Here is a 72,089-nt window from a genome sequence, read left to right as displayed (position 1 = left end):
TGAAAATCTGGTTTCGTCAATCCGTGTCTCATTTGGAAATTTCTTTCATGCACGCAAGCATCAAACGCCTCTTTCAACTTTCTAGGCTGACGGGCTCTCACGTTACCACCAATTGGTTCCCTGAGCCCTGCTAAAAATACTTGTAAAGCGTTTTCAGTGTGAGTGCGGATGCGATCTTCTTTTAGTTCAGCATCACGTATCGTTGTAGTGTGCGATCAGATTATTTTTCATGTCAATGGAGTACCGTTTATCTCTAAAATTTGGTCTGCATCACCCGTGATTTTCGCACGTATTGATTGCAGCCACACTTTCTCGAATGAGGTATTTATCATGGTATTAAGGAACGGCATTAGATTTTCAACCGCTCTAATGAACGCGTGTAGTTTGACGGGGTTACCGTCAAAACATGGCAGTTCCTTTATGGCTTGAGGCGTCTGCATCGCCTTTAGCACTTTTTCAGCCCTGTTGAACATGTCAACGGTGGACTGAATTAATTGCTCTTCAGGAATGTTGGTATTATTAGTTTCTGCGGGGTTCATTTTTTTATAGTATTTGTTATTTTATTTATTTTAAAAGGGGATAATGTTTCTTTTAGTTTTAATAGTAGAATTGCTATCACCTCAGCTCCGCTCGTAGACCGCAAGGGAGGATCTTCTCGGATGATGTGGGGCGGGGGGGGATGCGCCTGGTTTCTTTTTTTTCCGGTGAATTCGTTGTTAGCACTCACTGTGTTTGTTCTATCCAAGATAAGTGAAGTGGAAGGTAAAACGTAATGTCAGAATTGCCGTTCGGACGTATCCCGTAAGTTTGAACTTATTTACATAGATGGTATCCAATCAACACTAAACATTGACTACAGTTTCGCCGGCACGGTTGATTGCCGTTATGAACCAGCACATAAAAAACAAAGCTGCAAATTATCAGGGGTACGACTAAAACGTCAAATCCATCATATTGCCAGTGTACCCAATATTGCTGCGGTTTATTGACATTTTGGTTCAATAAATTACTGTTGTTTACAACTCGGTTCGGTTATATAGTCGAATAGTGGCTAACTTTAAACTCCATGTTAAATGTGAACACCTCCATGTGAAACCGAAATATGAGAATCGCTCATGCTGTTAGAATAAAGCAGCGCATTTTTCGATTTCAATCCTCGTAAATGATATGTTGATAAATAAATGACGCCATATTGATTTTGATTTTGGGTAGCCTATATGGAGTTTAAAGTTAGCCACTATTCGACTATATAACCGGACCGAGTTGTAAACAACAGTAATTGATTGAACCAAAATGTCAGTAAACCGCAGCAATATTGGGTACACTGGCAATATGAGGGATTTGACGTTTTAGTCGTACCCCTGGTCTTTTCTAAATAGTGTAAATCAAGATGCTGAACTATAGGTGTTTCGTTCTTGACACTTTCAGTACATGACGTGAGACGAGTAGCGAGACGTAACTTTCAGAATTATTTACTTTTTGTTTGGGTGTGCGGTTATGATTTCAATGTCAACTCGCTAAGGAAAATCATTGAAGGAAAAAACAAGCAAATATATATATTCGTGGAATATAGTGCACAACCTCCTTTTGCTCTAGCCAATTACCGTTACAAGCTCTTTCCGGATCTCCTTCCAGGTATATGCACAGCATTCTCCTCCTTCCTGAGCGAAATCAGTGGAGCCACAATCAGCGTTATTGTTTGTCACCATCGCCGTAAGCTGATAGTACTATTTTCCCCGCCGATGGGAGCCAAACAGAAGTACATTTTACAATAAACAATAAGGCGCGAGCAGCTATTTTGCCAACGAATGCATTTGTTACCAAAAGATACGACTTGTTCTGTAAATAAATTTGTTTTTTCACGAGCAATGGCCGAACAGCAATTTTGACATTGCGGTCCACCTATAATACAACGCCTTGGTGTAAATTACGAGCCACCTGTTAACTCCACCATCTTGGTTCTATCACTTATAGCGAATTCGTTTTTAAAACTGAGTCAGTGCCACACTAAAGGCCCATTTATACGTTGCTAGTAGCTGACTTGACAATGAGCAGCTACTGACCCGGTGGACTCGCTTGACAATTGGTTGACTCGCCTTGTCCGTTCACATAGTGTGAGCTGCTGGCGAGAAACTAGATACTACGGCACGGGTTTACCTGGGATGCCAGGCGATTTTTCAAATGTCCATCAAATAGTCAGAAACAGCAATCAGGTCCGAATTTGTCAAATGATTGGTCCGAAATCGACTTCTTTATTGGTAGTTTTCATCTTAGGTTTTCAGTTGAATGTATCATTACACAATTTTATAGAGATTACAGAGCAGTGTTGAGAATAACACCTGAACAAGTGGAAAAACTGTTGAATTTAATTGCTCCACAAATACAACGCCAAGATACACTCATGAAGGATGCTGTACCTGCAAGAGTGATAATATAAATGACATTGATATGCCTTTCTTCTGGAATATTGTTCAGATTGTTGTCGATATTTTTTAGAATCTCGAAAGCATCCATAGCTAAGATAATTCCGGAAGTATGTGATGCTTTAAATGATAGTCTAGAAGACTTTTTAAAATTTTATTCACACGCGTCAAAAATTAAAATAATGAATGAAAATGTACTTTTTTAAATCGAATATGTATTCTGTTTCTTAGAACCTTACTTTTTTTCGCAAGTTGTGAGTGAATTTTGAATGAAAATTGTGCCTGATAATGATTCTATATTAGACATTCTCCAGAAAACTATCTCAAAAAGAAAGCGTGCCCCGCCAGCGTGCAAAACAGAATAACAATGATTTCGTTAAGAAACTATGAGGGTTTTATTTGTTTTTCCAATAATTTTCAAGTCTATAAATATCTTCGCATATTTTCAAATATCTTAAAAATAGAGACATTTCTTTACATTTGGCATCCCTGATTCGAACGCTAAATTCTGTTTTTGACGTTTTGAAGCATGCGAGTGCGAGTAAATTCAAAAAACTTTGAAGTAGCTCGCACGCCGGATCACACATGACAATAACTGGCATGATGTGTTCACACGGTGTGAGTAGCTGCACTGCAGTAACTGACTAGACCGACTCGTATGCTTACTCGCACCGTCTGAACCCGGCTTAACTCTGTAATAAAAAAAAGACGGGTGGGTAATGTCGGGGACATAACCGGAGTGACGTAGGACTATACAAAGGGGACAGCTTTTGCTAAATATATATTTTAATTATATTGTTTTATTTTCTTCTACCTACCTATCTACCTGAAAAATGAATTACTTTACTGTTTACTTTTTATGAACATGTTGGGGGTTCTGAAAAGAACCTTTGGTGTTGTGTTTTTGCGTTTTTTTTTTACAACTTGATTCTTGATTTTTTTCTAAAGGCTTTGTACTTATTAAATGCTCAACGCCGGGCATCTTTCGGCGTATGCATATATCGTACAATCAAAATGATGGCTGTGATAGGGAATGCATAGGTAGTCATCAACTCATTCACTATCATATATTTCATTATTGAGCACATTACCGTACCTTAAACTGTGGTTTCGGAGACGAATGAATTGTAAGATTTGTAGTATCCGTAAACAAAGTAAATAAAAATAAAAAAGAACTGAGGTTTTGGAGACGATCTGTTGAAAAATAAACGAACTATAAGAACTTAAAATAAGAACAGAGCAGCAGGAAATACATAGCTCATCATGTTGCTCCTTAGTTATTTTCCTATACAATGCAGATGTAACGTCAGTCAGTCAACCAAAGAAAGCAGTTCTTGCTACCGAGAAAATTCGTTTATGCCATCCTGCATACAATGTGTTGTAATTTGAAGCCACTTTTAATTCGGAAACTATACATGGGTTTGTGAAAACTGAATGATCAATTTAAAAAACCCCAACCAGTTCAAGAACAAGCATAAACAAAACAAAACAGTTTATATTATATGTCATATTATGTCACTTTAGAATGCATTGGTATTGTGAAAAACTTTTAATAACTCTTTTTTGAATGGTTTAATGGCCCTGTAAAGCGCTGTGTTTTACGGTGGCTGGTTTTGCCACCAAAGCGGTCTGTATAAACAAACTTTTTCTTTCTTCTACCTGCTGCCGTTTTGCGATTGCGATTGCCACTCGCTGAAACTAGTTGTTGCCTTGACGAGCGCCGAACCGAAGCTGCTCTGTTCTTGATGCGTGTTTTCTGATTGTCGTGAGCAGCTTTGCAAGCCAACTCGAGCACTCCGACGGTCGAAACTCTATAATCGCTGTTAGGTATACTGGTGCTCCGGCACCAATCCGTTCGGCCTAGTTACCCTTGCGGAGCAATCAGTGAATGCGACCAACAGGGAACTGGAGACCTGCACGGTTCGAGTGAGACTTTGCCTTTCCCTTAACTTGTCCTCCTTTGTTACGTCCACGATGCCGATGCCGTACAACCACACGGGTTTACGGTTTGAAAGAAAATAAGATATTTTTTTGGGGTCCGCGTGTTTTATACTCAAGCGGTACACACTCACAGGATAGAGACAAATCGGCAGACTCAGCCAGAGGGGCGAGTCCAACGAGACGAACGAATGAGCGTTAGAAGGGAGCGATGGCAAAAAAATACATTCATTACGATTTGTTCGCTCGTTGGATTCACATGCAGGTTAAAAAGGGTCCTTTTCAGGATCACAAAATTATCTTCAATCTAAAGAGTTTATTGTTTAGTTATCACTCGATATCCCCATCTTGTTCGGCTAAACCTTTCTGTTTAGCGATTGCGTTTGCCACTCGCCACAGTTTTCACAGTTGGAAAATTCATCCCATCCAGCTTTGTGACATGTTGTACAGTAAATCACATTCAATGCGACGTGTCAAAGCGCCACTCAGTGTCGCATTGGAGGCGATTTTAACCTGTAATTGAACATTTGCGATGACAGTGGTACAGTGTCGACTTTCAATGTGGGGTCATAATTTGGATCTCTATGTTTACAAAAATGTCCAACTAATTATGTCGCATTACATGTCCGTCCAATTAGCTAAATGTCGAACTAATTGTAAATTACTGTACTTTCAATCTGGAAACAATTTAAGAATTGGTGTAAATTGAATAATCAGGAAAGTCCCCAACTATCAATAAGCTCAGAACAACTGCCAAATTCACATACTCAGCAGATCCTGGCAAACAAATTATGAAAAAATCAAATTGTTTTTTATTATTATTTTGGATATTATTTTAGAAAACATTGAACTATATTTCGTAAACTCTTTTTTGAAAGGTTTAATGGCCCTGATAAGCGCCTTGTTTTATGGAATGGTTTCAATTTAGAAAACTTTGTACTCGTGGTTTTGAAAAAAAACCATTTCAAACGCCCTCGATGCCGCCTTGTTCTGGATTTGCCACCAAAGCAGATTGTATAAAGAACAAACTATTTTCTTCTGCTACCAGCTGCCGTTTTGCGATTGCGTTTGCCATTCACCACTCGTTGCAACTGCCTGTTGACTTGATGTCCACCGAACCGAATGTGTTCTGTTCCGAATGCGGGTTTTGTTTTCGGCGCGAGCAGCTTTGGCAGCTAACTCGATCACTTCGGCGGCCGAAACTATATAACGCCGGCTTGGTGGACTGGTGCACTGGTACTAATGCGCTCGGCCTAGCTACCCTTGCGGGGAACTCCAGACCGACACGATTCGAGCGGGTTTTGCCTTTCCCTTAATTTTTCCTCCTTTGCCATGTCCAGATTTGGCTGCTTGGTTTGGTTTGTTGATGTGTTGTGATGCGAACTGATGTGGTGTACGGTTTGAATGAGAATGATCGCTACGGCAGCGGAGCGGGGATTTTTAAGCTGACTGGCTGGCTCGAGAATTACGCATGTGTGAGACTGCGACCAATGTTTCGTTCTTTTTTTTCTTTTTCCTTTCCAATCGTGCTTCATTCTATTTCGCTGCTGCTCTGGTTGCCCGTTTTGGTCGGTACGATTTGAGGAGCACAAAATGGACCAATCAAAAATGGGCACATAGTGCATTTGGACAATGCTTGATATTTCACAATTATTCAATTATTTATCTCAAGAAAAATGAAATGTTATTCGTTATGATAGATGCGTAGATATATTTCCTATCAATTGATGCAAAAACCTTTGCGATCTATTGAGAAATGCTCGAGTTATAAACGTTCCAAATCTTGCATTTTTTCCTACTTGTTCAGTGCCTAGATTTCCATTTCACCCCCTATATCTTCCGGTTAGACGTAGTCCTACGTCAAAAACGTTTTCAGTTTCACGAATGCAGTGGTTTGTTGGTGTGTGTTATATAGTCTGATTTGTTTATATTTGCGACGACAAATGTACAGTGTCGACGTCTGGTGGCGATATTAGTGCTTGGGAGGTAAATTATTCTCTATCAGATAAGAAGGGCCAAGTGCAGTGTAAAAATATAAAAGTTTGAATGACATTTATGACAGTTCATGCACAGATTCTGATTATACTTCACTATGTTTGTTCTATCACTTAGTTTGGTCCTAAATATGACAGTTCATGCACAGATTCCGATTATAATTCACTATGTTTGTTCTATCACTTTGTTTGGTCCTAAATATGATAGTTCGCGCACAGGTTACTACGAGTATCTAAACTTGATCACTACGGAGAAAAAAAACACTTAGCGCATCCTACCGACTGCGCCAAAAACGACCGGGATTTTCTTTTTAGAGTTTTTAAAAAAATGCGTCGATTCGATTCGGTCGTCAAATTGAAACTGATTTCTTTATTCAATTAAAAATGGAATGGTGCTCCTGATGTTCTGCTGCTGCTGCCGCAATTTGTTTGTTGTTAACCGGATGTGTTCTGCTTACTTCGGCGGTTGCGTGCACGCGTGGCTGAGTTGTTGACGCCGCGGTAATATCCAGGTCGCCGCTGGAATTTGATGGTCCGTCGGACTGTGATGTTTCGCGGGCGATTTTGCTGACGGTGTTTATCGATTGGGTTGTCTCGATTTGTGTAGGGCCAGAATGGGCCGTGACTTATATATATATACATATATATATAGTGACTTCTTGCAATTTTCTATATATAAATATGAGAGAGCGAAATTATTTATCTCGCGAGCGATAAACTTCCACGCTTCGTATATTATTGACCTGTCCATATTCCCCCCACTACACGTCCATTAGACCCGCATCGATAAAAATGTTCTACTTTTCGGCTTGTTTTAATAAACATGAAAAAACACATTTTTATAAAGGTGTCTATTCTGTATTTCGATCGATTCGAAATATTTCGAACGACTTAGTAAATTCCATTCCCTGTTTCGTTCGAGTTGTTTTTCAATTCGTAAATCTTCCGTTCGAGCTGTTTTGTTTTCGAACATAGGGCCCTATTCCAGAAAACGAGACGAGCAATTCGTCTCGTCTCTTCTCGGCTTCAGTCACTGTCGCGACGAGCAAAATATCCCATTCCAGTTACGAGTTTCATTGAAATGTTTTATTTGGTAGACTGGAGAGACTTCAGCCGGTTTTCTCGGTATGATCAGTGATGTCAGATGAGAAGACATGTTTTTGTTTTGAGAAAAAACAACAAACAGTTTAAAAATTGATCAATCGATACTCTTTTCTCAGTGCCAATATATTAAAAAAAACATAACAAAAAGAAATAAGTTTCATATATCTTCTGGTTTCATTGATATTTTTCCTCGAGCATATGGTTTTATCACTCAGACGTTTTGTTATTATGGATTTATTGGGGCAATGTTTGTTCACCTAATCAACGATTTATCGAGAAAAGTTTTAAATCTATGTATACGTATTTCCAATAAAGTAGTTGTTTTGAGTTACTCATTTTCGTTCAATATGGGTCTTTTCGTGCCGTGTTCATATATTCAAAACAGTCAACTAGCATCCCTGAATATGAGTTCAATGTTCACATTTGGTTGTGTTTGGAAGAGGTCCATTTGAAAATCTGTAAAATCTTGCAATTACTGAATTGAATTTGATGGTTGCAGTTGAAAACATACATTGCTTATGCAATACTAGTTTAGCCGTGAAACAATTTTTGAAGATAGAGACGGAGCAGAAGAATACCGATGCTTTCAATCAACAAGGTGAACAAACACATCAAACAAACTAGACGATTCGACCTGATTCGACTGGTTCCATGGGAAGGATTATTAGGTGGAGCAGATGGCAGAATTTGCAAGCGTAGTGTGCGTGATAGCATGCGCTGCCATACCTACTTTTCATACTATGACGTCCATATTTGTGATTACATTCAATTGCCCTCCACATCCATGTGAAAACGCTTTTTTTGGCATGTTTTTTATCAATTGAAAACAGATCTTTCCGTGGAGTTCTCTCTGAATATGCACATAATGTGACAGTGTGCAGTGTATATTTGTGAAATGATGTCGGAAAACATGAATAAAAGTGATAATTTTGTGTGTCATTTTCAATCTCTCATCTTCATAGAAACAAACAAATTTTGGTTTTTTTAGCATTGACATGATGATATTTTGGAGGCTCTCAGTACCGGTGTATGTGATTTGAGAAAAATAGTTTACAATTAGGCAACATTTCATTGAAAATTATGCTATTTCCGAGGACTATGAATAAGGGTGCTCATACACTGTTTGACCGAAGCCAAATATTTGACTCTTTTTGACAGATAAAATTTGGTCAACGTGTACTGATCAAATATATTCTACACAAAACACGACAAGCAAATATTCAATTATTGGATGCCTAAAATATTTTTTCAGTCTGTTCTTCGAACCTGTCGGTACATGGTTAAGTTACCTTGGATATTTTAATTGATTTTATCCATGTTCGTTGTTTGATATTGTTTACTACTGTTGAAAATTGAAGAGTGGCAAACAAAATAGTGTTTGTACAAATATCAAATCAAACCTTATCTGTCAAAAAATATCAAATATTTGAACTCCGGGCAAACAGTGTACGGCCACCTTAAGACTGTTCTCTGGACGGTTTTGCTCCTTAAATGATGGAAGTAAGACACAATAGAATTATCATCTATTAAAAAATAATCAATTACAAGATTTCATGAAGGGGGTCTTCGTAGCCACTTGGTTACGCGTTCGCTTACCAAGCGATCGATCGTGAGTTCAAACTCAGGGCCCTCAATTGACCATCTTTGTGTTGTTATAGAATAACTACGTCCACGCAATCAGCGATGGAAATCGATCCACGGTGGAACAAAGATCGATTCATCCATACAACTGCTCTGCTCTGCAAGAAACATCGGGCTGCTGTTCTATAAATAACCCAACAATGATCAATATCAACTGTCTCCGCTGTCCGGTCTGCTGAACAATGGAAGAACAGAAAGAATACCCTTACGCCTAGAATGGCTACTACTGTGTAATTTACCATGATGTAATGGAACAGAAAACTTAACGCCTAAATGGCTACTACTAACTACTGTGTAATTCACAATTTATGGAAACATAAACATATGTACATGTACACGATTAAACCCGGCTCTGTTACAGCTAAATGCTAATGAGCCTAATAAATAAATAAATGGGATAAAAAAAAAGATTTCATGAGCAGTTTGGCTCATGACATCATCAAATTGTGATTTATTCCAATATTGTTTCGTTTCTTTCATATAAATTCCATATTGAATGCAAATAATGACAACACCATATTTTGTTTACCAATACAAATTCACTCTGCCTACTGCTCCACCTCATATGTACCTCATTGCGACTGGTTCATCGACGAGCGTGGCCAAACGGTCGTCGAGCCAGACGAGCTACTCGTCTGTTTTTAGTCGAGCTCGGCTTCTGGAATATGAAAACAAACGAGACGAGCGCTCGTCTGCTCGTCTCGTTTTCTGGAATAGGGCCCATATTTCATACGAATCAAGCCAAACGTCAAACCCACAAGAAGTGAAAATTTTTTCGCAGCGATTTTGCGGTGATTTGCAAAAATGTAAGCTAATTTTCATCATGTTTTTTTTTGTAAATCAATTTTTACATTCAACAGGGAAAAAAACAAAAACAAAACGACCACTAAAAAGCGGTTTGAGCGGATGGTGCTGCTTCTCGAGCAAGAGCCAGACATAGCCAAAGGCTTCTCCCGAGGAAATTCCGGACCCTTCTGGGATAATCTGGCAGCAAAAGTCAATAGTTTGGGACCGCCTATTCGCGATGGAACTGGATGGGAAAAGGTATGTATATACTAAAATTAATCCGAAACATATATTTATAGACTTATTTTTGCCTTGGTTTTCTGTGTAGGTTTGGGCGGACTATAAGTCCGGATTAAAGCGAAAACTCGCTCACAACAATTTGTCCGAGCTGGAGGAGCAGGCAGTTCAATTAACTGGGTTACTTGCGACCGTGGTAGGAATCCCGGGTACCTCATCTCATGGAACACAGTCGGGTGCACCTCAAGCGGCAGACCAGGAAAATTTTATCTATTATGGTACTTCCGATGAGTGTGACGGTATCAATAATACCATTCACTTCCAGCCCTCTCAGCCCAAAAGATCCAGGCCTTCTACCGTGAGGCTTTTAGAGTTGCAAGTCGAGCAACAAAAAAAAAATTTCACACCAATCTGGAATCCCTGTTAAATAACTTAAACAAGAATTTGAGTGATCTGGTACATTATCAGCTCCAATCAGCCCGAGCGGTTCTTTCCGTGGATGCTACACTCAAAGAACATCTGAGTGAACAAAAACGGCATAATCACTAGATGGAGAAGATCGCGCTGGAGAAATCAATAGTCAAGCGACAAATCCTTGAAACGCAGATTGCGTATATTTCAGAATTAACCGTTGCTATTGCGGGATCCATACTGTTAAAATCGTAAAAACTAAACACGACTTTCAGGAGTGTAACAAAAATAATTTATTTAACGACTTCACAGTTCGAGGTTCTTTTTTGCTATATTAATTGAAAATAAAAAAATGGATGCTACGCTAGCACTATGTGCACTTTTGTTTGAACAAAATTGACAGCATACAAGGGGTGCACCGATGTGCGCTGTTTTTCTATCACTCTTCCTCAGCGACCATCGGTTGCTCCAACGACAAACCAAGGGAACCACATAACAGTTTTATTCTAGCGGCTCCCAGCGGCTTAGTAAATAGATCCGCGATGTTATCTTCCGTTGGACAATAGCTAATTTTTATCTCACCCCGTTCACAGAGATCCTTCACAAAACACTGACGAGTTTCGATATGTTTTGATCGCCTCGAATGTCGTTCCGAGCTAGCAAAACTTATGCACCCCTGATTGTCCTCGTTGACCACGGTAGTCCCAGCTTGTTTTTCACCGAAGTCTTCCAGCAATTGACGAAGCCAAATGACCTCTTGACACGCTTCACTCAGAGCGATGTATTCCGCTTCCATAGACGATAAGGATACACAGCTCTGTTTACGGCTACACCAGGAAATAGCACCACTACCACACAAAAACACATATCCACTTGTTGACTTTCTCGTGTTGGGATCACCGGCCCAATCTGCATCAGCAAAGCCAATCACGTCGTTGCTTTCGCCACCGAATGTTAGCTTCAATTCACGCGTACAATATAAATACTTCAAGACACGTTTAGCAGCAGCCCAGTCCGCAATACTCGGACAACTCACCCTTTGACCAAGAATGGACATACTAGCTGCAATATCCGGACGACAGTTCACTGCAACGTACAACAATGCTCCGATCAGACTTCTGTACTTGTTTTCCTCCTCAAGCGGCTTGCTCTGTCCAGCATTCTTCACGTATCCAGGATCTAATGGACTTCTTACTGGCTTTGCGTTCTGTAGATCGTATTTCTCAGCTAAATTTTCGATGTAACCACGGAGACTAATGGAATATTTTCCATGATTTACACTGATTTCCATTCCCAAAAAGATTCGAAGATCGCCAAGTTCTGTTATCTCGAAGTGCTTCTTCAGCTCCTTGTGAACTTCCGAAATCAACGCCGCATTGTCACCAGCAACCAAAATATCGTCTACGTAAATTAGGATATAGACATTCTTCTCACCATGATTTTTGATGTATAAACACAGATCAGCTTTTCCTTGCTGGAACCCTGCTTGGATAAGTACCTGATGTAAACATTTGTTCCAACACCTTGCCCATAAATGCTTTTTAGTAAACGACACACTAAACCTTCTTTCCCTGCAGTTACGAATCCAGGCGGTTGACGCATATATAAATCATCTTCTAATTCACCATACAGATATGCGGTTTTAACATCCAAATGCTTCAGCAACATACCATGAAGACTAGCAATAGCTAAAAGCGTGCGAAGCGTTGATTGTCTAACTACCGGTGCAAAAACTTCATCATAGTCAAGGCCATACCGCTGACTATATCCTTGAGCCACCAATCTTGCTTTGTATTTTACAACCTCGCCTGACGCATTGCGTTTTATTTTATAAACCCATCTACAACCGATGATACGCTTGTTCGAAGGTGCCTGAACCAACTCCCACGTTCGATTCATACGATGAGATTCCATTTCATCAATCATGGCTGTCATCCAAAACTCTTTATCAGCACGCTTCTGCGAATCTTGAAAACTTGATGGTTCGAACCTTTCACACGTCATCAGGTTAACTCCCTCACTGTAACGCTTCGCCGGAATTCCTTTGTTAGTTCTGATGGAGCGCCTCGGAAATCCACAATAAGGCTCATCTTCATCAGATGTCCCATTATACGAAGTCGATTCTACTTCCGCTTCCGGTAACTCGTCACTAAAAGCATCGTCGAACGGTATTTCTTCTTCATTAACCTCCGGTTCCGACTTCTTGTTCCCAATGATTACCTCAATTTCCGGAGAACGGGAAATTACATCCTGAACAGTTTCTTTTGGTTTCTTCAAATCGCAAAATTTAGCATCACGACTTAAAGTGATTGTATCATTATTTGTGTTCAGAAAACGGTATCCTTTCCGATTTTCTTCGTAACCAACAAAGATCAATTTTACAGCTTTCATATCGCATTTCTGGCGTTTCTCCTTGGGAACGTATACCAATGCCTCACACCCAAAAACGTGCATATTTTTGTAATTAGGTGTCTTACCCGTCCATATTTCAAACGGTGTTCTTGAAACAGCTGTTGATGGCAAAATATTCTGTAAATAATTGGCAGTCATCACCGCCTCGCCCCAGAACCTTTTCTTCAATCCGGATTCCGCTAATAAACATCGCATCATTTCCGTTAGGCTACGGTTTTTACGCTCAGCAACTCCGTTCTGCTGCGGACTGTACGGTATAGTTTGCTGCAGTACAATTCCTTTGGCTCGCAGAAACCGCTGTCGAGAATGTCCTGAATATTCTCCTCCTCCATCCGCACGAATGATCTTCGGCATTCGTCCAAATTGATTCTGGACGAGCATCACATAGTCCTTTATTCTGTCTTCTGCTTCGCTTTTCTTCTTCAGGAGGTAAACAATGGTAAACCGCGAAAAATCATCTATCATCGTCATGATATAGTGATTCCCACGCGGGGTAGCCACCTCCATAGGCCCGCACAAATCACTGTGCACAAGATCTAATATAGCTCCTGTCTTCGCTTCAGACGCTAGAACCACTTGAACACACTTTGCTACCGTCGGCCAGCGTTATTGATACACTAGCACCCGGTGTTGCCAAGAATGGATCACTGGACATATGAGATGTTGCTCCAGAATCCAAACACCACGCTGTCCTACATATCTGCTCTTCGCTCGCACTAAAACTGATTTGATTTTCCTTTTGTTTCACAACTTTTACTTCTTCATCTCTCTTTTTTCGATCTTGTAAAAGTTTAGGGCATTCCCGCCGAAAATGGCCCTCTAGCTTGCAATAGTAGCACGTCTTGATCTTCACTTCATGCTTACCGGAAACTTTCTTCTCGTAACTCACTTTTAAAGCTTCATCATGTCCATCCGAATGTTCACCGCGCCTCCGCCACTCGTCAAGTAATTTACCTTTGACGTACTCAAGGTCAAGTTCGTCGTCTTTTCGACTCTCGAGCGCGACAATCAAATTATCGTACGATGGTGGCAAACTGGATAGCAAAATGGCTACCAACCAGAAGCAATTAAGAGATTCACCCATCGCCTCCATTCGTTGCGATAATTCCATCACACCTGCGATATGTTCAGACATATTTCCACCTTCTTCTAGTTGCATCCGCAGCAGTTTACGCAATACGTGAATTTTATTGACCAACGAACGCCGATGATGAAAACTTTCCAGCGATATCCACATCTCTCGAGCAGTAGTGGCTTTCATCACATGGATGAGTTGATTATTCTCCAAAGCGAGACCAATAATTGCGCGAGCTTTTCCATCTTTAGTCAGCCAATCAGCATTAACTTGTTCCGGCTTTTCCGAAATGATCATTTCATGTAACTCCTCCTTGATGAGAATTAGTTCCATACGGAATCTCCACGTGGCATAGTTCGTATCACCGAGCTTTTCGACCACGAATTTTGCATCCGCCATTTTGCACTTCTCACTCCGGCACAATTCTTGAACAGATAAAAAAAATGACCGCACTTCGCGTCGGAATTTAGAGTTTCTTTCCAGAACTAGTTCAACGTTCAATTTTACACACAGGCAACATCAAAACGGGCTGGGCCCATAACCTGTTAAAATCGTAAAAACTAAACACGACTTTCAGGAGTGTAACAAAAATAATTTATTTAACGACTTCACAGTTCGAGGTTCTTTTTGCTATATTAATTGAAAATAAAAAAATGGATGCTACGCTAGCACTATGTGCACTTTTGTTTGAACAAAATTGACAGGGGGGTGCACCGATGTGCGCTGTTTTTCTATCACATACGTTATATATAACCGTTCCACTCGCTTAGTGGTCTTCCTAGCAATACTTCTGCGGGGGATTTGCCGCCAGGAAAACTACGACAGGGTGTAGATCTGTGGCACAGTAAGAACGTATTCAATGCTTCGTCTAAGGTTTCCCCTCTGGCCTGAATTTTTTCATGGTCCTTTTGGAGGTGTCGACAAACCTTTCCACTTGTCCATTGCTTTGTGAGTGGAAAGGGGTTGTTTTGAGGTGTATGATGCCATTCGATTCGCAGAACCGCTCAAAAACGTTACTCAAAAGTTAACAACCGCCCATTTGGATAGTGAATTCACTAGCAGGAGTTAAAATGTCATTTGGTCCCGCAAAATCCATGTGGACCCTCTGCCATGATTTTACGGCGATGGGCCATGACTCCAGCTTTGTTTTGGTGTCATTCTTTGCGACGGAGGCACATTCTGAACATGATCGGACCAGGGCGGTGACGTGTTCATCGATGTTTGGTCAATATACGTAATTTCTTGTCAATGAACGCATACGCTCGACGCCTAGGTTCCCTTCATGAAGTTGCTGCAGTATTTTACGTTGAAACTTCTTCGGTACCACAATCCGCTCTCCGTACATCAAGACTTTTAGGGCTGCGTACAAAGATTCACGTCGCACGAAAAACTGCTGAACCTCCCGCGATGGAACTTGCTGCAACGTCTCATCTCTCATAGTCTCGGCTGCTATCATTTTGAATGAAACAGGAAGATACTCGATGGATTGACTGACGATGTTGCAGATCACCTGTTCCACTTCGAGGGACGCAATCACATAGTCTTCTTTTGGACTTACGTGGCTGTTGATCAAACGGGATAATATATCTGCGTGACCAAAATGATCAGTAAAAACATGCTCGATTTTGAAATCGTAGAGTAACATGGCAAGTGCCCATCTTTGGAGACGGTTGGCGGTGTAAGGTGGAATCCTTTGTTTCGAACCGAAAATGGCCACAAGTGGCTTTTGGTCCGTCTGCAGAATAAAGTGTCCGCCGTAGAACATTCTATGGAAATTAGTAACAGCGTATACGAGGCCCAACGCCTCTTTCTCGATTTGACTATAGCGAGATTCTGCTGGAGTCAGACTCCGGGATGCCTTTTCCGATCCGTCGGGGAATCGATGAGCAATGCGGGCGCCTATTCCACATTTGATAAGTCTGCTGACACCATCATCGCGAGGCGAAGATTGTAGTGAGTCAGCATGAGGGGTGATTGCAAAACTTCTTTGAATCGATTGAACGAACGTTGGCATGTATCTGTCCACTGGAAACTGGCCTCCTCCTTAAGGAGCTCATCCAGCGGTCGGCGAAGTTTGCGCATCTTTCGGATGTATTTACCGAAATAATTAATCGCCCCTAAATAGAATCTCAGTGTGGGTACATCGTTTGGCGGAGGCCTGTTGATTATTGCCTTCACCTTATCCGGATCAGGGCGTATGCCCTCAGAATCCAGAAGTTGACCCAAGTATTTTACTTGCTGCATGAAGAAACGACACTTTTTGATCTTCACGGTGAACCCATACTCCTGGATGCGTTGCAGGACTAAATGTAAATTTCGTCTATGTTCCTCCGCATTCCGGTCACCGATCAGAATGTCGTCAAGGTAGGGTGACGTACATTCAATGCCGAACAGCATCCATGATCTGTAGGAATGCTCCCGGCGCGCTATTGATTCTGGGTGAGAGACGGTTGAACCGGTACAGTCCTTTGTGGGTATTGATATTAATCAATTTGCGACTTTCCTCGTCCACTGTAACTTGTAGATAGGCGTTGGATAGGTCGATATGACTGAATATAGTGCAATTTGCCAATCGATTGAAGATATCCTCCGGAAAAGGCGATCGGTGCTGCCCAGGTGTTCTAGACGCTTCAGCTCATCTTCGACGTTCACTTCCATACCGTATGATACCCGTGGCTTAGGCCTGAATACTGGTTGAGCTCCCTCCTTGAGCGTGGAATGTACTTGCGTTTTCGTAGAGTGGCCCATGAACGTCCCACAGGCCAAACTCGTCCAACAAGTCTGAGCCTAAAACGTTCAAAGAAAGGTTAGAGCTACTAACGTAACAGTTACCTTCTCGTTGGGTATTGCTGATGGTGATGGAGGCTCGGAACATCACATTGATAGCAAGTCTGCAACCCGAAGCACTCTGCACTTAACAGTCGGGCGGTGACGTCTGTGGTGATCTAACCTAGATCCTATTTTATTTAGAAATGATGTCAGACCCGGAATCCAATTGAAGGTTCACTGGCACACCGCTGATGTTGGTTTCGATGTACCGTCGGCTCCGCTTCACGATCTTATTCGAGTGCCGTGGCTTATGCTGCTGCTTCTCTTTATTGAACTTCGATCGCTGCTTGAAGCATCCACAGTAGCCTTCCTTGGGCCCTGTCTGACCGCAGTCCCGGCACTTATATTCCTTGAAACTGCACTGATTGGAGATATGCATACCACCACAACACCAACGAGGCGTCTTTGGTGCGTCTTTTTTGCTTTTGGTGTTGCCCCAGCTTCCCTTTTCGCGATGATTCGGGGAACGAGATCTGTAGGCCTTCGTAGCGGCGACGGTGGATGTCGAAGTTTGACCACCAATGAGCACAGTATCTTTCTTTAGATTTATGAGGCTTTTGCAATCCTCCACTATTTTTTCCAATGTGATGTCGTTCGTCTCGTTGACCTACGATAACAAGCGCATCCGTATATCAGACTCCTTGGAAGATTTGAGTCGACACACAAAAATCAGGCATTTAAACTGCTCCTCTTTGAGTTCCTGAAGCTTAAAGTCGACGCACGCACGGTTGACCTTGCAGGAGTATTGCATTTTTCGTCGCCTGAAGCACTGATATCGATGATGGTAGGTAGGTAGATACGGGCGTGCCGAAAATTGTCTTAAGTTTGGCAATGGTCTCATCAAACGAAAATTCCTTCGAATGTTTAGGAAGTATGAACGAAGTATATCGTTCGTGTGCAGTGGGACTCAGCTTTCTGAGTAGAAGTCGAACTTTTGCGTCATACTGAAGCTGTGTAGCGTCTTTTTCGAAAAGATCCGCGTACTGTGAGAACCAAACGTCGAAGGAACGTCCGCTTTCTGCATCGTAGACAAATTCCGTGATATTCGTCGCTAAGGAATCGAGGATATATTCGTTCCGGTTTGTATTTTGAACATTTCCTTGGATACCCTCCATCTGATCTGCTAACCTTGCCATCAGCGCATTTTGGTTATTCAGGATCGTTAATATTGTCTCCTTGAATGGCTGATCTTGGGCTTGTTGCAATGGCGGATTGGACATATTTTTTTCCTTTTTTTTATCCCATCTGTTTATTAGGCTCATTTAGCAATTCAGCTGTAACAGAGCCGAATTTATTCGTATACATTTTTATCTTAAGATAACTATTGTTGTATATTACACTATAGCCATTTTTAGGCGTGAGATTCCTATCCATCGATCAACATTTGTTTTTTTTAATCTATTACACAGTAGCGGTTTAGGCCTGAGAGTATTTCAATTCTATCGATACACAACACATGCCGCCTTTTTTTTTCGGCGTTAGAATATTCCTTTTTTTTCTTCCTTTTGTTCGTACAGAGCTTACACACGCGGTTTCAACGCGTCGCGATATTTCTTTTAATTCAACACAAAAATTTTACCGGCAAGCGATTCATCGGACTCGTCGCCACTTTGTTACGTCTCGGATAATGAATAGACGATAGTTATAATTACGTAACAACAATAACTTTATTAACTAATATTTAAAAGAAAGAACTTGGTCAGCACTCGAGCGTGGTTAACGAGGAATAGAGAATGAACATGGGGTCGCTAGTGGCAGCTATGGCATAACCGGTGTCAAAGCCGATGGATGCAAGGGGAAACAACTGTTGTATGATAGAAGTATGCGTTCTACCGTAAGTGCACTGTCGTTGGGTGGTACCCCAACAATTATTTTGTCAAGAACAGCAAAAATGAGTCAATATATACTATTTATCAAATAACTTAGGATCCGTTACAAAAAACTAATGTGTATTGTAACAATATTATGTCAATAGTTAACATGTACCTGGTTCGCTCTGGCTGCAAAGATAATAAAGTTTTGCGTGTCTAGCAACTACATAATTTTGTTTTTTTAAAGATTCTGAATCTGAAATAAACGATGATGTGGGCTTACAGCATGAAAGGGAGGATGTTATTGAGGAAGACTTGGTTATTGAGGACGGCAATTTAAAAGGCAATAATACTTTAGGTGACATCTTTTACTTGGTTGACTTTGGCAGCATATTTTTTTAAAATTATCTTCGAACATAACATTTTAGAACAAGAAAGTAATGAAACAATCACGACCTGATCAGCGACATAAGATCATAAGTTTTTCTCTACCATTTTAATAGTATTATTGTAGTAATGATTTGAAATTAAAAATACATCCACACTGAACTGAGAATCATATTCTTTTTTTTTACCAAAACTAAGAATCATTTTTTCAATATTCATATGTTATTCTATATATATTATTAGTCTCTGTGCTTTGGAGACATCCTGTTTGTAACACGTGAGCGATAATTGATATGATCAGCTACGGTTATTTAGTGGTAGCCCAAACTTCAAATTGAAATATCTCCAAACAATGTTTTTGGCACTTGGTTTGTTTTGGTAGAATCCCGACCAAGTAATGCAGGGAATTACAATTGGATACATCACAAAACATCGTGTGAAAAATATCTTCATATGTAAATGGAAAATGCATCGAGTTAATATCATTAACAAGAGAGTTTCATACATATCGGAGAATCCACCAAAGTATATCTGTTACATGAATAAGGTTGACGTGGTTCCGGTGGTATGGGGTATTGATACGTTGAGCCCGTTCAGTTATTATAGCGCTTTCCATTCAGCCCGCAACAAGAGATCGAAAGACGGGGAGCGCTTGCACAGTATCAGTGTCGGTCCCAGCACCCAAAGGTTTTCATTTTATAGAAAGAATATAATCGAAAAGTCTGATAAAAGTTTTCACATTTTGTAAAACTTTCGAAAACAACCCATATTGTTTTTATTTTCTTATTTTACAACAGTGATTAATGCTTTCCCAACAAAAAGCCCATTGTCGGTCCACAGGATCCGACTCGGACCACGTGGAAATTTCAGAAATTTCATTATTTTTCTTTGTTTCGAGAGGCTTTGAACAGTGCAGTTCATTCGCCTCTAATGGAACAAAGCGGGACTTAACGTGTTAATCGCGTAGTATTTGAATCATTATTGGCAACGTTTATACTTGGACGCTGTACTAAACTGGATCAATCGCGTTCCATAGTGCAACTGAGAGTATCTGCTTTATCTGAGTAATTCCAGGTTACCCTCTAGAGAAACACACGTAGCTCCCTGCAATTGCAGAAAAATCATCCGACTGAATGAAACGAAAAACATCTGCTAGACATGCGTTAAGACAGTATTCTAGTCTAGAAATTTGAAAAAAAGTCAATTTTTCTTTTCCTTCATATTTCTGTAGTTTAGGCGTACAACAATACACTCTAGAAAGGACTTATCGAAAATCCTATTATTTACCGAGCTAGATCCAATTTAGTGATGTGGTATTTAACCTGGTACGGCAATAACAATGAAGTTCAAACGCGTTTTTCTCGAAAGGGGCTGTTCACATACCACGTGGACAACTTTAGAGGGGGTAGGGGTACCGAAAATGTCCACGATTGTCCACGGTGTGGGGGGGTAGGGGTATAGCCAATGTCCATGTGGATACGTGAAATAAATATTTGAGAAAAAAAACAATCACATCTATATTTAAAAATCAACGAAATCAGTTTTTCATTTTCAAGAACTTTCAAACTTTCCTTCAAGCTTGTTCTGCATATTTAACAGTAAAAAGGTTGAGCTGCCTGATTTTTTTTTTCAAATACTTGTCAGTGTGAACACAATGGTAGAATTCGTGGTTTTTGAAGATGCTTAAAATGAAATTGCTACGGAAGTAAATATCTAGCAATTTGGTGTCAGAGAACTAATCACAAAGCAGTGTGTGAAGATTTATCAGGTTGATCAAGAGCTTCTCGATAAGTTACCAAATATCCTATGTACAGTGTTGGAAATAAAGCTTTACAGCATTACGCGAAATACTCTTTCATGATTTTGTTTTTGAATATGAACGTATTTCTTACAATGGAAAGGATGTAAACAAGCCATTGTTTGTATTCATTTTCAAATTTATATAAAACTCCAATTCGGATTTTTTTCATCCAGTTCAATGGAGTTGGGGTTTGGGACTGGGATGTCCACTCAAGCATTTTAATCTTTTTGAACTGGAAATAGCGTTTCGCAACCTTCGAGGTGTGCTTGGGATCATTGTCCTGTTGGAAAATATAGCCTTTAATATTTCCTGAATGACGGCTTTAAGTTCTCCTCCAAGACATTGACGTAGGACCCAGCCGTCTTCTTTACATCAATCTCGACGAGATTGTCTACCCCATTGTAAGTTGACAACCCCACACAAGCAGTGATCCCCCACTTGCTTGCTGTTGCTTAAGTAGGCTGGATAGCTCAGGCTTCAGGCTGTCATTTCATTGTGCCTTTTAATCTCAAACTTACTCTAATCGATCCAAACAATCTTTTTCCAAATGTCAGTATGACTGGAGCTCCTGGTCGTGAACCGTCAGAGGATTTTTTTCATTTCTAAATAAAACATGCAAAATGCATACTCTTGTTGCAAATCATGACTATGTACCAACATTGTATAAAAATGCCAAAATAATGATAATATTTATATAGATACACAGTTGTATGTTAACCCTTTGCGGTCGTATTCAATTCGGATATGGGTGCCATACTGGTTGAAATTATTTTTCTTTGAAAGAACAGTGATGCATAATTTGTATGACAATGGAAGATAAACAAGATTTTTTCAATTCGTTGTGAACTTTAGATGTGTATCTACTGAATAATATGTTTTAAAATTCTGTTTTTATATAAAAAAAAAATATTATAAAACTCTCGTTTGTGTGCTATCTTTCGAAACAGTCTTCCAAAATAAGGTCCTGGTGTTTGCCTACAGTTCTGCACGTTAAAAAATGTTTTTTTTTACTGAGAATGGACATACGAACGCGAAGATTTAATTTTTCACTTGCATTACTTTTTCCAAAAATGTACACTTTTTCCAAAAATGTACACAATTCCAGCAATTTGAAAAAAAAAATAATTTAAATCGTACAAAATTAACAACAAATTTCGTATGAATTACAACAAGTTTATAATTCGTATGCCATCCTTAGTTTCGAATCTATCCAAACAACGTAATCGGCCAAGCTACGGCATGTGGAAATTTGAATATCGCTCCACGCAGAGGTAGCTGCTCGTTCAAGCTCAATAAAACTCACATACGGCCTATTCTTCGGCAGTTCTATTCTTCGTGCGTTCAATCTACATAAGGGTAAGGTGACATTGGCTAGGAGTACGCACGAAAATTTGATTGTACGAATAGAAACAAACAATTTTGTTCTATAGAAGCTGACTAATTCGAAGAAGCAAGGGGGAAGCAATGTAACCACACCAATCAATGTGGTTGTTTACTTTCACTATTGCATACAATTCGTACGAACACTTTTCTGCATCCAGTGTCACCACCGCCTAAGTTATCGATTGGGGTTGGAACTGGTAAAAAAGCAGGGTAGTCCAGAATCGAAGCCCCAGTCCTATAAACCATGTAAAGGACTTCTGACTTTTTTGAAATTATGCTTTATTCTGTTGGAATAGCACGGTGGTTTCGATGCACAAACGGCAGCAAATGATTTAGGAATACTTCCTTAATTCCTATTGACATTCTTTATTTTAAAGAGGCTTTAAACTTTTCAGTTCATACGCCTCTAAACCCTTGACTCCTAACTTTTTGTTCGTGTGAGTGGAAAAATCATTTGAAACAGTCCTTTCTGATAATAAAAAATCTAACATGAAATAAATTTGAAATGGAACAAGGGTGCAATCGAGGTGTTAACTTGGTATTTTTTAGTTTAAAAAATATTCAGGAATGTCCACGTGGACAACAGGGGTAGGGGTCTGGTCAATGTCCACGCTTGTCCACGAAGGGGGAGGAGGATGTCTAAAATAGTGCTTTTTGTGGACAGCCCCAAAATAGTTTTCTTCAAACTGGCGTACACGATATCTTAAGTTCTATTGAACCGATTCATGTCGGATTGTCTATGGATACAATCTGCAGGCATCTCTCTATCGCATGAACCTCTAAAAGTGATATTTTTAAAAAATTGGGAAACGTTAGAAAAAACATTTTAAACCGCTTTTTGTTTTTCAAACGGCCGCCATTTTGTCAAAAAAGACGTTTTTGACTTGTCCGAGGATCATGCGATAGCGGCATATTTACTGATTCAAAATCTGTTCGATTTTTTTTGTTTCAGATAACCAGAAGGGCTGGAATCGTGTACGCCATGGCACAACTTTTTTTTGAACCTTCTCACTTTATCAGCTCTTAACTTTTCTAGTTTTTAATATTTTTTGTTCTATTGTTAAAAGATAGATGAACAAATAATGATATAATATATAGTAAAAATATTCTTCGTTTCATTTTTATGGAGCTCGAAAAAACGTCCGAAATTCGTGTCTCTACACTAGAGTATCCCCTTGAATTAAAATATTCTGTAAATGTGTTCCGTGTAAACCTGTACTAAATACATCGTGTATATATGGTGCAGAAAAAGTTACTTCAATTTTGTGTGTATGAGTTTGTTGTGGGATTCATTCATCAGAATCTGTTCGTTCGAAGTTTTTAGGGGCGGGGGTATAAACAAAAGAGCGTGTGACTTCATTGTTGTCCGTTGTGATTGATGAAACATCGGTGCATTCCTCTTGGTTTTATGAATCATCTTTATAATTTGATAAGCTAGAAATGTGTCAAGATCGCCAAAACTGATTCGTGGGAGAGATGTACGAGAAAACAAATACGTCATTTAAACTGCAGTTTGTCAAAGCGACAGGTGCAGTTATTTGGATCATATTGTTCGCTTGCGGCCAAGCCGAATCTCAGAAAGGTTTCTTCCTGGGGTGTTACCAGCTAGATCGATCTGGACGTTTTGAAACTGTTACTGATGATTTGGATGCGTGCGTGAGTGATTGTGAGCGACACTTCTACAGGTATTGGAAATTCCTTGATGTCGATCCGTGAATTACACCTTTTCTTTATTGCAGATATGCGGCATTATCAGATACCCAATGTGCTTGCTTGAACGTAATACGAACAAATGTGATTGAGGATATAGGCTGTAATATAAAGTGCCGCCAAAATGTGGACCAAACCTGCGGTGGTTCAAATGCACAAAGTTTTTACGCAACAGGCGTTGAAAACGCTGGACCAGTGAATAATTTAAAGGTACTTGAAGCGAAAATGGAAAGCACCATTAAGATTTCGTGGGACCCTCCGGCTCATGATGGGGTTCCAGTCAAAGAGTACGAAATAAGCGCGAGAAACATTTTCACTTTTGCAAACTATCAACTGCATCCTTTGAGTTGGATTGTGAACAATCATTCCCATACGTTTGAGCTTTCGAATCTTACACCAGGAACGCGTTTTAATATAACTGTTACTACAATCGCTGGAAAAGGCCGAGGAGGTACTTCATCGTTGGTAGCTGAAACTGAAATCGGGATTCCTGATCCGGAACCGGAGGAACCATTGGTACTGAGACGTTTAGATTCCACCATACAAATCGAAATACCGAAAGCCATCAACAATAACGGTCCCATCAATTTCTATCGAGTTGTTGTGCATTACGTTAATGATGATTTGGTGCAAGAGTTCGATGAAAGTTTGTTGGATACTTATCAACGATCAAAAGAAAAAAGCATTCCTTACTATATTGCGGCTGAGGTTGAGATGAAGGTGAGCTGTGTCCTGTTACTATTTCTCAAAATAAATTATTATTTATACTTTAGGGAGAATCACTAATGTTCATCGTCGGTGATGGGCAATATTATCGTAACTTCTTCAATGCACCGATTCCTCATCGGGAACATGTTCATATTTCGACCGGAGTTGTGAGCGTTCTTAACAATGTTGTTAAGATTCGATATACAACTACTACGCATGAGCAGCGTCAACATCCGGATTTCAACCATGTGAATTCGACAAACGTTCCGGAGAGGAATGAAGTTCTCGTAACGGTATTAACTGTAGCTTGCGTTCTGTTTGGGATTGTCCTTCTCGCAAGCATAATTTTGTACATCTATCTTCGTTACAAAACACCCGAAAATACGCGACCTCTATCGGATCATCACGAAATGGCGTTGCAGGGACCAATTTTGGAGGTGGAAAACAATGGTTATATGCCGGATGTGTACGAGCAACGTGGTTTCGAAGCTGAACTGCATGACATTATCGATTCGTTAGAGTCTCACAAAAAACACGGCAGAAAATATTTAAACCTCGACATAAACAATATAGTTGGTTCGGGAAAATATGGAGATGTGCTTAAAGGTAGTCTTCAATGGGAAGGCGTTGATCTTCCTGCTCATGTGCACGTCATTTCGGACGATATGGACAAGCCAGATCAGATTTCATTCTTGAATGAATTCCGAAAAATTACTCTGCTTGATAGCCACCCAAACGTGTTGGATTTTTTCGGCATTTGCATGACCCCGGATTGGTGCTACGTCTTATTTGAAGATATGCAAACAACGTTGAAACAAATGTTACTTAATGCAAGAGTACCGGAAAGCGTCAACTGTGTGAAGTTCTCCACAATTTCAGAGGAGGTGATCATAAATATATTGTGTCATGTATGCGATGGAATGCAATATTTGTTGGAAAATAACGTGAGTATTGCATAATGATTATCTCTTTAACATTGAAATAAGCTTTTCTTACATCAGGTTGTCAACAGAAAGCTATGCGCACGCACAGTGTACGTTAATACCAAGTTTGATGTGAAAGTAAGCGCCTTTGGCTCCCCGCTGTATGGCGAAGGAAGCCAACAAATAGACATTGCTCGTTGGAATGCACCAGAAGTAATGAAGTTTCAAAACCACACGATGAAGAGTGATATCTGGTCTTTCGGATTGCTCATTTGGGAGTGTTGTTGCTTGGGGGCGACTCCATTTGGAACGACCACTACGGACAATCTGTTCGCCAGTATACGTGCTGGCAACCGACCGGGGAAACCTTCGTTTGTTTATGATGATCTGTACCAGGTGTGCCTGAACTGCTGGGATTTGGATGCTAATGATAGGCCCGCATTTGAAGACATAAGTCGCTATCTCAGACAGACACTGCCCATGCTCCGTTATATGCTGTCCTTCGAGCGGGACAAAAACGTTGAAATACCTCCGTACTTACCGCATTTGGAGTTGATGAATTTATGATAAGTAACAACAAAACGAACAAGTACTCGTTGAAAACAATCCGTCCATTTATTGTAAGATAAAAAACAAAGCTTTTTTTTATAAACGTACCGAAAGGATTTTTAAAATAAATATATTAAAATGTTCGAAAATATTGCGTTCTATTTGTTTTTGTCGTCCGAATTACCTCTGTCAATGTCTCGATATCGGAGAGTAAGAAACCGTTCTTGCTTGCCGTGATTGGCGATTCAGATGACAATCTTTTGGTGGGAAAATTGAGGTTACCGTTGCGACTCTTTGTGTTAAAGCCCATGACCTGTCAGTTGGTCACACTGCAGTTTAATGCGGCAACAAGGAGCGCAGTGCTATTTGCGAAGAGCAGCATGTGGGCGAACCTTGCTGTGCTACTGAGCATAAGTGTCCTTGTTGCTTGGGAACCCTAACGAGCTATCGCCATGTGAAACTTACAAGAGTCGCTGAGAGAAAAAGGAGCGCTCTTCGAAGCAACTCGAAGCGCACTTTTGCGGAAATTTTAGAGGGCGCTTCTACACTGGCCTAGTGCAGGACTTTCAAGCCATCCGTAAAAAATATACGCACTGGAAAATTCACGAAGAAATTCGAGACAGGACAATCGGACTAGAGCCACGCAAAGAACACGGTTTAGAGATTGGAAACTCGGAACATGGAACTGCAAGTCTCTTAACTTGCGAGTACCCGAATAGAGACGTCGGTTAATCGTTCGATTAATTCAAATAATCGAATATCTGAAATTATAATCGAGTAATTTTGTATCGAATAATTTAAAATCAAAATATGAATACATCGATTAATTGTCACTGTAATCGCGATTCATTTCTGACAGTTCTTCATCGCTGAAGCCTATCCTGTGTTTCTTTTTCCGATCTAGCAGCGATTTTTTCAAAATTACCGGTAATTCGGTAGTGAAAAATGACCCGGTATTACCGGTAAAACCGGTTAACAATCCCTAATCTCAACTTTTGAATTTCCGTGGATTACGAATATTCGTTTTTCGATTTTTTTTGTGACGTTATGTTGGTTGTCTCTCACTTATGCCGACAAGTTCGGCCATTTTAACTGTTCAATTTATTTTTGACAGTTGATTTGCCTGCACGTATTTTGGCTTGTATTCGATATTTGCTTATTCCAATTCAGCAGCTTCCATTGGGACGATTGAGCTTTGGTTTCCACTAGGATTGTGCGATCTTTAGAAAAAGACCGATCTTAACGGATCGATTTTCTAAACGGCGTAGGTATCGATTCACTGATTAAATCGGTACCAAAGAATCGATCTTTGCTGAACCGATCTTTGAGGAATCGAATGCCTTTTTCCAATTCATTTGCTTGTTCTATATAAGTGTTGTCTTTTCTTTGAACGTGGAATAATTATTTCACATTTCTAGTCAAACGAGAGACGCATTTTATTTTGATTATCAGCATGGATGTCACAAAAGAAACCTAAAAGCCCAGAAAAATTGAATTTTGCAGGGCATTCATCTTGTTCCACGTGACTACGTGCTTTGTAATTTTGTAATCTACGACCCCTAATTTGACAACCTTGAAAGGGATACAATGTTTTTGAAACTTGTCAGGTGGTTTTTGGTGAGAATAAAACCAATGAATACTGAAAAACAAATTTACGAAACATATTCTAGGATCAAAAAGATCGAAAAGAAAGATCGATTTTCGCGATTTTCTGGAATACAAAGAATCGATTTAAAAAATCGGAAATCGGAGATGACATGATGTGTGTGTTCTGGACTGTGCGCGTCTCTGTGATATTGCTATTGTGTATTTTTAGGCGTTATTGATATTTATTCAAAGAAGAATATATAATTGAGTGAACAAACTCCTGAATATATTTTTTCTTTAACATCATTCAGTTTTAACAGTCATTTAATTCAGCCACCTCATTGATGCATTGCATTGATGCTTAACAATTTTGATCCGTTATTCCTGCTGTACGCGTGGTTTTCCAAATCTGATAAATGTGGTATGTGGCACCCTATGACTCAACACTGACTGTTTAGACCAGGGGTTCTCAAACTATTTTGGGCAATACACCCCTTCTTCAAAATTAAGTGATACCTCAGACCCCTATGGTCAAACTTTTTAAACAAAAATCTATTTCTAGTTTTTGTCTCATTCATACAAAATTCTTACTAATTTAAATTTGTTGAACATGCAACAAGTTGATAAGTTTTTCATTGTAAGCGTTCTATTTAGAATCTGTTGTATAAGTTCATGCAGTTTCTTCAATAGAATGCAGTTTCTTCAATAGAACTAAAATTTCAAATGTTATATTTTTTCTTTGTAACTCTTTCGAAAAAAAAATCGCTGCACTAGAGATATTGATTTATTTTTTGCAAAACCAAATGCACAATAAAATGAGCTTACAAGGCAACGGCAAGCAATGTTTTTGGGGTTAACGGGCAGTGGCAACTATATTGCCACCAATTTTTCCAACTGTTTCAATAGTTTATTTTTCATCAAAGATGTTGTGTTCTTCCTCATGTAATATTATGTTTTTTGAAGTTTGTGTCGATTTCTTGCCTAGTTTCCGCGACCTTCTATAGGGTTGAGCCAGGGTTGCAAGGTGTATTGAACAGAAATCTGGATGTTGGAAAATCTAAAGTCTGGATTTATCTGGATTTTTGCGACATTTTTTATACTTAATTGAGAATTTTATTGACCATTTTCACGAGCAGTGACAATGAAGTGTCTTTCTCAAATAGGAGTTTGGATTGAGTTTGTCCACAAAGATTCTTCTCAGGACTAGAATTGCAAAAATTTAAAGTCTCTATAATTCAACACAATCAATCAATCAACATTTTCACGTCTGATGTGTGAAACATGGTTCAACAGTTTTTTTTTCTTATCATATATCGACGCATTATACTTAAATTTGATGGTTGCAGACATTTACACCAAACCACCTTCGGTGGTTTTCAGTACATTTTTGGGAAAAATCCTCATCAATTGGCTGAATCATTTCTCTGGGAACCAGATTAGGAAAATCTTCAGTAAGCGGTAGAATAGCGGTAATTTGATGTTTCCTTCTGATGAGATTGGATGGGTTCAGCATGGTCAGATTTCTCATAACCGAGTCGTTGGAGTTGAAGTTGATGCATTACATTAGCCTTAAATTCGTTGAGCCGATCAACAGATATTTTTCCATCGTTTACGTACTCCCTAATGAGTTGTTCAGCCGTCGTCCCAACCTACACATTTTCCAAGCTCTCATGATTTAGTTGATCAAACGCAATTTTATTCAGATCATTTAGTATTTGCATGAACTCATTTGTGAAAAAATATCCAATACCGTGCGGAAATGTCGTGAAATGTTCGAATGAAGAATCGATAGGACTCTCACTTTGAAATATCTTGTTCTATTGTTAATCATTTTGAGTATGTATGACAGAAATGTCAAATAAATATTAGTCTACCACTTTGGCGTTCTCAACATGATTAATATGTTTCACAAATCCAAAGTAGATTCGGACTGGTCAAATGAAATTGATGATTCGGACTTCATAATGAAAAGCGATGGACAGTCCCTTTCAAGCAAAGCGCCAAGAGAGTTGCCTGGTGAAGTCATGGTCCTTGCTCTATCAGCCCTATATCCAATCAAATAAATTTGACGATCTAGAATCCGTTTCGGTAAACTGTATAAGGTCATAAAAGCAATCATTCACGAACAGTATATCATCCTTCCAATAGCTAGTTCTGGCTACTAAGGGTGCTCATACACTGTTTGGCCGAAGCCAAATATTCTTCGAACCTGTCGGTACATGATTAGGTTACCTTAAATATTTCAGTCGGTTTTTTTCCATGTTCGATGTTTGACATTGTTTGCCTCTGTTGATAATTGAAGAGTGGAAAACAACATATTGTTTGTACAAATTTAAAACCAAACTTCATCTGTCAAAAAGTGTCAATTATTTGACCTTCGGACAAACAGTGTTCGGCTACCTGACCTGCCGTTCTACGCATAGTTGTCCCATGTTACTTTTCGAAAATTTTCACTTTTCTTCATAAAACGATGTTATTATGCCTAATTTTCCGGAAAAAACGCATAAAAATGTATTGTTCGTTCCCAGCTTTAAAAAAAAAACAACATCAAACTCAATTGTCCCATGTTGATATTCTATTCTTAACTGTCCCACCTTATATTTTTTTTGTAGATCCATAATAAAGAAATCGGTTCAAGTACAAGAATTTTATGTCACACTTTCAGGGGGGTTAATCTACTCATTTCCGGTTTGAAAGAACACACTAGTTCTCAAACAAATGAAAAAAAAGTTTAACAGAACACGTGTACACCTTGTTAACAAATGCCTAATAACAATGAGATTTATATTCTGCAAAGGTGTTGCGGATCACTCACTTCTTTATAAAATGATGTTTTCATGTATAATTTTCCAGAAAAACACAAAAAAACGTATTATTTGTTCCTAATATTTCAGAAAACAACATCAAGTTCAATTATCCAATGTTGATATTCTAAGCATAACTGTCCCACCATGAATTTTAAGCCCGTAATCAAGATTGATTGGTTCAAGTGAGTGTAACTTTTCACGTTTCATTAGACAATAGTTTACTGCTTATGAAAAACCCGGTGTATTGCCAAACTGAAATGCTTCATGCTTCTGGTAGGCAAATTTGCTTGAAAAATTTGATTGCGTTTTTCTCAGTTGATGATTTTGAAACATGGGACAACTATGCGTAGAACGGCAGTTAAGGAAAGCGACAATTTCTGTCGATTCATCGGCAATCAAACTGAACGAATTGTTTCGCAAATGACTAATGGGCTCTTCGTGTTGACCGTCTCCGAGAACATTCGTGATCACAGCAGTTGCTTTCGTGCTTCTCAGTCGCAGCATGCTTCAAGAGATCCTTCAATCCTCGAAAACACTTTATGTCTTTACTACATACAGGGATTTTCATTTCGGACTTCCGAAAGTATACAGCCCTGCGCTGACAACCGTTTGACATAGCTGTCAACCAAAGCGTCATATCGTTAGTTGAATGTCTGCCATTTTACAATATGGATCGTTTTAGCATCGCACAACGTGTTAATTTTGTTAAATTATACTATAAAAATGATGAAAAACCGGCAAATGTTATTCGAGCATTACGGACGGATTTTGGTCGTCATGGACCACCTACAGAGCACACAATCGCTAATGTAGTGCGTAAATTCGAACAAACTGGATCCGTAGCAGATATTGTGAAACCTGTGCATCATCGTAATGTGCGTTCGGCCGAAAATATTGCTGCTGTTGCTGCCAGTGTGGAGGATGACCCGAATGTTTCGATTCCACGGCGTGCTCAGCAATTAGGCTTGTCAAACACATCATTGTGGCGAATTTTGCATTTGGACTTGCACCTACATCCATATAAAGTCCAACTGGTACAAACATTAGAGCGTGGTGACCATGGAATGCGTCGGGCATACGTCGATTGGGTGAGCAGCAGCAAAATGTTGAATTTTCGCATCAAATTTTCTTCAGCGATGAGTCACATTTCGAGCTCGGTGGCTATGTGAACACCCAAAATTTCCGTATATGGGGCTCAGAAAATCCACACGTGATTGTTGAGAGGCCATTGCATTCGCCAAAAGTCACTGTTTGGTGCGCATTATGGTCTGGTGGAGTCATCGGACCGTATTTCTTTGAAAATGAGGACTGCGAGACGGTAACTGTGAATGGTGAGCGCTATGGCCGCATGTTAACCGAATTTTTTTGCCACAAATTGAAGATATGGATACGGATGACATGTGGTTTCAGCACGACGGCGCCACGTGCCACACAACACGACCGAACATGGCCATATTGCGAACGAAATTTGAGGGACGCATAATTTCGCGTTTTGGTGATGCCAATTGGCCGTCCAGATCATGCGATTTGAACCCGCTAGACTTTTTTTTGTGGGGTTATGCGAAAGACCGTGTCTATGCCAACTCTCCGCAAACTCTTGAACATTTGAAAGACAACATTCGTGAAGTTATGACCGAGATACCGCCCCATATGTGCCGAAAAGTCATCGAAAATCACCTGTTCCGGATCAAGGTGTGCGAGGAAGCCCTAGGTGGTCATTTGAATGATGTTGTATTTCACACATAATGGTATAAACCAAACTTCAATTTGAAATAAAAGTTTCATCGGAATTCGAATTCTAAGTGTGTTTTATTTCAATTTACTTTCGGAATTTAAAGTTGGAAAACCCTGTACTTTGTAGAAACCAGCATGCCTATCGGTACTCTGAGAAAGCTAGTTCAGTCTGGTTTCCTAATCCTTTCGGTAAATCAGTAATGTTATGTTATCTGGAAAAATTGGGGAAATTGCGGAAAGTCTGGACTAGACAAAGGACGGTCTGGATATCTGGAGATTTTACCAAAGTCTGGAAGATTCTAGACAAATCTGGAAATCTGGCAACCGTGGGTTAAGCTAGTAAACTTGACATTAATTTCTCATCAAAATTCAACAAAATAAATAGATGTAAAATTATATAAATATAAATTTAGTTGTAAATATGATAAAACAAATTATTCACAAATACTGGAGTAGGCAATTTATTTTTGTAAAACAAATATAAAAACCGCACGTTAATGATATTTTTTTTTGAATCAGTGTTATGAGATGAACCTGGTGACTTTCTTTCTATTTCTACTAATGTAATCTCTTGAATTAAATTAGTAAATGAGTGTATTCAAGTTCTAACAAATTTCTGATCGCAAATGCCAAATGCACTTGCCAAATTTTTCATTTAATTCGAACTTATGCGCGCCCATCTATTTGTTGAGTTTTTGAAAAGTACAACAATAATACTTTCTACTAGAAATCAAGTTGGATTACGTGGAGGCGATCTGTCGTAGTGGTAACATCCATACCTCTCACGCAGAGATCACGAGTTCAATTCTCACTCCCGACATTCTTCCAAAAATGGAAGTTAAAGTGACGAACCAGCTGAAATGTGTTGAAAGTCACTATAATAGAGAAAAAAATGTTGGATTACGTAACACATCTGTACTGTATTTTGAGAGTTTCAAACAAGAACTTGTGTTAATTATTTATTGGGGTTCAAATTGTACACTTCGCCGACCCCTGAGAAACCAATATCGTCCCCAAGGGGTCGATATCGACCACTCCTGGTTTAGACGATGTCCAGAACTTTTTTATTCTCCCGGGTTCTGCTACGCGAAGCTTTCTAAAATTGAAACGGATCTCAACGAAATCAATTTTAAAACAAACTGATGTCAAAACATTGCAATATCGACCTCTAGTTGCGCTGCTATGAAACGAACAGCGATGGTTGTAGAATGTCGATTGTGCTGGCAGGAGAATGATTCATTCAATGTAGGGTGATATTATCCGCGTTATGTACAACGTACAAATTTTTATTTTTAACGGTTACGTCTGGAAAAAAAATTGTATTTGCATGTAAATAAATGATTGTAACAGTATAAAATTCGCTACAAGAATACTATAGACTACAGAACTACTTAACATATTTTGGTAACTTGTGCCGCTGTTGTACGTGTCGTTACAGCATTGTGCCGCAAAACTTATTACGTTTGGATAGTAGTGATTCCAAAACTTGACCGCATTGAAATTCATCGTGGTATGATCGCTCATATTGAACGATCGATCAATAATCAACACGCCTGGCTCATCGTTGGTGAATGTGTCCCATTTAATATACACGCCGACTTGGGTAGGATTGGTAAACTTGGCAAAGTTCGCCCATAGCGTCATCACGATGTCCGATACACGTTTGTCAGCGCTGTCCCATTGCATTTGATCTGCTAGCATCAACCAGTATGGAAGTCCCCAAAGGAAGATGAGCTCGAAGTTGTGTGGTACGCCCATCCACTCAGGAATATCGTTGAGAACTGCTTTCGTGCGCGGTTTGATGTCGAATCGATAAACATACGTTTCAGCCTGGTGACTCATATGCATTGCTAGCTCTATTGTAGGTGCCACATATTTCCGGTCGGTTGCAAACTCAATATAACGCGTTCGAAGCATCATCGGATCTGTTGTAGGAGGATAAGGTTTGTACTGAAATTGAACAGCATCCATAATGGTTTCCATGTTTCCTCCACATTGAGAGTCGTTGAACTTCATCTGGAACAAATCCATCGTTACGGCATCTTCGAGCAGGGATTCATACATTTCAGCTCCAATGCCGTGTTCCACCATGTCACCTATTGTGAGTTCTAACGCTTCTTCCATATCCGTATGCCCAATAAGTAATGGAACCTTCCTCAGCTTGCCTTCATGTATCATCATCATTGGGGGATCGGATATGAAAGGTGTGGTAATGTTACTGAGCCCTTTGTCTATCACCGGTCCCCATTGCTCGGAGTGAGAATTTTCCACCAGGAGATGATCTTCAACTCGTCGTAGGCATTCCACCAAACTAGACGTCGGTCTACGATAACAACCGTATGTTGTTGCTAATTCATCCAGAATTGGACTGTAATGTTTAGGAGTCCTAACAACCGAATCGAGTAGCACACTCCCCGACATAATGATTGCTTTATGAAACATCTGCTCAGTCCACTCGCCAGACGTTAGATGTAATCCAACACATACTCCTCCTGTACCGTGACCAATGATTGTTACTGACGCCTCGTTCCCATTGAATAGTTTGATGTTCTTGTTTATCCAAAGCAGGGCTGCTGACTGGTCCATAAGCCCAAAGTTCCCCGGTGCCTCACCATCCATTGTTGTGAAAAAACCAAAAATTCCAAGCCGGTACTGAACCGTTACGACGATAAGCTTCTGTTTGAAGACCATTTGGAACGGATTTAGTATAAACGGCGTATCTCCGTCGAATTCACTCGCCGGGAACCATACCAACACCGAGAACCCTTCCGTCGGAATCGTGGCTGAAATGAAAAAGAGAAATACAAAGAGTGTTGAGTAAATTATTACATAATCTAATATAGTTGTTGTTTTGCAATAAATTTCAATCATATATACAATGAACTCAGGTTATGATTATGGGAACTGCCGTCCAATTTTTGCAGCATTCGATTCCGTATTCCGTATAAAAGTATGGCAAGTAACAAAAAATTTTTCGAGACTCACAGATAACTTCGAAGAGGCGGTGAATTTTCCAGTTTGTTCTCAAAGTAATACTAGGAGGTACAGCGGAACAAGTCGACGACGTGAAATGAAACCTAATCTTGCGAGCATCATCCTCCTATTTTGCTAAACAATTACATTAGTTTTTCAATATCGTCATGATCTATCATTTGTTCAATACAATTTATTCAACTTTTTTTTAAATGCCTTGTTGGAGTTCTTGTTCAGAGTGTTTTGATCACCAATATGACTCACCACTCAATAACAGTTGAGTCATGAGTAACCGGACTAAATGAAAACACGTTTGGTAAAACAGTTTTTTTTTCTTTATTCTATCTCATATTTTCACAAGTCCATACAATGTGCGTTTGAGGTGTGAAACAATTGAACGAATAGTGGCCCTTCATCTTCGATCTTCCTCAAGATTTCCCAAACCCTCATCATCATGGTCTGGACCACCTTGAAGTCCATTTTTTTGACACATCTGATGTTACGGTGGCTTCTCAACAATTTTCGTATACCGAATGAGACGGTATGGCCCAATACGACTCGATTGGCAGCGCCTGGCGTACTTTTGGGAGATTGTGTTACGGGCGTTCAACCAATCCAAAACGGCCATTACGTAATGGCACGAATCTTGGTCCGGCCAGGACACTATATCTTCATCCTGATGGTGCTTTTTACAAAAGCAACCATTTTAGGCAAACAGTTTTTCGTGTAACCACCTTCGAATTTGGATGCTGTAAAAGCACCCGAAAACCCTGTTCCGCGAAACATTTACCACGAACCAAGGCACCTAGAAGTATATCTTAAGGTGAGGCCGTTTCCTCACTAAGTTGGTTAGAGGAGCGGTAAATGAAAACAGTACGGAAGGAACCAGAAGGGGAATTATTTGCTTGAAGCGTGAAAGAGACAGCTTGGGCACAAGCGTATTGTGTTTTGTTTACAAGTTCACTACATTGGAGAAGTGTTGTTATTAAAAGTAAAAATAAGCAGATGAAATGAACGAACTAGTTTTTTTTTCTTAAATCAATGCTAGCGTTCAAAATCATAAGGGCCCAACTGACATTTTAGCAGAAACTGAAATTTCAGTATTTTTGAGGTGTTCTAAACTTAATTTCAATTTTTGCTTCTCGTTACGTCGACCAAAAACGTAAATGAACAAAGACAGAGTCACAGAGTCTTTTGTTATACACATTTGACAGTGCATGGGAAAAAAGGTTGCAAGTTTTTTTTTCATGTAAAATACACTTGAAAAATAAATTTATTTGACTCCGTATGATCTAGGTCGACGAAAAGTTTTCCGGTTGCGTCTTAGTTTTAGTCGAATGAAGTTTTCAGCACCCTAATTGTGAAAAAAGTAATTACAATTGCTGACAAGAGATTAACTTCCATGAAGTTGCTCTAAAATCCAAACATAGTAGACATTAGAATACTATTTCTGATATAAGAAGAAATCAAAGAAAAAATTTAACATTTTAATTAGTGACATGCTGTTTTTTGACGTAGGACTACGTATTACATTAAGGGTGCCAAATCAGTTACAATACCATAGTCTGTATATGGTTTAAATTTATGAAAATTGGAAGCATTCCCATTTTCCCATATATTTGTTCTGTCCATTTGTATGCTTTCCCGAACAGAGCTGTCAATAACGGGCAATTTCTCGTTATGTGTTTTATGTTTCCCCTCGAGTCGTGAACGCTAGCGAATATTTCACTAAGCCATGGCAAAACAGGCGAAAAAAGAGAAGAGTGCAAATGATTATAGGTTGCTTCTAGCCATCAGTGTTTGGCTTCGAGTGTGTTGCGCGAAACTTAGAACTTCTTCATCTCCTGTACATGTGAAGAGCACACCTTCGATACTTTTAGTTGCCATTCGTGTTTGCTCTCGTGTGCATCGGCTCTTTTCTGATGCAACAAGCGCCTAGCTTTGTTGACGGTTTTGACCGAGAAACGATTTTTCATAAACGGTCATTCTCGCGATGTTTCATTTTTATCGCTGCAACTGTGTGCATCTGTTAGACGCGTGTTTGAATGGCGATGCACGGAAGATGCCTCTCGTTAAATACTCAGTGCAATACGTGCATTGATATAAAGAAACAAATTGCGACATATGACCAATTAGTGTATTGTTCTTGCAAAGGCAAGAAAGAATCGTTGCTTCTCGGAATTATTCTACAAAACCACGAAGCCATAAAATCTTTTTAGAGTCCTCGGAACTTTTTACTAAAGAGTTATTCATGAAATTTCGACGTATTCGCAAATAATATCCGAAATGATATACCAACAAATTTAAAAAAAAAAGATTGCGTAGTCCTATGTCCTAAGCGGTCGTGTCTCGGATACAACCCATCGAATTTTTCATAAATGCGAAAAATATGTTTAATAAGCTGTATATCCTCTTTCAACGTTGTTCGTTTACACATGCGATTTTGTACCTTTTGAGTAACAGACTGGTATGCCTGGTATGTGAACTTCCCATCTTCCTGGCTACTAATACAATCAAAGTTTAACACAACCAAAACACATGAATCTTCCCTCTTTCTATTCTTCATCTCGAATTGCAACCTTATACATAAATCACTGCCATTTGAGATGTGTGCGTAACATTGAGGGTTTCCTCGTTTGTGTGTGTCAAATATATACCGGTATGGGAAATGGGGGGAAAGTGGTCACCCTAAGGAACATGCTCATTTCCTGTGTCCACATACCACTATAATTTCCGTTTTTCGAACACTATTGTAGCTCAACTTATTGATGTTCAAGATAGCAAGCGATTTTTATAACGAAAATTGAAAATAGTACATTTTCCATTATTATATAAAAGGTTGAAAAAAAAGAAAAAATTTTTAGTAAAGAGGTAAAGTGGTCACCGGTGGGTGGAAAAGTGGTCACTCGCACATATCATGCTAGAAGGAATAGATTTATGCGTGTTTTTTTATCCAAATTTGTTAAAATCATTATTGAAATAGTAGGTACATGTATGAAATAAGCTAGGCATATACACCTAAAATCATAATTGAAATTTTCGCATACGCACTAAACGTAGTAACACAACGTTTTTCGTAATGAGGCTTGGTTTTGGTTGGGGTGGCATATTTTTCCTGGGTAAAAATCACAAAAGGGACCCCTTTAGGAGCAGAAGTTGATAAGGTATATTAGCGTTTGAAAACAGGACATTGTCAGTAGTAATCCTCCAGTGATCACTTTGCTCCCAAACAACAAGGTTATTTCTATGCGGAATAATCGCTGAAAATGAACAAATATCTGTTCACCTCTCTTAGAATGCGTGAACAGTCGTCCAAAATGTTGATTTATTGAAAATATCAGGTCAAATAAACTAAATTTCACTAGAAATTCCATAAATTCGAAACGCGCAAAACTACGTCCGAATAATTACGGATAGAGCGATTTTTGTTTTTATTTATATTTTAACATGTGATAAGTCCACATCCACAATAGGGTGACTCAAAAGTCATGAAATTCTTCAAACTTAAGGTGACTATCAATACGGAGTCAATAGTCAATAGCAGAGATCGAAATTCTCGCTCGGCTGCGCGAGAAATATTCATTCAATCAATCTAGTTTTCGATGAACCGTGTATTGTTGATATTTTCGTCTCTTCCTTTTCACCCAAAATTCTTTTTCAGAGAGAAAGTGATGTCGAAAATCTCTATCTCGGAAGTTCAACGAGAATGCTTTTTCGTCTCTCATTTGGTACTGAAAATATGGAGCGAAAAATCAAAGCTAACTTAACCAACATTAGTCTGTTAGAGCAGCGTCCAAACGATCTGCATTTGGACAGCGTGTGAATTGTACAAATATTAATCCATCTCATGTTCACTTCACGATGAAACCCAATATTGCCGCATGTTTTTAGCTGTACTGAAGAAGTGAAAAACCAATATCGACATCAAGGAGTCACTGAAAACGAAACCATTTTTCGGCAATCATAACTCACCGAACAATAAAAATCGGCTTTGCGTTTCTCGCGAGAATCGAAGTGAGCGTATAATATTCTCTCGCCTCCTATATTTTCAGCTATGTTTCTCTGTGGGTGAAAATTGATGTTTTTCGTCTCAAATCGGCGAGCTTCTCAATCTCTGTTCAATAGTTATTCTACCAAACAAGCAGGTGACCACTTTACCCCACGTGACCACTTTGCCCCACTACCCCAAATTTCTTGTGTCGAAACATTAAAAATGTTGCAGAATACATTTGGTGACGCAACTATGTCGAAAACATGGGTGTATGAAAGGTAGAAGGCATTCCTAGACGTCCGAAAAGAGAATAACCAAGCAAACCATTTGTCATGACAATTGTCATGCGTAAATGCGAAAACAGAATTGAAACATACGGTATGAGGCATGATGTCGACGCCAACCTCTCTCAGTTTCTATTCTGTTTTCGCATTTTCGCATGACAATTGTCGTGACAAATGGTTTGCTTGAGAATAACGATTTGCTACGTCAAGGACGACCATCATCTTTTTCAACTGATGAAAACATCGACAAAATAAAATGAATGGTGCTCGGAAATCGTTATTTAAGATTGAGGCAGCTAGATCGTGAATTCAATGTCTCTCACGAGACTGTTCGTCATATTTTGGTTGATGTTTTGGGCATGAGAAAGATTTTGCTGCGTTAACTGAAGGTAATTCTTCAACATAGTTATCCGACCAGAAATTCTAACAATTTAAGATTATTAAGAGCACACACACACAGTTTGGTCAAAAGAGGATTTCAATTGTTGGTCCAAAAAATTATAACGCATTGCCTACTGAACTGAAACGAATTAGCAATCGCAGCATATTCAAAATCAAACTTAAAAAGTTTCTTAAGGAAAATCTACATGACATCCTTGGTTGAGTAACATTAGTATGATCTACCATAAACCTTAACAAGTTAACAACATAAATGTAAACGTAAATTTGTAATGATTCTATATGTCTTATACCAGTGAGTCCCTTAAAAGGAATCTTTTTCCACTGGGACTTCACATCCATTTCAAATAAATGACTTTAGCTGTCATACACATTTTTTTTTAATTTTTAGTTTTCTTCTCAGCTCATTTTTATTAGTTTATTAGCTTTTTTTTATTACATATAATTTTTTTTGCTGCACAGTTCGAGCTGAGATAGTTGCGTCCACTATCAGGGGGCTCATTCGAGCTTTTTGGTGTGGGGGATAGTGGAGGGTGAAAAAAAAAGAAAAATTCCTGAATACAGCTGGAAAAAGTGTTTCGATGACCGGATTGTTAGATGATATATATGATATATATAGATGATATAAATATTGCTTCAAAAGGGGCCTATTTTGAAGGCGATAATATAAATTAAGATGACAATTAAAGCACTTTCTTTAACCCTCCTATACTCGCGCATACGGTCTTACAGACCGAGAATCCATAATTTTGTTTTAAGGAGGCTGAATGAAATGACCATGAAAACTGAATGAAGTTGAAGAAAAATATTTTGTGAAGTTTTTTCATTCAATTATATCTTTTTCTTTTAAGGTAGGAAAACCTGTATCTTTCAACTGTAAAAATTCACGTTGATCTGTTTTTTTCTTCTGAAAATGTTGTGCAGGACACATATACAAATATATACAATTGAAAAAAACTAAATATAATAAATAAATAATAAATAAATTTGAAAAAGATATCTAGATATTGGGGAGACGGCATAAAAATATATATACACACAGCACAATACGACACACTTATTCATCGCAACGGTTGGTGCGACTGTACGAGATGCGATGTGACTCGACTTGGTGGTAACTTAGGGGGCTCCTCGGAGTTTCGCCATGAAGAACTCGGTCACTTGCTTGAGCCACCGGAATAGAACAGCCGCGCTCACGAATAAATGACACATTTATCCATAATTTGTGAAGTAGAAGTTTCACTGAACTTGTTCGGACTAAATAAAAGTCCTAAAGTCGAAAGGTGCGAGTGAAGCGAACTAGACCCATCCAGTAACGATAGACAATTTATTTTCGCCATCGTTCGTGCTCTTGTTGAAGCTGGTATCCGACCGAACAGGTGAACTCCTGGATTGAACCCGGATATTCGATAGAACGGAGTAGGATACTCTAGTGAACCCACTTCCTTGTAACGAGATCGCAAACGAACACTTGAAACAGAATCCACGCACCGGAAGTCAACCGCATCGGATATTCCAGTAAGCAGACGTCCAGGACTTGAATTGCAGCATCGACCACAGGAGTCTCGGCGGGACTAGACACTCTACACCAAACCAAAAATTAAATCCACGTGTGTTTCTCCTTTTCGAGTTAATCTTACTGGCTGTGAATGAGTCAACCATGAGAGGACTTAGCGAGTCTTTGTCCATGAGAGGACTTAGCGAGTCAAGGCGTAACAGAGCCTTGTTACAAATTAGAGAATCCATATGTGAGAAGGTTATCATTATTTCTGTGCCTGTCTCAGGTGTACTTTACAATTTAAGGGGTCTCCTTAGAACTACTCTTCCTATACAATTCTAAACTTTTTCTTTCTTTCTGATATTGTGTGTTGGTCCTGTTCAGCAGCTTGCAGGCACGAAAAGAACGATAGCCTCCTCACAGACAGAACCTCCGGGCGGTACCACGGAAAACGATAGCTCGATTATTATTGTTCCCAATATCTTCTAGTTTAGCTGTTGATCGTATGTTTCACTCATGAATGCTGATCCATTCGGTTCACGCTTTTTCCGTATGTCGAAACGTTCGAGCACATCTTACATCGATTTGGCTAATTTTAACGTCTCCGCGATTTTCAGAGCGAGTGTGTGGAAACAATGTCACGAAACTGCACGTATGGGCATGACACTTTCAACACTAAAATAGGCACAACAAAAGAACTTCAACGCAATATGAAATCGGTTATTAGAAACATTTCTATGGAATTAATTATGTATTATGATTCCAATTGAACCATCTTTTAGTGTTTCTCATGTAGGATCTTCCTGTGATAAATCGTTTGGTCATCAAAAATAGTCCTTCAACTCACTTTTCGGATTACACAAATGTCACTTGAGCTTCGTGATCCTAGGATGCAAGAGGCCTACAGATGGGCGCTTTCTTCACGGCGTAACAAGAAATATATTGCACGATGGCAATTATTCAAGTCACGCAACGCAACAAGCAACAATAGGGTGCAGTGGCAACATCACAATAATAAAAGAATCGGAGGCACCAACCGCAAGTCACGACTCTCACCAACAAAGAATATCTAAATGAGCAAATCGAGGAAACTGCCACCGGAAGCCGCTATCCGTTTCAGCGAGGCAGCAAATTTTTTCTAACAGCTCAATTAAAAAGAGATTACAGTGGTTACCATAATTATTGAAATGGCGGTTAATTGTAGGCTTGGCTCGTGATTCAGCTAAGAAATCTCTGTCGAATCTAGGTCACTAGTGCGAAAGATTGCTTTCTGCTTAGAATGTTATCGCGCCAAGCGGAGCACGTGGATCGTCAAACTGGGGACATCTTTTTTTCACTCCGTGTTCCTGCGGGAACTCAACAATTGTGAATAAGTTTTCCCACTAAGGAACAAACATTCAATGAATAAATTGAATTTCCAGGTTGCGTGTTGACACCAGTATGCAACCTATTACACACAATTTGCATATCGATTTTTGAGGGGGAAAATTCTGTTACTAGATTCTTTATTTCATTAGTATTTCCTGGTATCGTACGCCCTGTTATTGGCAAGCGTTTTTCTACGAGGGTCGTGGATGAAAATTGCTTTTGTTTTAGCATTATATACATGGTGGAAATCTTCTGTGGCGATGTGGAACGAACTCTCTGTCTCATACTTTATCGTTCTATGTTTGGTCCTATCATATTAGTGGCGCTGCATAGTAACACATAACAAATTGTTTTGAAGGAAGTTGTTTGCGAAGGTCTTCATGCAAATGTCAGTCAATTTGGGAGCGAAGGAATGCACCGAAGGTTAAAGCAGTTACTAGGAAATAACTTCACGGAAAATGTAACAGTTTTTATGTTGATATGGATATGTTAAGAGTATTGGTGTATTTTAACCACATGGAATATAATTTTTACTCTTTTAGTTTTGCGTACACTATCTCGTCACATTAATTAGTGAACGTTACACCTGGGGATTATCCGGTATATAGGAAAACAAAATTCAGGAAAAATAGAAAACAGACTGTCGCATATACAAATCAATAGTAAAAGAATTAAATTTATTTATTTGCTCAAAAGTAGGGAATGTTCATATAGGCAGATTGTAAAATAAATGTGATAATGAGGTGGATCAAAACAACTAATTATGATCTTGACTAGGTTTCCGTCGTATCTGGTACCTTTTATCTAATTTGAAATTTTGCGATAACATTTAGTCAATAAGAAAACATATTTTTGTTTGGTTTGTGTAAAACTGAATGCGATATAGTGTTTTTTACTTGTGCTATTGCATTACTTCGATTTTAACACATTTGTACAGTGTTGGCCAGAAAAAGTGCTTCGAAAATCCAAACGCCTCTCATCGATTGGTCTATAAACACCTCCGAATGGTACATTCAATCATATTACATGTGATCAAGATGTTCAATAAAATGGTGATGGCCGAAAACGCAGAACAGCAGATTCGGAGAAGGGCAAGGATGGTATTGAATCAATACGAGCGTCGAACGAATTCAAATTGTGATGTGCCAGAAAAATTCGGAAAATTCTAACTCCTATTGCGAAAACAAAACAAATAAATGTTTTTGACTACCCGTGCACCCATGGCCGAGTGTTTAGCGTCTCACATTATCATGCCGGGTGTTCGGATTCGATTCCCGTTCTGGCTGGGGGATTTTTTCGTCAAAGAAATTTCCTTCGACTTGCACTGTGGTCACGCGTATTCTAGAGCTTGCCCCTCGGAATACATTCAAGATGTGTTATTTGGTTTAAGAAATCTCAACTAAGTATTAATAAATGACGCTAGTTAATGCATACGTTGAGACGGCAAAAGTTCCACAGGGAAAGTTAACGTCATTCAAGAAGAAGAAGACTACACGCATATACAGATTGGAAGAATGATGAGACCTACATCAGGATCGACACCATACAAATGCCGTCCCAGAAATACTGCCTAGTATAGTCAAAGGTTCTGTCATTCATTTGAAAATTCATAACTCGAGAACAAAACGAAATAAAAAGTTAATAGTTTTATTGGAGGTATAAAAGAATCTTCTGGATAAAATACTTCAACGAACCAGCAAATCTTAGATTGCGCTATGCGATGGACTGCACATAAAGGGTGTGTCACATCAAATTGCATCACGGAACAAACGCTGTAGAAATTTAATTTTTAGGAATTATATCTTCAGCTTTCGCTTATAATCAGATAAGAGTGTATAGATCACGTTGGCCATGCTTCACTGTCAATTTTTCGTAAATTTGGAAAAATGTCGTCGAACGAAAAAGAGCGTCGTGAATTAATCCTGCGCACTCATTTCGAGAATCCAGAGTTGTCACATCGGGACATCGGTAAGATGCTGGGAATCGTCCAATCCACGGTCAGCAGAGTACTAAAACGATACTTCGAGAACCTAACCATCGACCGGAAGGTGAAGAACGGCAAAAATGGATGCTCCGTCAGTGAAAAAGATCACAAGCGCGTAGTTAAGCAGTTTAGACGTGATCCGAGAAGTTCGGTCCGGGATGTCGCCAATAAGCTGAATTTGTCAAGTTCATTTGTCCAGCGGACCAAGCAGCGGGAGGGCCTGCGTACATACAAGGTTCAGAAGGCTCCTAACCGCGACGAAAGGCAAAACATGGTGGGGAAGACGCCCGCCCGGAAGCTGTACACCGAAATGCTGACGAAGCCGCATTGCCTGGTAATGGACGACGAAACCTACGTCAAAACGGACTTTCGTCAGCTGCCGGGCCTGTTGTTCTTCTCCGCAGAGGACAAATTCAGCGTTCCGGAGGAGATTCGCAAGCAGAAACTATCCAAGTTTGCCAAAAAGTACATGGTGTGGCAAGCGATCTGCTCTTGCGGAAAGCGGAGCGCCCCCTTCGTGATGACCGGCACGGTAAACGGGCAGGTTTACCTTAAGGAGTGCCTACAGAAGCGCATACTACCACTATTGAAGCAGCACGAGGGCCCGACCATCTTCTGGCCGGATCTCGCTTCGTGCCACTATTCAAAGGACGTGTTGGAGTGGTACGAAGCCAACGGGGTCACCTTCGTGCCAAAGGAAATGAACCCGCCCAACGCGCCGGAGCTTCGCCCAATAGAGAAATATTGGGCGATTATGAAGCAGGCCCACCGGAAGAACTCAAAAGTTGTCAAATCGGAGGCGGACTTCAAGAGAAAATGGATTTCTGTTCAAAAAAACTACAACCTGACGTTGTACAGAACCTTATGGACGGGGTAAAGAGGAAGGTGCGAGCATACGGGCTTGGGCTCGAAGTATGAATAAAAAGAAAATGCCAAAAGTTGTTTAATAGTTTTTATTTTACTGTCTAAAATTTTCAAAAGGATCGGTCTACTGGGCGAATTTCTACAGCGTTTTTTCCGTGATGCAATTTGATGTGACAGACCCTTTATCAATTCTATGAAAAGGAAAGTTGGCTCATCGTGCGGTTTGTTTTGGAGAATTTCGCCGTTTTTGTCACAATTATGTCTAAGAAATGTGTATTTTTCATTAGTCCATTCCCGACTGCAGTATCTCGTGGTAAACTGGGCTTCTGCTAGTAAATCAAATCTGCGAGAGTTGCAAGTTCTGCAAAGCCGATGCTTAAAAGTTGTTCTGCGGAAACCGTTTCTGTATCCCACTGCTCTCTTGTATTCGAATATAAATGATTCACTGCTTCCAATAAAAGCACTTCACGAATTGCAAATTCTGGAACAAATGCAGAAAAATCTTCAAGTACCCTTCATTACATCATAAAATAGTTTTAACGAAGAGGTGACACGAGTAACAAGACAAGCTGGAAATTTTGTTGTAATGAGATCAAGCACGGAACTAGGATAGAAAAAGTTTACCTATATGGGAACCAAGTTGTACAACAACCTGAGGGAACAGAAAAGTATTCGCCGTATTAAAACTTTCTAGTCGTCGTTCGTACCAGGCTGAAACAGAACGTTCTGAGACATATTTGACGCTCCTGGTTTTGTGAACTTCAATAGTTGTACTTTAAGGGATTCGACATCGTTTGCTCGTTGTGAAATGCTTCTGTTTTGCTCGATTTTTCCCGTGAAGCAGCGAATAAAAGAGAAATATAACGACGACAAGCGGGTTTTGTAGGGTAAAAGTCTGGTATATGTCTGGCCGAAGCCAGTGATACTGTGCGCCTAATGTAGCCCAAACAGTTCTAGAACTCCATTACTGGATCATGTCTCTTCTGTGCAATGTACATCATCCGTCAAATACTTCAGTCGTTCCCGAGTAATTCTTCACGTGGACTACGAACACGATTAATGACTTCCATCTTTGATCATGTCTCTTCTGTGCCGTAGTCACCGTCCAACCTGTACGGCAGCTGCAGCTAGGTACTCTGCTGATACATCTTCGTGATACAATGCCATCTCTATACGTCGTGGAATCTGTCGGTTGTACTGCTTTCTGGCGCGAATGCCAAGTGGAACTCCAATCTTTGTCTGGAAACATTTCAATTGCAATCACTTATTGCTTATGAAAACTGCACATCCGAAGCTGTTGCGATGGTCAACCGATACGTCAGGTCGCCCTCACTAATTGCCATTTTTTTAGCCGATCAGAGTTTCATGGTTTGCTATTTTAAACATAAGTTTTGTAAATAGTAGAAATTGTGCTATGAGTCAGTTTTTCAATTAAGTTTAGAATAGGATAGTATTTTTCCTTTAAAGAGATTTGTTCTCACTGGAAGCGTAGGGCAAGCGGGGGCATAGCGGTTACCCTAAGGAATATGCCCATTTCCAGCGTCCACATACTGCTTCAATTCCCGTTTTTCGAAGAATATTATAGTTTAAATCATTGTTGTTCAAGATAGCATTCGACTTTTACTATAGAAATTCAAATTAGTAGATTTTTCATCATTAGAAAAAAAGGTGAAAAATCGAACTTTTTTTTTTGCTTGGAGGTATAGTGGTCACTCGCACATATCAAGCTAAATGGGATAGATCTATGCGTTTTTTTCGTCCAAATTTGTTCAAATCATACTTGATATAGTAGTTACATATATGAAATAAGCATGGCCTATTCGCCTAGAGTCTCAATTTAATTTATCTCATGCATATAAAAATGTAGTAAGAAACACATAACGTTCCGCATAATAAGGCCTCGTTCAGTTAGAGTGGAATATTTTTCCAGGGTCAATGCCTCAAAAGAAACCTCTCCAAGAGCAGAATGTGACGAGGTATATCAGCTTTGGTAAACAGAACATTGTAAGTGAATAACACCTATGACCACTTTGCCCCCAAACACGAAAGAAATCTCTATGCTAATTAATCGCTGAGATTGAACAAAATATCTGTTCACCTCTCCTAGGATAGGTGAACAGTTGTCCAAACCGATGATTTGTCCAACATATCAGATTGAATATACTAAATTTCACGTGAAATTCCAATGGCTTTCGAGAGAGCAATTTTTATTTTTATTCATATTTTGACATTTTGACAGCTCTTCTGAAGTACAGGGTGACTCAAAAGTCATTACAATCTTCAAACACAAGGTGACTATCAATACGGTTTCCATAGTCAACAGTTATACTACCAAACAAACAGGTGACCACTTTGCCCCCCATGACCAATTTTTTGTAATCTATTTTGAATAGAGTGAAAAAAAACGATTGTGCAACCGTACCGACCTCGGACATCCCTTTCTGGGTTTATCTTCCTCATCAGCTGTTTTCTTGTACCGTTGTAGCGACTGAGCACTAATAGTACATTGATGGAATGCGGTTTGAGCAATTCGTAGATAATAAGCTGTCGAGACATTTGCGGATGTGGCGAAATGAGCTACCTTTTCATCGCATCTGATACTTCTGACCTTCTCAAGGTCTCACGACCGACCCGGTTTTGGTCGGATTTAAACTGGTCAAAGCAGTGACGATGGATTCTGCCATTATATCTGGATTATCATGGACTGGATCAGAATATCCTGAAGCTGAAGCTTTGTGATTCCCGTTTTTTTGGCGAGTTACAACCTTTTTTCGCTCTTCCGTTTAACCTAGCTTTTGCTGTAATTTATATTGGTTTTAGTTTTAATTCTTCATTTTATTAATTATCTTATACATATATAGGTTCTCAGGTATTATTTTCAGAATGGTTCCCCTGCGTTTTGAGTTAAAATTAACACGAACCATATTTTAACTTTGAATTTCAATTTCTATAGCTTTCAATTCAGGTTGCCAATTAGTCGTTAGTCGTTAGTTAGTTAGTTGATAGTTGGGCCAATAATGACAGGTATTTGTTTTGTTTTCGTTAATGTTGGCAGCCATCGATCATCGGAAATTTCTTGGCGTTACCCGAAGTGCAGCAAGTATCAACAGGTATGAAGGTTGGCAAATTTTCTTTGTACCATGCTTATATTACTTTTACCGCATTCGAGGAGGCAGGGTCCTGCTGGTTTCCGAATATGGTTGGTACCTGCTTCAGTAACCTCCAGCTGTTCGTCTTGTTTGCTTCCGTGAGTCCGTGCACTTTACGGTTTATGAATCATCTGAACTCCAAATCTTGCTTCATTACATTTTTGCGGGACACGTTAATTTCTTTGGCCGTTTAATTCACAGAGCGGCATGGACTTCGACGAATCCGTTCACGTATTATCTTTGCTGATTTTGATGGTGGCTGACTCCCTCCATCTCCGTCGGGTGGGGTATAGGTTATAGACCAGAACAATCCCTCATGACTTGTAAAGCACTTGTACACTGCGTTTCACAACTATAGAACCACTCATTTTTTTCTGAGTTTTCAGAGATATGTAAGAAGTCGGATGAATTGAAGTATGTAGTGTAGGATATAACAATTATCTTCATTTAAATTAGGGGAAAAGGGGGGAATTTGGACCACCTAAGCAAATCGCCTATTATTTCCAAACCAATACGGTCTAAATAAAAAAATGTTACATTGTATACTGAGCTACACTTGTTTTCTCTCAATAAATAATGTTCAATCATTATATAAAGCATCAATCTAGCAAATAAATCATAAAATAAAAGAGATGATTTTTGGACATTAAAATTTGATGCGGGATGATTTGGTCCAGTGTGTGTTTCATCGAAAAAAACATACTTATGTTTATGTAAAGTATTTTGGGATAATGTTACAATCAGTAACAATGTTTTGGGATCGATACCAGGTGTCTTGGCCAGATTCCATACCAGAAAAGTTGGATTGACACCATCTCGAATTCTGCATGAATCTTTTCACTGTTGGTCGAGCATTTTCAAACACTTTTGATGCTTGGTCAAAGAAAATCCGTTCTCGATGGCCTGCGTTGCTCTTTCAAGCTCTTCCTTCTTCCAACGTTGTCTGTCCATCCTCTTTTTTGTAATTCAGCGGCATCTGGAATCAGTTAGACCAAAGAAAGGTCTCAAACTTGTAGGACCAATTCACCCCACAGAAACGTGTCCATGTCACCCCACACAACACGCAAAATTAAAATGCAATTAACTTCATTTATTTTTACCAAACTTACAGTTTCGCTACATTAAATTGTTCCTCTTCTGTAGGCGAACAGTACTTTACTGCACAATACACGAAAAGTTTGTTGATTTAGCGGGAAAAACCTTAAAACCACTATTGGAAAACTCACATTTTTTGACGATCAAAGTGCTTGCTGTGTTTATGCTTCCGTTTCCCTCTACTTGTGAAGTTTTACCAATGTTTTTTTTACTTTAGGTACATACGGTTCAACAATAGAAGGAAATGACATCATAAAAACTCAAAGTTAAGCCGTAATTTTTAAGATAAAGGGGTGGTCCAAATCACCCCATATGACCAAATCACCCCGTGTTACCCTACTGGTCATTTGAAATATATTGTTGTGTTCAGGCTAGAAACATTCAAAAAACAAAAATTCCAGTGTTTCATGACTATAGAACCAGATGAAAAAAACATTCACTTCTTTTCAAAATTAACGTCAATTTCACATGAATTACAATAAGTTTCTAATTCGTAGGTCATCTTTAGTTCTTCATCAGTTCAAATAACCCATTCGGGGTGGTTTTGACCAAGCTGCGCTATGTTGTAGTGTGTATTTCGTTCTATGCAGATGCTACTGATCGTTTAAGCTCTTCAAATCACTCATGCTGCTTGTAAGCTGCATCTACTATTCGTATGATCACTCCTCATAAGTTCTTGATAGGGTTTTGATCTGGTAAAAAAGCTGACCAGTCCAGAATCTGAAGCCCCTATTCAATAAACCATGCCTTGACTTTCCGGATTTTATAAATTGATGCCAAATTACCCAATTATCACGGTGTTTTTGATCCAAAAACAGAAGTAAACGATTCTGAAGTACTTCATTGCACTTCGGACTGTACATTGGTGTTGATGAAAAGCTATCTGAACCAGGCCGTTTTTAAAATATTATCCTCAAACCATAAAACTGCCGCCTGCAAGGTTACGAGTTGAAAAACTACATGACACGTTCCGTAAGTCCTTCTAGTATGAAGAAATTCTATTCAAGTTTTATTTCTTTTTGTCAGAGAAGTTCTCCTGATATAGTTAATTTTGTAAAAGTGTGAGAGTTTTTCCATTTGGTTCTATAGTTATGAAACACTGGAATTTTAGTTTTTTGAATGTTTCGCGCCTGGACACAACAATAAAGTTCAAATGGCCAGTCTTTTAAATGAAGATAGTTGTTATGTCCTACACTATATACTTCAATCCATCCGACTTCTTACATATCTCTGGAAACTCAGAAAAAATGAGTGGTTCTATAGTTGTGAAACGCAGTGGATCTGTACGCACTGTTTATTTTACTGCACCGCTCCTAAATAGTAGTCGGGTCTGGAATGTTTTGGCAGCGTGTTTTGAAATGTTTCCTCTTACTGTGCTGAAAATCTAGTCACGATTATTTTTTTTTCAAAGAAGTCATACTTGATGGACGCCTTGTATTTATTTGGAACACCTTTTCAAAAATCCGACAGTGAGGTTCAATCGTTGTTGTCTTTCTCTTTTCTCATAAATCAATTAGTTTGGATTTAAGTAATATATTCTTCTCGGACTTTGAGGAACTCTATATCGATGCCCAATTTGATTAGATTCAATATTTTGATAAGACAATCTTTATAATTATGCACATTGCATGTTCGGAATAAAGTTCTATTTTTCATATATTTTCGCATTCATCAAAATTGATTCAGGTCTACGTATAACATGATCGTCTAGGATTAGAAATTGTAATGAGTGTTGATAGTGTAACTATGTTACAGTCGCTATAAGTCAATGTAGGCGCGTTGTAGTCTAGTCGCATAGAAATGTTGAACAATGACGGAAAATATGTTGACTCATAAGTCAAAACCGAAAAAAAACGTCTCGCTAATTTTGTAAATGTAAAAATGTAAAAAGGCATGACTTTTCAAAATAATGTTTTTATACAGTTTTTTTTGCGAATTTGATATATTTCGAAGAAGGCCAGCTAATTGGCTTCAATTTGATATGTCGGTTAAGTAGTTCAAAAGTTATGAATTTTTTATAGACATATTTTTTGGAAAAAAAGGAAAAAAATGAGTTTTGAACCATCCTAAAATGGGAAAAACATATGGCTGGGTTATATCTATGATATAACCGCAAGGTTGACGTGGGACTACCGCTGGCTTAGTAATCATTTGTTTGTATTGATTAAATTATTGATTGAATGAAACAATTTTCGAATTCAATTGAATTCAAAATATTTGCTGTGTAAGTAAAAAATTTGAACAAACGCCATGTAATGTAAGCCACCTGTGTGGTATTAACACGTTGACTGCCATGTCAGTCACCGGTGACTGACACCGAGTTTTCGCTCAGCCTGCTTCAGTCACCAGTGACTGACAGTATAACATATGATAATAAAGGTAACTAATATAAGCATATAAGCTGCTTATAAGCATTCCCTTCCGAACGAAAATACCTTCCACTACGGTGAGAAACGATGTCCCTGATACGTTTAAAAAAATTCCATAGAATCGCTTAAGAACGTGGCACTCAGCGTGTTAAACTTCCAATCATATAATTACTCAACATGCATCATGATGATGTGTAAATAACGACACACCATCCACTCAACCATCGGCTTTCCGTTCGGTTCCTAACCAGTCCACTTCGTTGCTACACATCGTTCGTGTGGTGGGTTACAATAACCGAATGTAGTCATCATTTGCGAAGTCAGTGTTCTCAAGGTAAGTCGTGGTGGCGGTTGTCGCGCATTGTGTGACTCCTGATAAATGACCGGTTCGCACACCACCTTGGTTTTGTTGTCTGTGTTAGGGAACACATATTGGTGTGAACAAAAGTTCCCCCAACTTGCATGTATTTGCAATGCCAATTTCCACAGGCACCTTGTTTTTGATGGCTGTGTTGGGGAAACCTTAAATCGGACCAATCAAAACTTTGCAGTTAAGGCGTTTGACATTTTACAGCTATTCAATTGCTTATCTCAAGAAAAATAACATTTTATCAATTGTGATACATGCATAGTAATATTTCCTATCAATTGATGCAAATATCTTTCCGATCTGTTAATAAATTTTCGAGTTATAAGCATTCGAAATCTTTCTTTTTTTCCTGCATGTTCTGTATTTAGATTTTCATTTTGCCCACCATATATTCCGGTTAGACGTAGTCCCACGTCAAAAATAAAAAATACGGGTCCTATATTTAAGATAAGAACAAGAAAATGGCTCGAAAATAGCTTCTCTAAAGGCCGGTAGTTAAAAGTTTACTTTTAGTATTCCAATTTGACAAACTAACCAAACCCATACTTCATAATAAACTAATATTCTATTCAACAAATCCATAATTCATTGCACAAAATTATTGTACCGAGCTACGAGAGCGATCGACAAAGCAGCAATGTTTTCAAATTAACTCTAAAGGCGCGTCCACACTATGCCGAATGATGCCGATCAGCCTGTACCAGGCGGCATATTCGGTTCGTTATGTAATGTGGACGCCCATCGGGTGCACGAAGCCGAAGTCCCATCGGATGCACGAAGCCGTCACGAACACACGAAGCACAATGTCGTCAACGCTAATTCACTTCGTTTTGTTTTGGTTCGACTTTCTCGAACCGGACCCACTTGTTTCGGGTTGGGTTCGGTTTGATTCGAGTCGGTTTTCGGCACGTCGGCAAGCCCGGGCGGTACGTCCACATTTAGTCGGCTTTATCGGGCGGCCAAGGCCGATTGGCGTGATGTGGACGCGTCTTAAGACTTTACTAATGACGTTGGCTGATTGCTGTCTAGGGTGTACCTAACAGAAAATGTTTCAGTCACGTAATTTTTATCTGCCTTCAATGCAACGTGTTATGCTGCATCATGATCGCTACAGCAATTTTTTTTACAGTACAACTGAGAGAGCACAAATTTTACAAATCAGAACGCGGGATTTTCTTTCAGATAATGCTTGACATTTTCAACTGTTCAACAGTTAGTTTCGATGGCATATAGTTTTCTTTGTTGAAGTGGGTGCGTAAAAATATTTCCTATCGATTAATGAAAATATCTCTGCGATCTATCGCGAGATTGGGGTGTTCTAATCGCGATATTTCCTTGCTCGTAGAACGAACATAAGTGCGCAATTACATAGTACTGTACGCGGCCTGAGGTGGACAACAAAATTAAGAATTACGCAAGTATCGAAAAAACAAAAAACAAAATTCGGCGATTCGAGAATGTTAAAAAATCCGAGAGAAAATAATGCAATGGTGATAAGTCACACTATGTTGGTGTTCAATTGTGAGTTCAATTTCTGTCTGTTTTTTCTGTACTATCCGCTCAAAAAAACCACCGTACTTATGGCAGTATGGTGAATTACATCATCCTATTAAAAAAGAATGCCATCACCATCGATTCCATTAACAAAATTCGCTACACCATGATAACGTTCGTTATTAACTGTGCCTGAGTGACCTTCAGCATTTTTCAAAAGGCCCTTAATGAAGGCCTTCAATGATCAGATTTGCTGAGTCTAAGTTGGATGCTATGAGTTATCAAATCATCCCTATAGAAACGTACTAAACATTAAATTTTCACTATGTTTTACCACTTTTATTCTATGGTGGAAAAAACGAAAATAAATAGGAAAATTATTCAAAATGAACATAATTACATCGAGCATTATTTCGATTAATTTCCAGTTTACGCGTAATAGCGGAAGGTGGCCCTGGCCCGACCACCTTAACTTCAATGGTCATGGAGCACCTAGAATTAAAGAAATAATATCGATATCGGCAATTAAATATATAGTACTAACTGAGCCGGCAAACGTTGTTCTGCCATATAATTTGTTTCTAGAGAATATTTTGGAATAACCAATATATTTCAACAGAGTTTGTATTGTATCGTCCAGATCTGGCAAATAAATCTAAATGATGATTTTCATTGCAAAACATACATATGGGTACCTCTTTCTTTTTCGAATTTTTCCTTTTTATTCTTAATATTCTTGTTCTATGTATATATAAGATTTGCATGGATATATTTTTCGAATTTTTCTAATCATCTCAAATATCTTCCATTCCAATTTGGGTGAAGACAAACTCACAAAATATATGGGCGACGCAGATCTGATCAGCCGTTCTCCTTTGATGATGAGTTATACGTACGTGGGAAAAATTTACATTTACAGACAACTCTTCAACTATGTTTTTCACTGATCGGTTTGGTTCGTGAGTGTAAAGGGGGGGAAGAAAGGAAAATCATTTTAATTGTCAAATTTGATGAAACATTGATTGAACCAAACTGTGTCACAGAATAACATGAAATTGATCATCATTGACTCTAGGATGGCGCATTTTTTACCATCATTTCCCATAGAATTGTGAAAACATAGAAATAAAACATATGTGCTCGTATATTCAGCACTAATAGAGCAGTTCTTAATTGGATTCGATTAAATTATTTGTGAACGATTGAAAGTTTTCCGTATAGCATAATCTTGCGATATTGTGAAACCATTGATACGATTGCTACCAGTGTGTGGTGAAATTCAACAAGTAGAAGCAATTGAAAAACTTTTCAATATCGCAGTATCGATGTTGCACAGGGAAAATCACTTCACCATCTTTGAAGAGAATTTTCAAACTATAAAACTTTTGCTTCTATCAAATTGAAAAGAAGACTTTAAGAGGCCTACCACTTGACATTGAAAACCCATTTGGTATGTATCAAGTGAATTAAAGTTTTCCACGCAAAGCATGTTTTACGAGTCGATGTGTTTGTTATTCCTGGAGGGGTTCCTGGCCAAAGGCTGTATCGTGCCATAAATTATATTTATGTTTCAGTCCTTTCGTGATTTGTGCTTCATTAACATTTCCAGAATTCAACAGAGATTTATCGAAAGCAGGATTCACGTCGTATACTTATCGCTCACATAATTTTCTATCGTTCTTTCCTCGCTGCCATTAATGCTCGCTAGCGGGTTTTGGTGAGATGGCCAAACAACTCGTTCAAGGTTAAGGATTAGGTTTGAAGATTCCTGAAATAGCTCATGAATCGGGAAGTTACTTGAACCACACAGAATGTCAAGTTCATGAGGATAACAATTCAATGATAATGACGAAAATTTTTATTGATGGTTAGTGTTTTTTTCTCAGCCTGAGATCTACCAGCAAATATTTCAATTGAACTAATGTTCAGAACCGACACCTTCTCTTATTGTGGGTGAAAAAATTAAACATAATTAATAACATAATAACATTTTTAAGGATAACGTTTGTTAAATTATTACACCCTAAAATTTGTAGCTCATCTGGTGGTGTAGATTATCCTTTCATTATAATGTAGGTGTGATTATGTTGTTTGATAAACATATTGCTCTTACTCTATACGCAGCACAAAAAAGCATTGCATGAGTTTGGACCATTAAACAGTTAATCATCTTGACACCGAAAAGCGAAACTAGGTCGAACTACTCATGGAGGAAGTAGTTTTGCAGCAAATAATCACACATCCATAATTCGTGCTTGGGTTAAGCCTCTTACATGGCTTAAAAGAATGTGATACAAATAGCGGTGAGCGGTGTTGCTCGTGATCAATAATTGGGCGCCAGAATGAAAAATGATACCCTGAGGTTATAACAAACATACGAGTATTATGCAGAACTAGGTTACACATTAAACTTCTCCATGGTTTTTCCCTTTAAAGGACACTAGGTTTCTTATGGAAATTCCGCTTACTCAACAGGAAATTACTTGCCTCATTTTAAGGAGTGTTTGGTTGTGAAACAAGACTGAGCGTGAAATTTTCTTGAGTGGTGTAATTAGGTATTTGCGTAAGTCATAGTATCGTGAGCAGACGTCAAAAATATGTCAAAAAACCAAAAAAATCAAAAATCACCCAAAATATGTTTAATAACTTATCAAATCAACTAATTCTGATTCTTTTCTTCGAATAAATTCTCCTTTTATCGATACTTATTAACATAAGAAAACAATTGCAGCTATGGTAATTCACAGAGAAAAACTCCGTACATTCATTCCTATTCCTTTTTCCGGGCGGGCTAATACTCTTTCCTAAACAAAGCGTCCTTCCCCATGGACAAGGAGAGTCTTTGCTCGTTACCAAGGTCCAACGTCAACATCACTGGTCAAGCAACCGTTCCGTTCCTAAGTCCAACAATAATACATTTATACTGTAACAATTCTCCTTGAACCGGACTCAAAGTTTATGGCCTACCGACAAGGGACCGTCATTGGCTTATCCACGACTTGGAACACGAAACCGCGATGTGCCAAAGGAAAGGCTACCGAAAAAGTCGATTGATTGCCGTTGTTTGTTTGTATTTTTCTACTGGAGGAAGGCTTTAGGCTGTTCTACTCAGACGGGAAATAAATAAAACGAATGTGAGTGTTATGTGCCTCTGTTTTATGTCGAGCATACTTTTTGCGTTTATTGAGCTGGAGTTTCTGAACTGTGGAAACAATTGGTGTCATTCCATGAAGTATGAGGTATGGGTGCTGATTTATTTCCGTATACGACAAGTATAAGACACTGAAGAATTCCTAATCTACAGATTAAATATATGTATTCGCTGCAGTATAATGTGGTATGTGTACAGAAAAACTCGCAGCAACAATTCATTTTGATTTTGATCAGGGATAATTAATGATAATGAGGGATTAATGGAATTTGAATTTATATCAAAGAGTTTTTGGCTCATCGTTTTATATCCAAATGCTTTCTGGAGCAAACACAAAGTTTCTTAGCGGCATTTGAAAGAGCATATTTCACTCTACATGATGTGCCATTTTCAAAACTAAGTTATTTTTCGTGTTTGATTAAATTAAATTTGAAAACATGAGCATAGGTAAAAAACTATCAATTACTTTGAGTAGGATTAAGATATTGACAAGTTCTGCATCTTTTTGCGATTGTATTAATAAGCTCTAAAAGTCGTACGAAGACAGATTTGATGTAGAATTTGAAATGTAAAAGTTAAAGCAAAAAAATCCGATTTTTCACGATCACCCTAATGGAACTTAGAAAAAAGCGTTATATCGATTATATTAAAACATAGAAAAAAACTGTTTTCCAACAAAGATGCCTCAAATAACTGGGACTACAACATTGTTGAATTATATTTGCCTCTATCTATAAATATAAGAAAGTTATATTTTTTTATTTCATCGACAATTTTGGCCACCCTACTTTTGATAACATAAAAATGAGCGCTCTATCACATGTAACAACTTTGTTCTAGACTGTTTTGGTCTAGAGGATAACTGTCGAGCTTACTAAGCGATCGACCGTGAGTTCAAAACTCAGGGCGCTCAATTGACCATCTTTGTGATGTAATAGAATAACTGCGTCCATGCAACAATCATCAACTAAAAAAAATACGATCCAAGGTCGAATGAAAATCGATTCATCCATAAAACTACTCTGCTCTGCAAGAAACATCGGTCTGTTGTGCTATTAATAACCCAACAATGATCATATCGTCTGTCTCCTCTCTCAGGTCTGCTGAACAATGGAAGAACAGAAAGAACACTCTTACGTTTAATGGCTACTACTGTATAATTTACAGTTTATAGAATCCATAAAAACATGTAACATGTACACGATTAAAACCCGGCTCTGTTGCAGCTAAAATGCTAATGAGCCTAAATATATTAAAAAAATGGGATAAAGAAAAATATTTTTTAAATATTTGAAATTAAAAATACTTTCAGCTAATATGTCGTAAAGGTTCTCAATTAACATTGCCTCAATAAAAATTGACACAGAAAACAATATCCTGTATTTTCATTTTTAACACATTTCTAAAGTGTATTCGAACTTATTGAACACCCTGTATATAAGTTTGGCCGGACCCCTGTTGAAGACTTTTACTGCGAGGCCATTCTTACCAGCTGCTTTGTGGTTCTTTAGCTGGTTCATGGTCACCTTAACTTTACTCATCGTAGAAGATGGAACGTCATCTTTGTTCATTGCACCAGTGCAGTCCTCTTCCTCGCTGTTTTGGTCTTCTGTCCACCCGCTGGTGTTTATCGTAGTGCTGCCTCCACTTTTTAATCCTTGTTTCTGATTATTTGGGCCCGCGGTACAAAGCCATTGGATGAGACGTTATTTTCACGGGAAATTTCGAACGATTTTGATGTCATATTCCTGACATCGATCGTATTTGCGGTCTACATGGTGTTTCATTATGCATAAGCACGATGAACGGCATAAACACAATTTCTGTAATGTAATTTTTCGATTCTGCTACTGACTTTCATTCAGCTCATGTAGAGCTCATTTTCCGATCTTCTGTATCTTTTCTGAAGCCTTCAAACGTATGGAGATGACTTCTTGTGTCACATTAAATTGATCAGCGAGTGGTTGTGGTTGTGGTTACATCTGAGTATCTTCTTCGTTCAAAAGTGCTTGCAAAAGTGCTCCACGATTTTTTTTCCGAAGGTTTTACACGTTCTTCGTTTCTCACGTCGAAAACGCCAAATTATTTGAACCACTCAAAGCACAGCGATTTTCCCAAAGCTTTTTAGACAAGCATTCGATGCGATTTTGCGACATTTTCTTTGAAAATGGTTTGTGGCGCTGTTGTTGAAGAAGTGGACTCGCATCACCCGTTTCTGCATCAGGATGAAAGCTGTTCCCCGCTCTCGTGTGTTGTCATAGCTCTGGTAGATGTTATAACGACCTTGAAATGAAATTTTCTGTGTCTTTTATTTTTCCGGATGATCATCAACCCTCGCTCTGTCGCCGGAGGACCATCGTGCATAACTCTGTTAAGACTCCCAAATTGGCACGAAAACAATGATAAAAGCTCAAAATGATCAAAAGTTGAGTAAAATTTCGAAAATGCTCTTACGTTGTTTAGACACTGAAAAGATCGCAAAAGAGTTGCATGCTGATTCATGATACTGCGAAATAAAGAGGTGAAAGATTCATATCGCCGCAAGGGTTGTCCTACAGAGCGTCCAACTCATCGGATTTTGTTTCAATATTCTATTAACAATCACAATGGATATCCCTCATCCGGATTGCTCAACAATTTGTTTGCGTCGTATTAATCCTGATGAAACTATGTTTATTCAACTCGGACTCTAACTGAATTATGATTTAAATGCGGCACTAAGAGACGAAATATTCGGTAAGGATGCATTGTAGAAGGAATTGCAGTGATAGGAAAAATATAGGTTTTGCGAAGAGAATTAATCTTATCTCCTTGAAGGGTTGAGGTTTTATAATTTATCGTCGATAGCTGCAGTTGAGTTGGTTGAGACTTGATGTTCGGGCATTTTACTCCAACGTAGTTACTCCTTACAGTTTGGATACCGTACGGAAATACATTGGACGAGTGACACCCAAATTTGGATACGATGAAAAGGTTGTCTGACTTTGATTTAGTGATTACATTGAGTGAATCCGTAACTATTGTTAGAATTTATTCAGAAAATCATTCAATGGCATTTTTATTCTCTTAATTCAGTTTTGCACTGGAGTCAACATCATGAGAGAGAAACAGAACAGGACTAGCCGAACAATAATAGTTTAGCATGGGAAAATTTGAAACATTTAGCCACAAGCACTGATCACCTGAAAAATCTGAATATAAATGGACTTCCGTACAAAAACTATGATGCGATGACCAATTTGTGTAAATATTACGATTGTGTCACAATTACCCGAAAGACAGTTATCCGAACGACAGACATTCACCCCAATTCCAATCACCCGAATGTAACAAATACTTGAATGCGACAGATACCCGAATGGAACATCTACACGAATGGACATTTACCCGAATGCAACATTTACCAGAATGTAACTTTTACAATAATGTGCAATTTACAGCTATATTTAATTAAAAGTTATTTTTATATTTAACTCCGAAAAGCCTTATTAAAATGACCACAAAATTTTACATTAACTGGTACACAAAAACTCTTACATTTCGTGGGTAGAGCAAAAAAGAGAGAAAAAGGCTTGGTGTACTATATTTTTCAAAGTTATAAGGATTATATCTAGTTTCAATTTTTTTAATTGAATTATTAATTTTGTATAAATTGAACTAATTCTATTTTAAACATTATCCAATCATTTGGATTACGTAAACCATACACGTAGAAGAAAGCTGTCAATTCAAGCAGTCGCCATAAAATTCATAGCATGAGCTATTAAAGTATTAGGCTGTCAAAAAAGTCCTGCGGTATTTCCGCGAGGTGTCGTTGTAAGCGCGTATTTCTAGTTGTATTCATTGTATCGAGTCATACTATAGCTTGTTGGAAAGGTATTTTTGCGCGCTATAATATAGTCCTTGGCAGTGTTTTGTTTGGTTAAGTCGTTCGTGAGTTATAGTGTCGCAAATATGGAGCAAAATAAAGAGAAAATCCGACATATTTTACAGTACTACTATGACAAAGGCAAAAATGCATCTCAAGCTGCCAATAAATTTGTGCGGTTTATGGACCCGATACAGTTTCCATTTCCACCGCACAACGATGGTTTCAACGTTTTCGTTCTAGTGTAGAGGTCGTCGAAGATGCGCCACGCTTCGGAAGGCCTGTCGTCGAAAATTGCGACAAAATCGCTGAATTAGCCGAGAAAGACCGGCATAGTAGCAGCCGTAGCATCGGCCAAGAGCTGGGGATAAGTCATCAAACCGTTATTAACCATTTGAAGAAGCTTGGATTCACAAAGAAGCTCGATGTATGGGTGCCACACACGTTGACGCAAAAAAAAACATCTTTGACCGTATCGACGCATGTGAATCGCTGCTGAATCGCAACAAAATCGACCCGTTTCTGAAGCGGATGGTGACTGGCGATGAAAAGTGGGTCACTTACGACAACGTGAAGCGCAAACGGTCGTGGTCGAAGCCCGCTGAAGCGACTCAGACGGTGGCCAAGCCCTAATTAACGGCCAGGAAGGTTCTGCTGTGTGTTTGGTGGGATTGTCAAGGAATAATCTATTATGAGCTGCTTCCCTATGGCCAAACGCTCAATTCGGACCTGTACTGCCAACAACTGGACCGCTTGAAGGTAGCACTCATGAAGAAGAGGCCACACACTTCTTTGGTGACGCGCCAGAAGCTCCGGGAGCTCGGAAGGGAGGTTCTTTTGCATCCGCCGTATAGTCCGGACCTTGCACCAAGTGACTACCACCTGTTTTTGTCCATGGCGAACGAGCTAGGTAGTCAGAAGTTAGCCACAAAAGAGGCCTGTGAAAATTAGCTATCCGAGTTTTTTGCCAATAAGGAAGCGAGCTTCTATAACAGGGGTATTATGAAGTTGGCATCTCGTTGGGAACAAGTCGTCGAACAAAACGGCGCATATTTGACTTAAAACAGATGACTGTAACTAATTTTATGAACAAATTAAAATTCAAAAAAAACACCGCAGGATTTTTTTGACAGCCTAATATAATAAAAAACAAAAAAAAACGGATAATGCGTTGGAAGTAGATAACAGTATTATAACACAGCGAGATTCTAAGACAAGGTCACTCGAGTACCTTTTATCTGGATAGAAAATCTACCCGAATGGTAAATAATTTCGAATGAGAAAGAAAAAAATATTTTAAAAGGGTTAATATTATGATAATTGTTCTGATAATAAATAAAAATCGGTTGAACACAACCCGACAGAGAAGCTCCTTTATTAATTCTTGAATTGAAATATGAATAATATATTTTAAACCAAAGATTAACCGGGCAAACGTAATACACCAGACAAACGTATGTCATCCAATCTAACTATAGGATCGTCTCCTATATCTCAAACTAACCGGGGAACACAAGTTTACTTGTGAGAGGGCGCCGCTTTCGACGGCTGGTCGGCGGTCGACTTGAATTGCGTCACCTTGGCGGTTTGGGACTGGAGACTTCGACCCTATTACATTGACCCAGAATAAATTCCATTACGAAGAAATAAAATTCATAATGAAAATTGCGATTCAGTGGCGCATTCGGGAATTTGTTTATTGCAGAGAATATCCGTGCTGGGTTAGTAAATGTCAAATATGATTAATTTTCACCTTTTTAAAATGATTTGATTGGCATCTGTCATCTGTCTGAGTGTGTCGGTGGATCTTTATAGTTTATTTTTGTTTCGAATTATTCCACACTTCACTTTTTATATTGTAATTTACCATGAATTCTTTTCCATTTTTCCCAGATTTGTGAAGCCAAAGTGTGAAACTGTGTTTCTTCACTGAAATCGATGATGGTTGGAGTGTCTTGTACACAAATGTCTACGTTTATTTGTTTTCTCTTCCCACAATGTTGAATCCTATGAATGCGTAAATGATGGTTTGGTTTCATAGTTTAGCCGTAATAACGAAAAACAACTTGCGACATTCCAATTATCAACACTATGCTTATGAGCAGTCATCTGTGGTGCTGTACAAGCTCCAGAGAAAAAAAATGTAACGGTATTTTTGACAAACTTGAAACGAAACTTAAAACATCCTCGCGCAGGTCAATGTTATGTTTTGACCGTAATAGTGCAACACAGTGATAGGGAAATAGTACTCACGAAAATTATCGGGGAATAAATTGCATTCCACTCAACTCCCCTCCCACTCTTTTCCCATTTTTCCTGATTTGTTGCATGCCACCCTATTGAAGAATGTTCTACCTCATTCCTTCGGTTAACTCTCGACGGGTAGAGGAATGAAGCCACCGATTGTGACTCTGGCTTCAGAGTCGTAATTTTCAATCTGCATGGATACTGATTCGTTTGTTTATTTATTTATTGACGAAAATCATTTGGTAGCTCTTGCTCTATGGATGGAATCAGAATAATGCGCTGCGTAATATGTTTTTGACCTAATAATTTTGACGATTGCAACAAGAAAACTATCAATAGCGCTCGGCGATATAATCGCAGTTTGAAATTAGATTGTGGTAATTTGTCGGTATCGGTATATTTGAATAAAATACTCGTCTACTTTCCCTTTTTTCATCTATGGGACAAAAATATATCATGATGTCAAAAGTCGAATACTCAAACAAACAATTTGTCTACGCCTCTATGTTTAATTACTATTGTCCAGCAATTGCTTGGTGATTGATAACTGAGCGTTCGTGGAAGTACAATCAACCCCGATATAAATTGTTTGATAAACGTTAAGATAGACCCAATTCTGGAAGGCTGTTTGAACCCTCTTTTCTTACTCACCATCTGGAATGTAGATATTCAAAAAGAGACAATCCTCATCGTACTGCGGTTCATCCATTTCGGCGGACTTAATCAGGTCCATAAACAGTTGATTGTGTTTTCCTTGCGTGCCACGAGGAGATGGCCAACACTGTGCTGCAAGCGTGGAAGCGTTCTTTACGTCATCCCAACTAGGTAAGTTGTCAACCACGGGAGGCGTGAAGCGCTTCTCTTTGACCGGTGCCTGTGCATACGGAATTCCAAGATATGCAATTACTCGTTGAGTTCTAAACATCTTTATGTACGTTCCTATCACTGAACCCTGGTCGGGTATTTCCACCGCGGGCGGATCCCGCGAGACGCATTGTTGCACAAAAGACGCCGCCAACAACACCAACACTAATCGATTATTCGCCATTTTTTCCCTCTATCCTTGCACTTTCTGCACTTGTTTTCCATACACATACAAGAAATAATCCAAAATTTTGTATTTGCTGCCTCTGTTGTTATCCTTTCGTTTTTCGCATTGCTTGCCGAAACGGTAAAATGGGAGCAACGGCACAGAGTACCAGACAACGCAACCCCACAAGCACAAATCGAACAGACTGGTAACCTAAAAACAATACTGGAGCAGTAATCTTAGTTTGTTTGAATCAAACCGTCAAATGGAACTAGGGAACGCGGCGTGTTTTCAGTGTCCCTCCTGATCGAACCGAGTGTTGAAAGTCGAATGAAGCCGACCAGGAGAGCTTCCGAGCCGTCCCAGGTCTCGTGCTGGTGATATAAACTAGAAAATAGTCAGGCATTTCCCAATGTGAGTCACGCAAAGGAGCGAGCGACCCCAGCTTCGGCAAAATGAACGCTAAAAGTTTGTAGACTTAGCTATAGTTTTTTTTCTCTATTTTTCCCCATCACGTTTTCCCGCTTTCCTTCTGTGGCCGGGGTTGAAATGGTGTTTTCCAACGATTGCGGGGTGCGGAGAGCCGTTGTGGAAATCTTCAACTCGTGTCACTAGACGGATTTTCGCTTCTTAGGCGAATACATCGACCGCGCAATTTAACGAACGAAAAGTGATGGAATTCACTGTGTATAAGTTCTATGTTTTCATATTTTGATTATTACAGCGAACATTCTTCTTCTTCTTCTTAAATGGCACTAACGTTCCTAGAGGAACTTCGCCGTCTCAACGTAGTATTACTTGCGTCATTTTTATTAGTACTTAGTTGAGATTTCTATGCCAAATAACACGCCTTGAATGCATTCTGAGTGGCAAGCTCTGTAATACGCGTGGTCACAGTGCAAGTCGGAGGAAATTTCTTTGACGAAAAATTCCCCCGACCAGAACGGGAATCGAACCCGAACACCCGGCATGTTAGTTATGACGCTAACCACTCGGCCAAGGGAGCACAGCGAACATATTATATCAAATATAGCGTTGCCGACATTTCTGAGAATTTCTGGTTACCGATTTTAATACTTTAGTTACAGAAAACCATTTGTTTTTTTCGGATAGCGCTGGATTCATATATGCTGTTGAAAGTTGACGAGAATTTTTACAATTGAATAAATTGATTGCACGATATTTGTGAAATTTCTCATTTTTGAAAAACGTGGTATCCAAACTAGGTTAGTATCACACATTATCATGCCGAGAAAATGTTCGCCAAAAAATTTCCCCCGATTTGCACTGAAGTCACCTGTATTCTAAAGCTCGCCACTCAGAATATCTTCAAGGCGTTTTATTTGATCGGCATATGCAAGTGATAACGTTTGCATTAAGAAAATGAACAAAAATTGCCGATTTTTCATGGGTTTACTTTCACACGCACTGGCAAAACTACCCATGGCGCATCAATCATAGTAACCCATGAGTCAGCAGAAAAAAAATGACAGCTCTGTCAGTCGAACTCTAACCGTGATGGCGAAAACAATGGAGTTACTCCGTTCAGAGGTGTGCGCGTTCGAAGAACGGTACCCCATCGCGTCGAAAACGTCAGAAAGTCAGGAAGCGGAAGTTCCGTACACTGGTCTCGGAGCTGGAGGCAATGACGCAGCGACAGCGGCTGAATAAGATGGTCAAGTCGATTTTCCTGACGAATCGCGACGTGGCGGTGGTGGTGGAAGACGAGACCTATCTCACCCTGGATGGCAACGACTGGCAGGGCACCTCGTATTTTACTTCCCTCACAAAGGAAGTGAGCTTCAGAATGAAGTTTATTTCACACACCAAGTTCCCCAAGAAGATGCTGCTGTGGCTGACAATCAGCGAGAAGGGAATCTCAAAGCCGCTCTTCTTTAGCTCCGGACTGATTGTGACCGGGGAAATCTATAGTACGAAGTGCCTGCCGGAAGTTCTGTCGTTCATCAAGAAATACCATAAGGGCAAAGAGGCGATGTCGGCGAACTCGCCCAACGCCCCGTTCCATCGAGAATTTCTGGGCAAACCTGAAGCGTAAGATCTATTCCAATAATTTTGTCGCGAAAACTGAGAAGAAATTGATAAATAAAACGAAGAAAAAACTCAAAAACATGCCTACACGCATGTTTTCGTCCGCCATGGCCAATGTTCCGGTAAACTGCCGGAACGACTCGCAAGGGCGTAGATTTTTTTTTGCAAGTGAGCTAATAGTGGACTTTTTTCGGATGGTGATAAAAAAACTAAGACAATTTTAATGCAAACGTTATTACGTTGAAACGACGAAGTTACTCTAGGAACTTTAGTGCCTTTAAAAAAGTACCAGAACCAAATAATGAACGATTATTCACACGTTGACTGCTACGTCAGTCATCGATGACTGACACCGAGTTTTCGCTCAGGCTGCGTCAGTTTCCGGTGACTGACAGTGTAACATATGATTATAACGATAACTAATATAAGCATATAAGCTTATAAGTCTCCTGTGAGCATCACGTTTCCGACAGATCGCCTAGGATCCATACATCGTTCATCGTTGCCTGAATCATTCTAGTCAGCTTTTGAGAAGAGCCGTGCTCGTCCATGATTCTCCATAGCTGTCGATGTAGTGCGTAGGGACTTGACATTCGCGGCACTTTTGGAAGAGTTGCCGCAGGGTAAAATAATGGTCCGTCGGCAGAATTGCGACATTTTATTGGCACCATTCAGGATCGTAATTGCACGGTAGTTCTAACAATCTAGTTTGTCATCTTTTTCATAGATTTAGCAGATTATCCTTTCTTTCCACTTCTCCGGTAGCTGCTCTGTGTCCCAGATCCATGGCGAGGTCATCCTTATCAGCTGCTTTGTGGTTGTTTAACTTGAGGATTGCTTCCATCTTGCGGGGCATTCGGTTTCTTGAAGAACTTCCGCGATTTTCGAGAACACACTCTTTCTCTTCAAGGCAGTACTTTTTTCCCGAAAGAGTGGATTTGCTGACTTCACTTCAGTCGGTATCGTTCCACTCCCAGTTCATCTACCCCCGGTAACGTAGCTTCAAGATGCTGCGGGTATGTTGCAGCGTCGTTTGGTCATTGCAGATACCGTGGTGAGCGCTGGTGTCTTATGTTATCGAGGACTGACAGTTTAGAACGCAGTTCGACCATCACCAGGCTGTTGGCCATTTTAGTTAGTTCGCAGATTAGGTTTAGCGCAATTACTGGTGTACACTCCTTCACCAGAGCGTACAAATCACCGATGACTATTTTCGATCGCATATTCATTCATTTTTTGTTTATTGTCATCGGTGCTACTCAGATAGAAGTTGTGGACGTTGAGGATGCTGGTTTTAAAGAAGTGGCATCGCATCCTAAATCCGCGCATTCTTCCGTTGATTGGCCAACAGATAATTACTCGTTTCTACATCTCCCTCATCACAATGGAACCTGTTTCCAGCTCGTGTGTGCAGCCGTAGCTCTGGTTTATGGTGTAACCACCTTGAAACGATGGCGATATGGTGTAACCACCTCTTGCAGCGATACGATGATGAAATTGCAGGCTCTCAATTTCATCGAAAGAATTCAGGTACTCGCAAGAAAGTTGAGAAACTTACAGTTCTGTGTGGAATGCCCAGTTCTGGCAACACGGGCATCGTCAGTTTAGCAATCAAGTGGGCTGAGCACTCGGCACGTTTTCGGCCATCTTATCAGCAGGCAGTCACTGTTCAGCTCCGGGAGGTTTCATGACAGTCAATGTCTAGTCCGTGTTCTTTGCTTGGGTCTAGTCTGAATGTCCTGTTTCAAATTTCTTTTTGTGTTTACTCCGGTCGACACCGCGAAGAGGTAGGAATGGGCGTTACTGAACAAGAAGCCAATGGACCACGAAAGGGGTTTTAGTTAGAACCTTTAAAGATTCCATATTTATGTCATTATTGTTTACAATACGCAATACTTTCAATGTCCTACTAAACATTCGATGTGGAGCAATTTCACACCAAATCAGCCAGCCAATGACCCGACTCTCTCCTTTTTTTGAGCTTGCTACTCATGATGGAAATTACCAGTTTATAATAATCGTACTTTTTAGCTCCTATTTGATATTGTTGGGATATTGTGACTCGCGTAATTTCACGTTATTCGCCGCGCGGAATAGAACAGAGTTATTTCCATCAGTTATTTCCGTCGGATCGCTCCAACCGAACATCAAATATATATTATTTATATAATATAAATAATACTCTATTTGAACTTGTGATTATTTGGCAAAAATTTCAAGTGCACCAAGAGACCCCATCGAATTTATAAAAAAACATGGAGAAACATCTTCACATCCGTTCGCCTTCGTCATTGTGATGATTGGATATTGATTCCAATTAGAGATGAGCAAATCGGCTCATCATGGTGAGCGACTCGTTGAGCCGTTCAGTTTATGAAAGTGAGCGTATCGTTTGGAGCTCTTCCTTACTTTTTAATTTTGCGGTTGTCAACACAATTGCATCTGAAACTGAAGCTGAAGAAAAAACATAGATAATACTACCAAGTATTCAATGATGAATCATTCTATAATAAGAAAATAATTATCAATTACTAAATAATTGATAAAAGTAAAATATTATTTTCTTTAAATTTTCAAACGTTATTTTATTTCAGTTTGATATGGGAGAATGTTTGAAGAGAATCGGCAGCTTGTATGTTCATAAAGCATTTATTTTTCAAAAAAAATACATTTACGTAGAGTATTATATTTCAATCACATTGAGGTATAAAACCATCATTAGCGGAAATTATTTTTCGAAATTCTGGAATACGTGTAATGATCCGCTGGTACATTATTTCATCGAAATTTTGTCATGGACATGGATTTTATCGCGATGTATTGTATTCTACTAGTCTAGCCCCTTTATCTGATACCCATTTTAGGGAATTTGTGACGGATCGAATTACTAATGATTCTGAATATACATAAACATCAACTGCATGTGTTTGAAATTATAAATCAATCGTTTATCAAGTTGTGACTAAAATCACAATTACTGAATTTGAATTTGAATTTACCAGCTGAATAAATCCTTTTGAAATATAAATATTCAAGCTATATGGTTTTCCTCACCTTAACTTATTGAGGCCGAAACAACGTTTTTAAATAAAACTACAGACAGAAACTTTAGCTTCTACACTCGTAAGGATAATATAAAAATAATTCTACCTCTATTTTTATCTAACGATATTTCTTTTTATTTTTTATGCCATATTGTTCTAATTATTTCTGAATTTTTTTTTCCATAACTTACGTTATATTTCCACCAAAACTCATAATTATAATTTGGCTGTAGAATCATCAACACGTACGGTGTGTGATATCTTGTAATATCTTGACACAACAGTATAATAGTGTATATTATTTCGTGTAGTGTTAAATGAAGGATATAACAAATTAATGATCTAGAGAGTCTCCGTAGCCTAATTGGTCGCGTATCCGTTGCTGAGCGAACGATCATGAGCTCATAACTCAGGCTCCTCAACTGACCATCTTTGTGTGTTATTCTAGCTACTTCGTCCACGCAACAATCATCATATGATGGTAATCCCAGTCGCTTACCATTCACATTACGGTCTGCTGCATCGGTAATTGGAACTATTAATAACACAACAAAGGAAACATCCTATAAACAATCTCGCTGCGTCCAACTGTGAAAATTCAAACAATAGAAATATTCTTACGTCGAAAAAAAGACGACATGTGTATCAATAGAATAGAAATAATCATACACCTAAATGGCTACTGTGTAATAGATAAAACAAATTAAAGATATTTAATGTCTCTAAAATAAAAACTTTTCCTATCTGGTATCTCTTATCTTTAAAGCTAATGTACGTAGAGGGATAACCAAAAACCAACTGACGTCATAACACGAAGAGCAAGACTGCCCATGTTTGTATAGGAGACGTAAACGACAAAATGAACAAAATCGTCTTTTTCGCTGTTTCGCGTTCTACACAATGTAATACGTTTGCTCGACATGCAAACAAACATTTTTTGCTCGAAAACATTTGAGCAATTTTGAAAAAACGTTTCCGAAAAATCACTGTTTGTCCGCATAACGGAAGTAGTTCCATACATCGTTCGAAAATCAACAATTGTCAGTATTATGTGCTATAAGCTAAATCTACATTTGATTCACATACTTTGTAGAGTACCAACATGTCAGTCACGATAGTGTCTTGTTACTAAGTGTTTCCCAATAGATGAATATATGAAACCATTGAAACGCTGCTCATATGTTTCCTATTTTCTGTACACTGCACTGCGATGAACAAAAAGAAGCAATTGTGTTGTTTAATGTTATATATACCTAGATTTCTGCATTTGAATCTTCAAGTAGATAATGAAACAATCAGATCAGTAGTAAAATGAAAATAATATTGTTTCTTATCATTATAACTTCTCGGATTCAACATTGAATTATTCCACATACTCAGCATTTACTCATACCGTTAGAGTAAGTCACTTCACCATCTTTATGCGATTGATCGTGATATCTGTGAATCATATTGCTAAAATTGCCAACATTGCAGATTGCCTTTACAAATTCAATTAATTAAAAAAACACGAACCTGATGTTCTTATCATATCCAAGAGTATTCTTCAGGAAAATAGTACTATCATAGACTAACAAAAAATCAAGAGCACCTTCTCCAGACATTTCACTAAATTTATTCCAAACCTTTTTGATTTTATCCGATAACAACTGTTAAAATTACCGACGGAGACGTTTTGACTATTATCGGAATTGTAAATACCAACGCTACAAACAGAGCAACCTGGTGATTACCAGCCCTATTCTGTATTCCGACGGATTTTCATTTCGTTCGAAACTGTTATTTCGTTCAAGTTATAATTTCGCATTCACTATTTCGAATGTTTTGCCCATTTAATATTCAAAGAGAAACAGCTCGGACAAAATTCAAAAACAACTCGAACTAAACACAGGATGGAATTTTATCAAATCGTTCGAAATATTTCGAATCGATCGAAATACAGAATAGCGCTGTACGTCTAGCTATGCGGACAACTGTTCATTGAAACAATTGATTGTCCGCATAAATGGACGCAAGCGTTTTCCAAATGGAAAAAATATGTTATAATCGATTTTGCAGATTATAACCTAGGCCCTCTTTTTGCCGATATTATTCTTCAACTGGACAGATCACTTCATCGGAAATTTGCATGGTTATGCTTGTAGACCAAGAAACAACAGAAATACGTTTTCCCAACACTAATGGTGTTGTCGATTACGTCTCCTATGCAATCATGGGCTGAAGAGGCGGACATTTTATTCGGTTCTCACAACTCAAAACTCTCTGCAGTTCCACATCTCTCCAACTCCGATAGTCTAATTGAATGCGAACTGATCGGAATCCGCTCATTATCATGAAACGATTCAGTTGAACAGCTCAGGTAAGTGATCTGTTCTTGTAGATAGGAAACCAGTATTTTTGAAACGTATAAATGCATAAATTTGGAAGTACAGTGGAAGCGGGCAAGCTCATCACGAATAACGAAAATTGCGGTTGTAGCGTTGCCTGAACGGTCTTGGCTTTCTTTCATACAACTAAAACTCGACCAATCGTTTTAGCGTGCAACTCTCGACTCTTTTATTTTTCCGACATTAATTCTACAAACTAATTCTTCTACCTTCGAATTTCTGGGG

At 39.0% G+C, this 72,089-nt stretch overlaps 4 protein-coding genes across 4 annotated transcripts; 2 read left to right on the top strand and 2 right to left on the bottom strand.

Annotated features, from left to right (window-relative positions):
* The first annotated feature begins 9,714 nt into the window (after positions 1–9,714).
* Positions 9,715–10,883, top strand: LOC129770351 (uncharacterized). The gene is made up of 3 exons (XM_055773130.1): positions 9,715–9,906; positions 9,961–10,144; positions 10,215–10,883. Coding segments are annotated over exons 1-3 (522 nt in total). The 5' UTR covers positions 9,715–9,904; the 3' UTR covers positions 10,551–10,883.
* A 4,363-nt stretch (positions 10,884–15,246) lies between these two features.
* Positions 15,247–15,786, bottom strand: LOC129766707 (uncharacterized protein K02A2.6-like). The gene has a single exon (XM_055767297.1). The coding sequence runs from the start codon at positions 15,784–15,786 to the stop codon at positions 15,247–15,249; it is 540 nt and encodes a 179-aa protein (XP_055623272.1).
* Positions 15,787–23,506: 7,720 nt separating this feature from the next.
* Positions 23,507–26,271, top strand: LOC129767607 (putative inactive tyrosine-protein kinase Wsck). Its single transcript, XM_055768655.1, has 4 exons — positions 23,507–23,917; positions 23,972–24,662; positions 24,716–25,594; positions 25,652–26,271. Exons 1-4 carry the CDS (start codon positions 23,709–23,711, stop codon positions 26,138–26,140), a joined length of 2,268 nt encoding a protein of 755 aa, XP_055624630.1. The 5' UTR covers positions 23,507–23,708; the 3' UTR covers positions 26,141–26,271.
* Positions 26,272–33,549: 7,278 nt separating this feature from the next.
* Positions 33,550–64,698, bottom strand: LOC129766955 (liver carboxylesterase 1). The gene is made up of 2 exons (XM_055767552.1): positions 64,006–64,698; positions 33,550–35,033 (listed from the first exon to the last, which is right to left on the bottom strand). Exons 1-2 carry the CDS (start codon positions 64,400–64,402, stop codon positions 33,550–33,552), a joined length of 1,881 nt encoding a protein of 626 aa, XP_055623527.1. The 5' UTR covers positions 64,403–64,698.
* Between the last annotated feature and the right edge of the window lie 7,391 nt (positions 64,699–72,089).

This window comes from Toxorhynchites rutilus, chromosome 2, assembly GCF_029784135.1.
Source record: "Toxorhynchites rutilus septentrionalis strain SRP chromosome 2, ASM2978413v1, whole genome shotgun sequence".
Taxonomy (NCBI): Eukaryota; Metazoa; Arthropoda; class Insecta; order Diptera; family Culicidae; genus Toxorhynchites; species Toxorhynchites rutilus.
Note: the sequence above shows the minus strand (reverse complement) of the source record. Positions and strands in the feature narration are given on the sequence as shown.

Excerpts from the sequence above, each read along its gene's own strand:
- LOC129766955 (XM_055767552.1), bottom strand. The coding sequence starts at position 64,402 with ATGGCGAATAATCGATTAGTGTTGGTGTTGTTGGCGGCGTCTTTTGTG. Across the intron at positions 35,034-64,005 it reads GAATATCTACATTCCAGATG|CCACGATTCCGACGGAAGGG; the intron begins GTGAGTAAGAAA and ends TTTTCATTTCAG.
- LOC129767607 (XM_055768655.1), top strand. The coding sequence starts at position 23,709 with ATGTACGAGAAAACAAATACGTCATTTAAACTGCAGTTTGTCAAAGCG. Across the intron at positions 23,918-23,971 it reads TGTGAGCGACACTTCTACAG|ATATGCGGCATTATCAGATA; the intron begins GTATTGGAAATT and ends TCTTTATTGCAG. Across the intron at positions 24,663-24,715 it reads CGGCTGAGGTTGAGATGAAG|GGAGAATCACTAATGTTCAT; the intron begins GTGAGCTGTGTC and ends TTTATACTTTAG.
- LOC129766707 (XM_055767297.1), bottom strand. The coding sequence starts at position 15,786 with ATGTTCTACGGCGGACACTTTATTCTGCAGACGGACCAAAAGCCACTT.
- LOC129770351 (XM_055773130.1), top strand. Across the intron at positions 10,145-10,214 it reads ATGGAACTGGATGGGAAAAG|GTTTGGGCGGACTATAAGTC; the intron begins GTATGTATATAC and ends TTTTCTGTGTAG.